General features: G+C 36.1%; 3 protein-coding genes across 11 annotated transcripts; all 3 read left to right on the forward strand.

Annotated features, from left to right (window-relative positions):
* Positions 1 to 3,452: 3,452 nt before the first annotated feature.
* Positions 3,453 to 24,342, forward strand: LOC101263794 (uncharacterized). 2 transcript variants are annotated; one of them, XM_004234710.5, is made up of 15 exons: positions 3,453 to 3,627; positions 3,706 to 3,790; positions 4,202 to 4,303; positions 4,401 to 4,484; positions 4,603 to 4,798; positions 4,927 to 5,186; positions 16,621 to 16,774; positions 17,368 to 17,477; positions 17,586 to 17,673; positions 20,825 to 21,160; positions 21,238 to 21,312; positions 21,592 to 22,202; positions 23,047 to 23,155; positions 23,276 to 23,455; positions 23,844 to 24,342. In XM_004234710.5, exons 5-15 carry the CDS (start codon positions 4,634 to 4,636, stop codon positions 24,033 to 24,035), a joined length of 2,280 nt encoding a protein of 759 aa, XP_004234758.1. In that variant the 5' UTR covers positions 3,453 to 3,627; positions 3,706 to 3,790; positions 4,202 to 4,303; positions 4,401 to 4,484; positions 4,603 to 4,633; the 3' UTR covers positions 24,036 to 24,342. The 2 variants fall into 2 exon arrangements, with proteins under 2 accessions (XP_004234758.1, XP_010317860.1); XM_010319558.4 differs by having other exon boundaries at positions 3,462 to 3,627; positions 4,587 to 4,798.
* Positions 24,343 to 46,993: 22,651 nt separating this feature from the next.
* On the forward strand, positions 46,994 to 49,306 carry LOC101264102 (uncharacterized). 8 transcript variants are annotated; one of them, XM_069294885.1, is made up of 4 exons: positions 46,994 to 47,112; positions 48,107 to 48,329; positions 48,424 to 48,869; positions 48,943 to 49,306. In XM_069294885.1, exons 3-4 carry the CDS (start codon positions 48,479 to 48,481, stop codon positions 49,140 to 49,142), a joined length of 591 nt encoding a protein of 196 aa, XP_069150986.1. In that variant the 5' UTR covers positions 46,994 to 47,112; positions 48,107 to 48,329; positions 48,424 to 48,478; the 3' UTR covers positions 49,143 to 49,306. The 8 variants fall into 8 exon arrangements, with proteins under 8 accessions (XP_069150986.1, XP_069150988.1, XP_010317862.1 ...); XM_069294887.1 differs by having other exon boundaries at positions 48,445 to 48,869; XM_010319560.4 differs by having other exon boundaries at positions 48,495 to 48,869.
* Positions 49,307 to 55,281: 5,975 nt separating this feature from the next.
* LOC138347748 (uncharacterized) lies at positions 55,282 to 60,906 on the forward strand. The gene is made up of 2 exons (XM_069296058.1): positions 55,282 to 55,746; positions 60,820 to 60,906. Exons 1-2 carry the CDS (start codon positions 55,449 to 55,451, stop codon positions 60,849 to 60,851), a joined length of 330 nt encoding a protein of 109 aa, XP_069152159.1. The 5' UTR covers positions 55,282 to 55,448; the 3' UTR covers positions 60,852 to 60,906.
* The last annotated feature ends 11,183 nt before the right edge of the window (positions 60,907 to 72,089 follow it).

Genomic DNA, 72,089 nt, shown 5'->3' on the forward strand with positions numbered 1-72,089 from the left:
GTTTGGTGAGCCCGACCAGTGTCGCCAAAGAAGTCACAAAGTGAATTTTTGAACCTAATTTTAGGAAGTATAAATAGCCCAAATGATACAATTTTAAGGGAGTTCTATTTTTCGATAGTCTAGAATGTTCTTTTGAGAGATTCTAAGAACACTTTTCTAGCTTTTGGAGTTTTATAATTTGAAGTTTGAATTTAACAAATTGAAGTTGAATACAAAGTGAATATTTTCTTAATTTCTTGATTTCATGGAAGGTATAATTTTTGTACTTTTTGTATGGGTGGCTAAAACCCAAAAATCTAGGGGTGCTCAAAGGAGGTTAGGTGTTGATTCAATGTAGTGGCTATTGTGCTATGCTCTTTCTTTTCATACAATAATTTGGTCTAATTACCATGTGGTTAGCTCAAGGATTAAGGTTGCAACTTAATTTCTATTTCCAATCTCAAGTTGATGCTCGAAGGATATTGATTGGAGTGAGTAATTAGTTCAATACAGGCAATTTAGGTCTGATGTATGTAACTTTCTTGAAAGAGAAGTTATGTGTTTGATCTATTTTTCCTATTCAAGAGAATAAAGTAAGGTATTGGGTTGTTTAGGATTGACATATAGATGAGATTAAAAAGAGATTCTATGTATAGGTGCTTTAAGATTCGAAGATGATTAGCGTCAATGAAGAGGACTTACCCTATTTCCGATCCCCCACCCTTAGACTGTTTGTTAACTCTTGACTTCATCTAATTTTTAGTTTAATTTCCACAGTTGATAATCATAAGTTTATATTAAGTTGGTGGTATCATCCACATATCCGTTCTTACTATTACAAATGAGTTAAAATAAAATATGATTTTTTTAAAGGAATTTTCTTTAATATACTATTTCCTGTGAAATTCGATGCCGACTCTTTGTTGGGTTTTTACTGACTACGATCACTCACTCTTTTAATTGGTTTTAGAGGGTGATTTGAGTGTTAGCACTTGATGATCAATTATGTTTACTGAATTATACTAGTTCTAATTATTTATACAAGGGTTCGAAAAGAATTTGATCAATAAATAAAAGAATGCAAGAATTAAATACTAAGAATACCTTAGTATGATTTGGAAATTCCAGGGTTGCAACCTACTTAGAATTCGTGCATAGTTTCTTTTTCTATGGACTTTAAGTAGTTATCAAATAGTTGGTTTATACACCTTAACTAGGACTTGTACCTATTGAACACCTCTACCTTTCCAAATTTGAACAGTTTTTGATTAAGTGATACATTATTTGTATTTCACATCCTATAAGCACGTGAAAGGTATCAACTTGGGCGTTTTTTGTGGAAAAAATATTCTTTTTTATTTATTTCTTTGTCATCCCTTTCTCCACTGCAACACCGGTTCATCGTTGTTGTGCCGCCACACACCCTTTTTTTCCTCTTATTTTCTTCATATACTTTAGTTCTTTCACCTTAATTAATGTTTTTTTTCTTGCCTTTTATATTAGGATTCGCAGCACCATTATCATCGTCATTTCATCGCGTTAACTTATAGAGGGCTTTTAGTTTGGAGTTTGTCTTTTTGCTGTTAATGTAGTAATTTCGTGCTAAATTGATGTCCAGTTGTGTGATTTATTGGAGGATTTTTCAATTTATTTTTTGTTTTTCTCAATTTTTTATTGAAGTATTTTTGTTTGTCTTGAATGTGTTGTTTTGACTTTAAGTTGATATATATTGGCAAAATCTCAGGATGTTCTTCATTCAAAAAATTTAATTGATTATGAAATACAAAATAAATCTGATATAATTCTATTTTTCTGACAATGGCAATCGAAACTCATTAATTCTTTGGTGAGCTTTTTTCATCTTTCTCTACCTAAAACGAGACGAAAAAGAAAGCTATAGTTAAAAATTCAGTTGATGAAGATGAAGATTTGTCGTGTTGTGATGACACTGCAAAGGGAGAGGGAGGGTCGCCATGAAGGAGGTGACACTGTAGAGGGAAATGTTTGGGCTTCAATAAAAAGCAGGGGAAGTGAGGGGTGCTTTTAAGTTACAATTTTTCTCATTGCTTACTTTAAAATAATTTTCTTTTTCTTTATTTTATAATTAATTGTTAAAATAATTTTTTGGATTAAAAATAACACATGTCATTATCTAATTAGTCAAATTAACATGTCATCGGGAGTGTATTTCACACATTTTCTACTTTTAGCTTATTCTCAAAAAACATTCAAATGGTTCAAATTTGGGATGAAAGAGGTGTTCAATATCTACAGGTCGTAGTTAAGGTGTCTAAAAAATTATGTAGACAATTTTAAGGGTCCCAAGAGAACTTAAATCTTTTCTTTATGTTGCTAGTTATTCAAAAGGCAAAATAGATGAACAACCGCCTCTAACTTTTTCCCATTTTTCATTTTGACACTTCATCTCAATTTTGTTCTTGTTAAACCCTTCAACCCCATTTTTATATACCATTCTAAACAAAATACTATCTATATTCTTCACTGATACTTTTGCATGTTGAAAATCGATAGATGGACTAGATGTTTTTTTTTAACTATATTGAAGATGAGCTTTTTTACCTGTATTGGAGCTGAGTTATAAATTAGTAAGCGAACATTTTTGGTTAAGCCCATATGCCGTGAAAAGATAAAACACAGAATGCTATTTAATTAGATGTTTCATACTTTTTTTAATGTTATTAACACGTGAATAATTTATACTAAATAATATTTGTTTAAATGATACATAAAATAGCATTAGAGAGTTAAAACATTATATCATATATTTATATAAAAAAGAACTTTAGGCCCGCCTACGTTGTACCAACACAACCATAATTTCCTTTTAATTTATTAATTTTCAAAATTAGCCTTTCACTTTCATAAAAAGTTGTGAAATTTATGAAATGTTGTTACTTTTATAAAAAAAATTGCGACTTTAGTGAAAAGTGTGACTTTAGTGAAAAGTGTGACTTTTATGAAAAGTTGTGACTTTCATGAAATGTTATGAGCTTTTCGAAAGGTTGCGAGTTTTTCAAATAGTTGTAACATTTTCAAAAATAACACAAAAAATTCTCATTACCCTTTGTTATTTATACATAGAGGGATTTCCTCTTATTTTAGAACAACAAAAATTTTGAACTTCTTCTTTCTTTTTCACGATTAAATATTTGTGTACTTTGCTTATGTTGAGTGGTTCAGTGATAATAAGCTTATGTTATATATCTTGGTATGCATTTGAAGAGTCATTAATTTATGCTTGTGTTATTAAGAACAAATGTTAAGATGCAACAATTTTCATTTTTTTTTATATTATTAATGTTTATTACTACATAAACTTATATGTAAGATAATATAATATTTTACTTTTAATAACATATGGATTTTAAATATTATTTTACAAATTCAGTAATATTAAATTTTCGTGCAAAGAGCAGATAATTTTACTAGTAGTAATTGAAAACTAAAATCATGTGCTATTTATGAAAATTTGTCATACGCCGAACATAAGTTATTGGGCCAAATTGTAGTCCAACTTGATTTCGGGGCAAAGACCCTCCGTCACATTCACTTGGGAAATTTGCAGAATTTTTTTTGCTAGTTTCGGTTCAGATGCTCAGCGCCCTTAGCTAATTATCGATGATTTAGGTGAGTTTCTTTGTGATTTGGACATTTTCTGAATTGTTTGAGTTACTGTTTCGTGACGATCGGAAAGTGCCATTTCAGGCATGAGATAATGAAAGAGAAGAATCCAACTGTTGCTGCTTCTACTTCAATTTTCAAGAAAGTATTGTTGAATTGTTCAGCTCAGGTTTGTCCAATATGGGTATCCCTTTATTCTTTTTATTGTTTGTTTTTTCCCTTAAATTTCACACATATAACTCAAGTAAAAAGTTGTAAAGATTTGATGTTTCGTTTGATATCCTTTCTTAGCATTTGTTGTCTTTTCCCCCACAAATCTGATACATATAGCTAAAGAGGTGAACTTTATGTGTCCCTTGATGTTCGATTGATCTTTTAGGCAAAAAATGAATCTTTTTATGTACTTTGGATTTAAATCATCATCTATATTTGATTGTAATGAGTGGGGGTGAAATATTAGACCCACTACCTATCTGATCCTGTTTGCTCGGTTGTTTGTTTCCATATTCCTCGTGTCAGAGATTGAGAAATACTGAAAACATGAGGATCTTTTAACAGATTATTTCTACTTCTCTTACAGGCGAAAGTGTATGGCAGTTGTGTTGCAGCGAAGGTTCCAGAAGTAGAACGTGATATGTGTTTAAAAGAATTCCTTGAATTGAGCAATTGCATGAAAAGCATGGTATGATAACCTCACCGTCATGTTTGAGTTAGAAAAGTTGCCTAAATATGTCCTATGTAATCCCTTCGCTTGCCTGATTTTCCTGTTTATTTAACAGATAAGAAGAAAGGCTTGAATAGTATATATACGCAAGTTAAGAGTGATAAGCAGCTGTTGTTGAAGTTAAATCAAGCATGAAAAAGTATGATATTTTTTTCGTTTTTGAAGGATAATAATATTGTTCATTTAATTATAATGTGTTAGCATATAGCTCGTTGGACAGTTAATTTATTTAATCATTTAGGTCTGGTGTTTCTCAGGTCTGTAGTTCTACATAGGGGGAAGTGAAACATGTCAGCACAAGCATCTTCATCTCAGCCTTCTGGTTTTGGTAGTTCTGGTGCTCTATCACATGTGTATATTCAGTATCCACCTTTAAGATGCACAATCTCTGGAGCAAGAAATATTTTCTATGATGATGGCACGAAACAGCTTATTGTTCCCACATCTGATCAGGTAAAATGCTAGGCTAGAAAGATGAACGCAGTCACACATGGTCTACGTTGATGTTTTGACAAATCATACCACAGGATTTTTTTGCTTGCTATTACCAGCAAACTAAATGGTGGTCACTCTGTTTGCAGGTTTTCTGTTGGAAAACAACTCCATTTAATCCAAATGTGACTCCATCCTCTGATCAAATAGGCGAAGGTCCAGTTTTGTCCATTCGATATTCTTTAGATTTAAAACTTCTGGCTGTACAAAGATCCACTCATGAGGTTCAAATTCAGAACAGAGAGAGTGGGGATACTTTTAGTTTCAAGTGCAGGTCTGGGTCAGAAAGGATTCTTGGATTTTTTTGGACAGATTCACCGACGTGCGATATTGTCTTTGTGAAGACCAGGTATATAGCAGAAATAGTTATCTCTTAAGTTTCTTGTCTGAATCAGCTTCCATAACTATTTGATTACTTCATGGTTCTTAAATGTTAGCCTACCGAAAGAATGAATGGAATTTTCATCAGTAACTTTAGCTACTTTTTGTGTCTTTTAAAATCGGTACAACTGACTTTGAATAAATTCCCTCACTTGGATAGATCTTTATAGTCTATTCGATATATTGGCATGTCTGGATTGGATATATTGCCTTATTTGTGTAATTTTTTCTGAAATTTTAGTCATTTTCGTAATCATAACTAGCATTTGGTTACATCAGAAAATAGCTAACAATTGTTTCATGAGGCAACAATTAACTTCTAATTTCAGTTTCAGAATCCAAACTGAACTGCCTGTTGTTGTGAACTCTCTTTATAGTTTTTTTTTTGTCAGTAAAAAATAACTTTGTATTACTAGCAATAAAACCTGAACCCTGAGGTTTCAGGTTCAAAACTCGGTGGAGACAAAAAACAGTAGGTGATTGTTCCCATCTGTCCTAGCCTTGGTGGACACCTGGTACCTATTGTTGGTCGGAGGTGCCAGGTATTCCATAGAATTAGTCGAGGTGTGTAAAAGCTACTTGGGACACCACGTTCATAAAAAGAACACAACAAACCCTGCAAAAGATGATGCTGGAAAAGTTGCTCTGGTTTATACTCATGGTGACCAAAATAATTATTTCCATCAAAAAAAAAAATATTTTTCACACGAAAATTCGGAATGTCTGTTTTCCATATCTTCAATAATATTTTATATGTTCCATTATATATTTATCCCACATGGTTTTTGTAAGGGCTACAAGTTTGTTTTTCTTTTTATAAGCTAATGTTTTATTAACAAGGCACCAAAATGGTATAGAAACAGAACAGGACTCAAATACCTCCAAACAGTAGACTAAGCTACATGTTCCCTCCCAACAGATGCAAAAGTCCAGATATTGATCCATACATTCTAATGTACTACTTTTAGACCAAATATAAAAATTATGCAAATATTTGCTCTTGATTCTACAGACACAAATTCTCTTCCCTTCAAAGAAAAAATTATTTCTTCCATATGGTCCAGAATATACAAATGGGAATTTCCATAGCTGCTTCATGCTTCTTGAGACTTTTTTGCCTTGCTAGCTTTCCAATTAATATTGAATCTTCTGAGGCATAACCGATGATCTGCCAGCGTTGTTAGAAAGAGCTCCTAGCATTGTCTAGGAAACCTGCAATGATGCAGTAAATACTCCATAGTTTTTGATCTTTTCTTACAGAGATGCCATCTCTTGCATCAATTTTAAAAAAATTAAAAAAAAACGACATCTGTTGCTTACTGAAAAACGTCTTCACTGCAGATTGTTTTGAGTTGAACATGCCCCCTTGGTTGCAATCCAATCCAAACTAGGCTGCCTTAACCTAGGGCTAGGTTTAGTCTTCCAAATCAGCTTCCAAGGCCAATTTAGTACACCAAAGCGACCCTGCCGCACTAGCAAGCTGTAGCAATTCCTTATCTAAAAGGCTAAAACCCTCTTTTTCCTGCTGATGACTCAAACCAAACTATTCACTATATTTTGATCAATTGATATTGATTCAAACTGTTGAAGTAACTGACAAAAGTCTTTTTTAGAAACTTCCATTCCCCCGTCATCAGATATCTTCTCAAAGTTAACCACTACCTGGAACTTGAATAGAAGTCCATTTGACCATCTTTCCTCATAGAACAACTGAACATATCTGAATATTTGATCATTAAGCTTTCATCTCCAATCCACCGTCCAAAACCTTATCTGGCCCCATCTCTGACCTCTAATTTAGCTGTAGAAATTCATCCCACAACACACTAATGCCTTTCCAGACCCCCTACTGGACTTCAATAATGAAGAATTATCTCTGCATTCCCCAGCTATCCATATGATACCATAGATAGCATCCAGTACCTTCTTCCAAATTTCATCTCCACCCCTAATATATATCCATAATCATTTAAATAACAAGCTCTTATTATGTAACTTTTAAGTCCTCACACCCAATCTTCCGTCCTTATCATTTGTAATCACTTGCCATTTGACCAATTGAAATTTCCTCTTACTGGCATTCCTTTCCCGTAGAAATTAACTTCTTGTGGAAATCAGTCTCTTTTCCACTACGACATACATTTTTTTTTTTGAAATTAGTCAGTTTGTATCATATCAGGGATCAAAACAGTTCTTGGGTAGTACTGAAACCATATTTACGATAGAGTTCTAGTGTCTTCCCTCTCTTTTTTTTTTTGAGAATGAATTTTTTTTTCTTTTTATCTATTCTGCCTGTACTAAACTTCTGTTTACACCAAAAATAATAAAGAGCTATACAATTCATCTTCTGCAAATTGTTCTTCTTGCCCTCAAAACATCTTTGATTCCTTTCTTTCCACACTGTCCACCATATACAAGCTAGGACAATCCTCCATCTCTCCTCAATTATAGTATTGCCTATATTGATCCAACAATTTAGGACTATGTTTGTTGGTTTCACCCAAGTGATCTTCCTAAGGCTGCTGAATATTCTCCATAATTGATCTGTCCATTTGCAATGCAAAAAGAGGTGGTTTACTTTCTCTGCCTGTTCCTCACACAAATAGCATCTTGAGCATACTTGGAACTTCCTCTTCTTTATATTTTCTTGTGTCAGCACTGCTTCCTTTGCTAGTAACCATGTGAAACAGTTTACCTTGTATGGGATTTTAGGTTTCCATATTATCTGCTATGGCCAGAGCTCCATTCTGTCATTTGAATTTGAATGATTAAGATCTTTGTAAGCTGAGTTGACTCTGAAAACCCCTTTGCTGCCGATCTTCCACACAACCTTTTCTTCTTCCCAAGTCAGATTACTAAATTGTGCCATTGTATCATGGAAGGCCACTATGTTCCCCATCTCCCAATCATTTAGATTCCTCCTAAGATGTAAGTTCCACCCCTGTCCTGTCCACATTTCAGCCACAGTTGCATTTTGTTGAAAGCTTAGTGTATATAAGTCCGAGAATAAATGTTTCAGGGTTCTTTGGGCTATCCATCTGTCCTCCCAAAATGACACCTTCATTCCATTACCCACCTGAAATCTGATTCTGGAACGAAACATAGGCCAAAGATTTCTTTCTGATCTCCAGATACCATATCCATATGGTGTAGTTATCATCTTTTTCATCCAACTATTCTCCATTTCATATTTTCCCCTGATCACGTAGCATATTTTCTCCTGTCATAAACTTCCAAAGCCATTTTAACATTAGGCTTTTGTTTTGTCTCTTCATGTTCCTAATCCCCATTCCCCCCTCTTTCTTGTTTTTATGACCACTTCCCAGTTGACTAGATGAAACTTCTTTTTGTCATCATTTCCCTGCCAAACGTAATTTATTCTCAAAGCATCTATCCTCTAAATGACCTTGTCTGGTGCTGGAACACAGGCATCATATAAGCAGGTATTGCATCTAGTACACTATTAACCATGATTAATCTACCTCCCCTAGACAGATATTGGCTCTTCCAGTTGGTTAACTTCTTTTCATATTTTTCTATCACTCCATTCCAGATCCCTATTGCTTCACAAAAAATGAGAGTATCATCTGCATATTACAGATGGGTAATCTCCAAGCCATTTTGTGCACTGTTGTGCACCTTAAAGCCCCTTATCCAATGCTTCATCTTTGCTGTGTGAATTAGGTTACTCAAAACTTCCATGGCTAAGATGAATATAAAGGGTGACAGGAGGTCATCTTGTCTCAGTTCCCTTTGGGATGGTAAAAAACCACTAGGATTTCTATTAACTAAATTAGAAAACTTAACTGTGCTTATGCAGAATTTCACCCATCTAATCTATTTGGATCCAAAACCCATCCGTTGCATCATAAATAGTAAGAAATTCCAATTTAAACGATCATAGGCCTTCTGTATATCAAGCTTGCATAGAATTCCGGGGCACTTGCTTCTCTGTCTAGACTCTACACATTCATTTGCTATCAACACTGCATCCATTATTTGTCTACCTTTTATGAATGCCATTTGGTGGTTGTCTACAAGCCTGTGTAGCACCTTCTTTAACCTTTCTGCCAGCAGTTTGGCAATGATCTTGTAAACTCTACCTATTAGACTAATAGGTCTAAAATCTATCAGTTCCTCAGCTCCAACTTCCTTAGGAATCAAAGCCAGTAAGGATCTAGAACATCTATGATAGACACAATATCATTAGAGTAATCTTAATACATCTGGAATTCCTCTCCTTCCAAATCGTCCACCAGATACAAGCTGGGACAATTCTCCATCTAATCCTATCCTTAGCATGTGAATATGTTCCCTCGCAGCTACTAAGAGCCTCTGTTATCTTGCCTGGAATCGTCCATGTTATACCCTTAAGGTTTAGGATGTTTCTCCACAAATGAGCTGTGTATGGACAATGCAGAAATAGATGGTTGACTGTCTCAGCTGTTTCTTTAGTCAGGAAGCATCTTGAGCACAGTGTCATACATCTGCTCATCAGGTTGTCCACTGTTAAAGCGGCCTCCTTCGCTAGTAACCATACAAAAATTGATACCTTGTGGGGAACTTTTATCCTCCAAATCTGCTTCCATTGCCAGTTTGCTGTCTGGTGGTTGGACTGGTTCATAACTTTATAGGCAGCATTGATCTTAAAAATGCCTTTGGAATTGCCCTGCCACCATTAAGGATCTTCACTAGCTTGAACCCCAGGAAATTGATCAAGTTTGCCGAGGAGGCAATCCATCCAATACACTATTAATGAGGATGAGTCGTACCTCCAAAGGAAAGATATTGCTTCTTCAATGGATTTACTTGATTTATCTACCTAGAACCCCTATCAAATACTTATCTTTCTTTTTCACCCAGTGGCAACCTTAAATAGACTGTAGGGAATTTTTCCACTCTACACCTAAAATATTTGCAACTACTCAATACAGTCATCACAATTAATGCTAAATTTACTACTTTTAGATACTTTAATCTTCAACTTAGCAGAACCCTCTCAGATAAATAAATTGATCATTTTCTGCCTCACAGAAGAGAAGAATATCATCAACAATTAAATCACGCTGAGAATCCATTATCAGAACGTAAAGGTAACTTGATGAAGGGTTACCTAATCTCGGTCCTCCTTGATACTTGAAAAAGCCTTGAGGGTGACCATTTATCAAAATTGAAGATCTGTCTGTAGAGACGCAGTTTCTGATCCATCTGATCCACAATTCACTTCATTAGTTTTATATATCATGCAGACAAGACGAGTTGACATGATCATATGCCTTTTCTAGATCTAGTTTACATGCTACCCCTCTCTGCTACCTTTTCAAATATATTATCCACAGCTTCATTGGCGACCATGGCCGCATCAGTAATCTGTCTACCTAGTATACATTCTGATTTGGTGAAATCAGCTTACTAATAATCTGTTTACGTTTTTCTACAATAGCTTAGCTATGATATTACGTACACTTCCCAATAGGTTGATAGGTCTGGAAATTTTCACCTCAGCTGCTACCGTCTTCTTATGTATTAAGTCAATGAAAAAAGAATTCAAACATTTGTTTTAGGTGCTTTCAGATGAAAATTCTCAACTAGCCTCCATACACCCATTTTGGCCATATTCTAGCATTTCCTAAGAGAAACAAGTTAAAACCATTTAGCAAGAAGCCTTAGGCCTTGTTTGTTTGCACTTAATAAACTAAATCTTTAATCATTCAGGTTCCAATCATTAAGACCTCATTTGTTTGCACTTAATAAATGTATGAATCTTAATCATTCAGATTCAGCCCATTAAGTGCTTTTGGTTTTAAAGGTCTTAATCTTGATCATTGAGATTCACCCTATTACGTCCATTTGTTATTTTTTTTTTAAAAACCCTCTAAATGGATCTGAAAAGATTTGAACGAATCAGATTTGTAGGAGAGTCCTTTGTATGATAAAATAGGTTCTAGTTTAGTTTTGTTTTAAGTACACGCAACTGTATGTAGCTCCATGATGTAAATTTGGGACCCCAGCCTAGATTAATACAGAAACCGTTACCTTTGTCAAAAAAAAAAAAGATCTGTAGGAGAGTCTTAATACCATTCAAACTTATTTAATGCACTTTAAAATAATCAATGTCGCTCTTCTTTCTCTTTGCGCGACTTTGTTTGCTCTCGCTACAAATTTTCTTCATCTCTTTTCTCAATCAAACATCATTTTGAACTGGTTAATTTTCAAAATCTTTACAAGTATTTTTCTTATATTAACAATTTTTTTGGGGTGTATTGATGTTTATCAAGAACACTTCTATCCTTTTAAGATTTGTGTACAACACTTTCTGAAAGTTCTAGTGCAACAAGAGTTCATGGTCGGAGTCCAAGTTGTACTTATCCCTGTCGTGGTGTCTCTTATATATCTACTATTATACATATAGATACATGTGATGAAGTTGAGTGACAAAAAATATGGAGGTCTTAATAATTCTGCATCCCAGTCTTCAATTTCGACTCAAAAAAGTTTTGGGATAAAAAGAAAAATATCTTTGTCTCAATTGGAAACTAATGAAAAGATGAGTATTGCTTTAGAGTTATTTATTAACAAAAATAGTGGACCTGAATTTGAAGGATGAAAGCATTTCGACGGTAAGAAATGTTTTGGAATGAAAAGAAAAATCTCTTGTTTCAATTGGAAATTAATGAGAAGACGAGTACTACTATAGAAAGAAAAATTAGATGACGTTGGATGGGAAGAACCATTATATAGTATAAGAGGTTAGTATATTTTGTGAAATTGGTAGTACAAAAAAACATGGATGACGCTTGGATTAAGGTCATTGAAAAAAAGATCTTTTTATTTTTTCTAACTAGCTTGAATATATGTTAGGCATTGATAATATGAAACCTTCTTTATTATTTAATTAGTTGTATTAATTATTTTATGAAAAGATATTTATGTTGAATTCTTAAAAAATTATGTTATAATAATTTTACACTGGATATATAATTTTTATTTGCATAGCATATTTTTCAATTTTTTAAATCATATATATACATGTAAATATTGTTTTCTTATTCAAAAAGTTTTTTTTGATGAAATGAAAATTTTATTTTATTTTATTGATATAATGTTCAATTTTATATGCACATTTAGATTTTGAAAACAATTAGTCTTAATCATTCATTGTATTTGAAGACCACATCTTAATATTCGGATGTGTATTTAGATCTAGGCATCAGGATCTTAATGCACATCTTAATATATATTCAGATGCTAATTCAAATTCTCACGTCTTTAGTTTTAATGGAAACAAACGAGGCATAAGTTTGCTTGTTTTTTAAGGTTTGAATCTTGATGTTATTCAATTCTTAACATTAAGTGCATTTGTTTTTTAAAAACTTTACAACCACTTGTTCAATGATTCCTACAAAGATGAACCTTCACTTGATGGCTTCCTTTGGTATTCCCTTCCAAGAGTTCCTATACAAGAAACAGATTCACTAAGAAAGAAGAAAAGTTAAAATGGTTAGCATAAGGAACATCCTCACTTATATTTTTTTTTCTTCTTTCTTTTCCCTCATTCTCTTTTCAACCTCTTCACTCTTTTCTTGTGACAACTCACTTCACTTCACACTTTCTTTCCTTTTTCCACTCTATAGTTGTCACCTTGCTCATCCTCACTTTCTCAATCTTTTGTCGCTCATCCTTTTCTCTTTCTCAGAGCATTCTTTTCATTGTAATTGAGACTCAATTGTTCATTCAAGACTTCATTGGGTTCCACGATTCAAGAGTAATCTTCTTATCTTTCCAATCAAATGGTGACTCTCCCTTTCTTTATGCACTACTTCCCTATCAAAGAAACAAGATCTCCCAAGGATGATATGACTGGCATGTAGTTGAACAACCCCACATTCAACTTCATCTTCACGACCCCCAATAGTGAAAGGATTCCTCACCACTTTGTTCACCTTCAATTCTCCACAATCGTGCAACCAGTATAACCTACATGGCCGAGGATGTTTTGGTCTTCAACTTTTAACTCCTTCACCAAGGTAGCACTCATTAAATTATCACAACTTGCTCCATTAACTACTGTAGTGTACATCCTATTGAAAACCATACATCTCGTGTAGAAGAGATTATCTGTTTGAGAATCATCCAGTTCCACCAAGGAATCAATCACAACTCTTTTTACCAACATATCTTCTCTTTCAACCAACACTTCATCATGTACGTTTCTTACCAAAAAAGTAATATCCCAAGAAACATCACCATGGACATCAACAAAAGATTCTTCAGTCTTATCACCATTCTTAAGACATGGCACTTCACAAGTAGATTCAAGGATAGGTACCTCCAAAGACTTGCTTTTCTTTTCACTTCCACTGTTGTCGATTTCCTTCTCAAGCATAGCTAGAAAGTCAAACACACTTGTATAGCTTCTTGTAGCTTTTTTTTGTGAAACTGGTAAGGTTGAATTCTTCGGCATACCTTAATGTTGGCTACTTCCAAAAAGGAATTATTACAAATTTCCTATCAAATCTATAATTTGGTCTATATCATCTATACAAAGCTGTTTACACAAAAAAAGTAGAGATACTATACAATTCCATTTAACTTTGTGGATGGAATTGGATCTATCTTCAAAACATCTTCCATTTCTTTCTTTCCAGACTGACCACCATATACATGATGGTATTAGCTTCCACCATCTCTTTTGACTCTTGCTGCCTCTTCTCCTAATCCAGCAGCTCAACAAATCTGATGTATGTTCTGGCATTGTCCAGTTCATGCTTGTGATGTTGAGAAACAAGTTCCAAATTTGAGCAGTAATTACTTACAATGCAGGAAGAGATGGTTATTTGTTTCCCCTGTCAAGTTGCACAAAAAACACCTAGGAACTAGTTGTCTGCCGTTCTTTTGTAGGACTTCTTCTGTTAAACACGCTCTCTTTATCACTAACCAGGTGAAACACTTTACTTATGTAGGAATGTCACTCTTCCAAAAATAGTTCCAATTATATTTGGGGCCCCCCTGTCATCCCCATTAATCCTCGTTTGTAGGCATTGTTGACTGAGAAGACTCCATCCTTGCTATGTTTCCACAGGATCTTGTCTGTTGCTATTGTAGTTATAATCATTCCAGCTAGTTTTTCCAGTAGCGCCGCCGCCTAGCTTCTTGTAGCGTTTTGAGTCACATTTTCATTCTTAGGTACACTTTCCACATATGAAGGCTTAGGGGTAATAGGTACACTTGAAGCACCACTAGCATATGTACAAGATTGAGGTGTAGTCAATCACCACTAGGTGACCCATGGCAGTAGTAAGGTGTATTGTAGCTTGTAGCACTAGGCTTCCCTTAATTTGGCATAACATACAGTCTAGGTGTACTAGTGGCACAACTTTATTTTAGTCATTGCATCTCAATGTCCATCATACTTGTTCATCTTTAATTGACTTGATGCATATCACTATCTGATTCCAAATAGGTTCACTCACAGAAGTTGAGCCTTGACCGTCCTCCATAGTTTTTACTGCAAATGAACAAACGTTTAGCAATAAGAGTTCCTAATCAATTTTTAGTGTATCCTCAAAGTGACAGTCAATCCTGGAATTATTCTTGGATACAAAGGTATCAAATGGGCTATATCAAACTCGCATGCCCAGTAACCCATATGTGGTATTTAAAACATCTTCCTAGACACTAATAGGTCAATGGCCTTTGCAACCTCGCTCAATTGCACTCACCACTCTAGCATTTCTCCACACAAGGCTATCCAAATTTCTCTTACACAACCAAGATTTACAAAACTCCAAATAGACATTCAATTATCGGTTCGGCCTGGAAGTTAAGAAAAATACAGACACAAATAACTAGAAAATACTTAGTAGGACTATTACTAAGCGTGATCTAGCTTAGGAAATCCAAAACAATTGAAAAGGAATGAAACATAGCGGCTTGGACCCAAAAACCTACCAAAAACATAAAAAATCCAATGCTGAAATTTTCTGGTGCGGGCAAAAAACGTGGTGACATTTTTGAAATGTCTAGACGAAAATGCCTTGGTCTTGAGTAAAGCGTCTAGACGAAATTGGCTGAAGTTCTCAGTTCAGATCTGTCCAAGTCCACGAAAATTTCCGGCTAAATGATTTGGTACATGATTCTACGTTTCCAGCTCATAATTTTTTTCTGCAAATGAACTCAAATCTGTTCCAAATTTCTTCAAATCTACTTCAAACACTCCGAAACTTTGGATTATGGTATCCTCAATCAATATCAAGAGTTTTCCACTCAATTCTAGCTCCATTTTAAAATCCAAATCTTGGAAGCACACCTCAAGAACTTCAAGTTCTTTAATGGTGAAATAATTTTCGAACCCCAAGTACTCCAATAAACTTCAATTATGCTTAAACTTCAGATTCAAGTTCCCTTATCAATGCAGAACTAGTTTCAAGCACACCCAAATACTTCCAATCAACAAAAATCAGATTTGAATTTTCAAAACTCAGCTCAAGTTCTTCAATGATCTTCGATACAATTCAAATTTCCAACTTTTGATTAGGTTTGGGTATGAGTATTGTTTAAATTAAGTCTTGGACCTAACTCACACCCCAAAAGCTAGCTCAAAGGGATGAGGATTGCCCAAAGCCTTATAAGAAGTCCACTCATCTCATTAACCATCAATGTGAGACTTTGTCATACTTTAACACCCCACTTCACGCCCCGTGCTTAGCATCTAGTGCGTGGACAGTTTCAATTTTGGGGGCCCAGCAAACCATCTCATCTAAAAGCTTAAGTTGTTAGAGAGAGCACACTTAAACACGTTTCAATAACAAATGTTTCAAAAAAGCTCCCTAGCATAATGCTAAGATGGAAATTTTGAAATGGAGTAATATCACCAAACTTATGGACTGAACATTACCTTTAATATAATCACAACACCAAGCTTTGGTAAAACTTTATCTTGAAATAGGAGGACACATTTAACTCTTATTTTCTCTCTTGACCACTAAATGATACTCCTACTTGCGGGTAATTGTAAGCCAAGTCAAAAGTGGAGGGATAAATTTGAACCTTTTTCTCGAAGATTTAGGACAGGCAGGGTCCACCCAATACGAGATATTTGCTACTGGAAAGGGTATGAACAGACCTAAGTGTACCAAATGATTGAGCAATTTCAGATAGTAAAGGGGCAAATTTGAAACTTTTCCTTTGTGCTTATGGATGTCAATTTTTCTTGGTAACTTGGTATGAGCATTGCATATATCATATTTTATGCCTTAATATCATGTATGCATTGTCATTCAATAATATAACACTACTACGTTTCGATCCAAACAAGCATTGCCATTAATTTAGGTGAAGCTTATTTTTGAACCCTTTCAAAATGATTGGCATGCATATCTGATCTAGATCCTCAACTGCAGTGGACTGGAGTTATTCTCGTGCAGTTCTGGAATAAGATCACTTCAACTGGTAGAGACTAAGAAACTGAATGTGAGCTGGTATGTCTATACACATGAAAGTAGATTGGTGCTTCTAGCCACGGGAATGCAGTGCAAGAACCTTACAGGATATCAGGTTTATTTCTGGTCTTTCATGTCTTTCTTTTTAGAATCTTTACCTCCTTGGTATAAAAATGCATAACATCACTTTTGCAGTATATCAGCATGATTGTGCTCCGTTATGTGGTAAATATAATGCAGCAATGGCTAATAAGGCCCTACAGAGGAACTTAAACAAATACTTTATTGCTTTGGTTGGCTTAATAATCCTTAGGAATATCTAAATTGTTGGGGGTCGAATAGTTTACCATCCTAGTTTTTGAGTTTTTTCAGATTGGGGGTTTCAAGGTTAAGCTTCTTAGCTGAAGTATATTAAGCTTCACGTAGGAAACTTTATCTTTTCTCCGAGGAAGTAATATCCATGTCTGTCTTCACCTTTAAGGATCAGCATTTCTCGTTTTTCAGATTATATGATAAGCCCCTGTAGCTGGAAAAAGTCTTTAGAAGTGAGATTTTGTCATTTATTCGGCTTATCTTTTTGTCCTATAATGTCTTACATGACTAAACTAATTGCAATCCTTCATGTTCAGAATTCGATTGATGCAAGGCATTCATCACTAGATCCTTCAATTTTGAAAGCTTGACATTAGTTTTTATTCTGTTTTATAGATTTCATCCGTAGGAATAGTCCGATTGCCAAGGTTTGACATGGCAATGGCAAAATCTGAGGCAAATAGTAAGCCTGTCCTTGCTGCAGAGGATGTTTATATCGTCACAGTGTAAGTGCTTATCCTGTTCTCTTTTCTTTAGTGAGATCTTTCACATAATTTTTGCTGTTGAGTAGATTTTTCATCTTAATTGTGACATGTTTCCCTGTTAATTCACAGTTATGGTAGAATTTACTGCCTGCAACTTGATAAAATAGCAATGCAACTCCATTGTTACAGATTTTATCGGGATGCCGTGATACAACAAGTAAGCTCTTACCAACACCAAGGGTACATGCATATTTCTTGTAAGAGTCCCAAGTTGTATGCACGGACATTTTAGCATTCCTAACTCCTGAGATTTTGAAATTACTGTGAAGTAGTTGTGGCTGTAAAGATAGATGGGAAAAGGGCCTGAAATACCCCTATTTTGTTATTTAGAGCCTGATGATATCTATGTTGCTCAAACTCTTAAAAAATGTCGGCGGGTACGTGTCAGATTCTCCAAAAGTAGTATATTTCTAAGAATCCGACACGGGTGCGGCATCATTTCTTAGGATTCCGAGCAACATAGGCTGATATAACCCCTTGTTACAAAAGTGACTTACATATACCCCTGTCATTCCAAAAGTGACTCACATATACCCTTACCATTCCAAAAGTGGGTCACAGATATCCTTTTCATCTACGGAAGTGAAAAAGTTATTTTAAATTTAGTTTTTTGATTATTAATTTTCAAAAAATATATGTAGGGGTACAGAGGATCCTTCTAGCAAAGTTCAGGCATATGCTTGATTTTTTCCACACATGAATTATTTTTCGACTTCTTTTATTACACAATTATTTGAGGTTCTAATTCTTATTTCATTTTTTTCTTTCATTCTTTAGCGTAAAAATAAGAAAAATAAAAGAAAGAAGTGTGAATGGGAAAAGAGAAAAAAGTACGAAAAAAACTTCAAACTAATTTTTTTTTGGCTATATTCTAATTTAAAACTATTTTTCGCGTCTATATTGTAATTGGTTTTTGTATTTGTAAAAAAAACAATTGGGGCACCTATAATAAATTTTACAAGAAAATTAGTGGAAAATTAAATTTGACCATTAGAATAAAAATAGTCTAAAAAAATGTGTGAGAAGGATTAATATATCCCTACATGGATTACTTTAAAGAGTATATGTGATCCACTTGTCTACCAGTACGGGTATATATGAGCCACTTTCATAACGAGTATATATCAACTCTAAATGACAAAATTCAGGGGGTATATCAGTCCCTTTTATTAAGAGAAGATTGGTGTCTATTATTATGGTATCTGATTATTGGTAGTCTTATTGACGGACTAATGTGGTACACTTTTTAGATGAATTGTTCCCTTTCTAGCCATTTCAATCTTTTCAGTCCCGCAGCTAAAGGGTCGATTCGGACCAGTGAATTGCAAAATTTTAAAGACCTGAAAATTTTCCAGCAATTTTTCTTGGAATTATTTTTCCAGCAAAGTACAATTTAGGTGGCATTTGTTTTGAAAAACTAAAGAACAGTTTCCAGTCTCTTGCAGAAGTGAAGGTGTCAGTAGAATTAAATAGGCGGAGTCAATTGTAAACCACAAAGGACTACAACACCCTGTCATAAGGAAATCACGTTTAGTAGGATGAATCAGTTCACTCAATACCCAAAAATGAAATGGTTTAAAGGAACAAAATTGAACTGGTATCATAAGGGAGGGGAAGGAAGGGAGGTTAAGGAGGGATTGAGGGGAAGGAAGGAGGGGGAGGTTAAGATGGAAGACTTCCGTGAGAGTCAATCCTAAAGCTTGGATCATGCTGGAAAACGAGGTAGATCAGTTTAATAGGGGGGGGGGGGGGGAGAGGTGGATGAAAGCTCTGGGAAGACTCCAAATTCAAAGAGCTTTCTCTTTTGGCTTCTAATGCCCTTTGATTTCACCCGTTTCAGCGTGTGCTTTATAAATTGCTCGTGCACAAAATAAGACAAGATCCTCCAACACATAAATGGTTTCGCAAACCAACCTCCTAAGTACATTGGAGGCATCACTAATGGTCCCTGCCAAGTCCCAGTGGCCCAAAACAATGTGGATTCACCAGTGGTGTAGAGGAAGAGGTTTTGGGACAAAGGGAGGGGGAGATTTAGGACAGGGGACAAACCTATTTGTTCCAAACACAAGAGGCATTCGTCCAATCCAGTAGAACAAGAATCAAGGATAAATAGTGGTTAATGGATATTAAGATCATTACATGTAATGGGAGGGGGATAAATGACCCAAACAAAAAGGGCCATCATGAAGGTGGTTGTTAAGGAATGTGGGGCAAACATCTTGTATTCTGTGAAATTATGGAAGAGATGACATATACGGTATTTAAGATTTAGAGAAAACTCGCAACATTGGAAAGTAGAGAAGTCCAAATCTCCTCACATCATTTTAAGAAGACTTAATCCATTGACGTCGCCTTACACTTGCCAACAAATTTCATTTACACACACGAATTATGGTTTGTTATAATTGAACACTTGAACACATGATAAAGTACTTTGTTCCAGGATCTAGAGAAATATGAGCTAGGGAGAGCCATGACAAGAGAGTTATCTGTTAGGTTAACAATATGAAGTTTTGATGATTAACAAACATAACTTGACATATGCAAGAACCAGATATTAAACATGTCCCAAAATAGGATTGGTAGCGTTTCTGACGAAGAACTACTGAAGAACCAATTCCTTAACATGTCAACTAGAAAAGTTTCTTACTAATCTCAAAATAGGATTGGTAGCATTGATTTTTTACTAGTGATGCTGAGTTAGTTCTTCCTCTTTTGTTTTTGGGTTTTGTCTAGTTGATATGTTGCCTTGTGTTTGATTACTCTTACGTCTTGTTGGATCTTCTTGTCCTTAAAACATAAATTGGTCTGCCGTTTGATTGTTTGAGTTTGTATTACTAAAAAGCTATTTCCTCTTACAACTTGTGGGAAAACAAATGCATCAACTTTATGAAATTTTTAAGTTATACTTTTGGAGGATTTCATGTGGTACTTAAGGGTGTTTGGATGGACTTAAAAGCTGGTCAAACCTACTTTAACTCAGTTTTTGACTTCTGAAAGTGTTTGGCAATATATAAAAATAACTTTAAAAAAGTTAAGGAGAAGTTTTGGCAAGGTTAAAAAAACTTAAAATAAGTTTAAAATGGCTTAAAATAAGTTAAAAACCAAAAGTAGGCCTCCCCATACTTTTTATTATAGACTTAAAAGTCATTTAAGTTTGACTTTTTATTTTTGACTTAAAAGCTACTTTTAAGCCAATCGAAACGGGCTCTGCTCTGCTTGCATTTGCACCGGCAGATACCAATTTTTTATTGATATTTGTCTGAAATAACTTTTCTTCTCTGATGACAACTAAAATGTACTTCCAGGGTTCTTTGCCAGTTTATTCCAACAAGATAGCTGTCAGTGTAGTTGACAATGTACTGCTTGTTCACCAAGTGGATGCGAAGGTGGTTATCATATATGATATATTTGCAGATTCTCAAGTGCCTGTATCTGCTCCACTTCCATTATTGGTTAGAGGTTTTTCTAGAGCAAATGCTGCAGCCTCTCAATTGATGGGTCAAAATATTGAAGGTCTGGAGGGAAAGGACTCAAATCATGGTGAAACAATTATTTATGCAGATGAGTGGGTATTCCTTGTTCCAGACCTTATATGTGATACTGCCAATGGAGTTTTGTGGAAGATCCATTTAGATCTGGAGGTAAAATTCTGATTGCTAGTAAATATCGCGATTTGGAAGTTTACGGTCTTAGTTACTATCACCTTGATCTTTTCCAGGCCATTTCTTCTAGCAGCTCAGAAGTGCAAACAGTCCTCGAATTTTTGCAGAGGAGGAAATTAGAAGCAAATAAGGTCTGCTTTCTTTAATGCAGATGCTGTTTAGTCATGTAGAAATGTAATTTTCTCTGTTTGGTGCGTGAACATTTTGAGTTACTACAAAAAATAGTGGGCAGTTTGCCCTAATTTATTTGTTAGGATAGAAGCAGTTTCACCTTCACTGTGATTGACCCCATTGAGACATTAATTGGGTACTGTTGTACCAAATTACCAATCAATGCCTGTCCAAAAATGTCTTTGTTGAATATTTTGCAGTGAATTAATATTTTCACCATCTAAAATTGTTTGTTTCAGGCTAAACAGTTGTGTTTGGCAATGACTCGGACAATTATTCTCGAACGACGACCTGTGCCCATGGTTGCAAGGGTGATAGATGTCCTAGTCAACTGTTTCTCTCTTTCAATAAAAACGGGAAAACATCATATGGGATCAAAAGTGAAGAGAAGTTCAACAACCAGTGGTTCTAATGTTAATAGTGCTATTGATGAATCCATCAGTCAAGCAGATACCTCTGAGAAGTCACCAAAACAAGAAAGTGGTAGTGGCACGCATGACAAGTCTATTGTGAAATCCTCTTCCGTTACTTCTGAGTCTGAAGACAATGTTAGTTCTGCACAAAATAGAGGCAAATCTATAAATGTCGATTTATCTAGTAGTGAACAAAATGGAGGTAACTTGGTTGGGACAGATGTATCAGGTGATGAAGCTCAGCCTTCTGTTGTACGACCTCAAGCTCCTGGATCAGGTAGCACTTCCCTAAGGACTGATGAACAGCAGGAGTCTCTCGTAACTTCTGCTGCAATATCTCCAGATGATCTGTGCAGCTTTGTGTTTGTTCCTGTAGAGGAGGAAATGGCTGGGGATTCTTCTTACTTAGTTGCAATCGTTGTTGAGTTCCTACGCAGGTACACAATTTCTCTGTGAGCTATCTCATAAATAGGGAATTCTTGTAATGCCATCGCTATCTAATCACATTTAGAAAAAACTTTGAATGTTTTATTAACTTATATAGGAGTAGTACTGCAGCTGTTAATAAATATACAAGGCAGTTCATCTGTAAATATCCATTTTTTAACCCTGAAAGAAATATACAAGATTTTTTCAAAGGAAGGTCGTTTTTGTTTTGAGTCTAACCAAAACCAAACCACACCAAGCTTTTCTCAACAGTAGGTCACAAGTTTTTACATGTTATTTCCCTCCTCTAATAAGTTATTTTTCCTTTTTAAATTATACCTACTATGTGTCATATTATTATGCCTTCAATAGTTTATACCACTTTACGAGTTTTTTAAAGGTGAAGTTCCTAAAAAAAATTTCTTAGTTTATTTTTTATGCTGTTTATATTACAAATTTACTAGTCTAATGCTTGTTACTTCAGGACTGTTGTCATCAACAGTTGGCATGATCTGCATGAACTAATAATGTGGATGTTTGGTTGATAGTTTTAAAAACTAAATAGTTGCGAATTATTTTTTAGCTTGATTATAATATCCAATTCTATTTGTTCCTTAAACTTAATTCCGAAAACATTTCCATCGAACTGTTCAATCCATCCAAAGCTCTCCTTAAATATAGAACTCACCTTTTCTATAACTAAATCCTCATCAATCTGAACTGCTTCAGTTTTACCATGTCCATACATCTTGTAAAAGCGAATTTTTTTTGCTTGCTCTTCTTTCTGACATGTTTTTACTTTTGATGCATGAACTGTCTTTTCTGTATCTTATAGATCCTGTATCCTTCTTTCAGTGCTAACCTGGAAAGGTTGAAAGTGCCTCTGAATATTTATGTATTGATGATACAACTGCTAGCACGGAACGAAAATTATGCAGAACTTGGATTGTTCATCATGAATAAGGTTAGCTAATTGTTATAGTATGTATTTTCAAATGTACCAGGAGTTCTATAACAAAAATAAGAGTTTTTTTCCTCGACAAACACCTATATGAGCCCTAAACTTGTGTTCATTGTGTTTCAGATAATTGAGCCCTCAAAAGAAGTTGCAATGCAATTACTAGCATCAGGCAGGCATAATTTTCAAACAAGGAGGTTGGGCCTAGATATGCTCAGAGAACTTGCATTGCATCATGACTATGTCCTGCTACTTGTTCAAGATGGATATTATCTTGAAGCTTTACGTTATGCCAGGAAAACTAAGGTATTCTTAAAACTTTCCCTGGATCCGATATTTGAAAACCTTACTGTCAGGAAAAAAATCGAAGGAAAAAAACCTTGAGTTGACCACTTCTATATCAGTGCGCTTAGTTTACATGTTTAAACTCTGAAGGTTTCATTTTCATGCTTTACCTGGATACCGTTGTTGGGCATGAGTTGAGATTAGGACTAAACCTGACTGATAGTTTCAACTGTACTTTAACATCTCTTGATTACAGTATCGCAATAATGTGCCAAGCTGGCATTTCTTTATCTAAGAGAATGTGAGGAGTTGGGTTTTAGCTTCAGTTTCTGTTGATTGCACTCAAGACAAACATGACAAACTTTCTTGTATGACTGAGGATTCTGACATTAAAGTGGATGTTATTCAGGTGAATACTGTTCAGCCTTCATTGTTTCTTGAGGCAGCTTATGCTTCTAATGACTCGCAACACCTGGCTGCTGTTCTAAGATTTTTCTCAGACTTCATTCCTAGGTTCAAGAGCACTACTGATCACCAAACTTTTAGTCGTTATCTTGCCGAGATGAGTACAATGATTACTGCTTCAGGCACCAAATCTTGACATAAATGAAGAAGTTGGATCACTCTGTTCCCCCTTGAAGATCAATGATTCAGTTTATTGTTGAATGTCAAAGTTCTGAAAAATGGCTGTGGGGCTTCATGCAAGCACAGTAAGAACCAGATACCGCTGTAACATGTAAAAACAGTCATTAATAAGCTTTAGCTTTTTGGATGAGACTTTTAACGCGTATTACAGAAATAAGTTTTTGAAATGCTGAGGACTAGTAAGATAGATGTAATTATCATACTCCATTTTCCTGGTGATCATATTCCTTTTTAAATTATTTTTTTTGGGAGGTGGACCAAAATCCTTTTCTACCTTTTTTACTTCTTATTTATTCAAAATCATCATTTTCCGTCATTTTTCCAATATAGAAGTAGACGAATGAGATAGTGTCAGTCCGTTGACTCTCATTATTTTTAGAATAAAAAGATAATTTATTTTTGTGAAAAATAGCATTATGTGATGTTATTATTATATTATCTTTAAGATTAAAAAAATTATAGGTTGTACTATTTAAAACATAATTAAAAAAAGGAAAAATGGTCAAAAATACTTCTCAATTTTATTTTATCGGTTGATTTTACCCCTGCCATTAAAAACAAGTTAATTTTACCCCTGCCGTGAATAAACATTAACAAATATATCCCTCCTTGGATGAAAACTTCCAAATCAATAATAATTACCCATTTTAACTTAGATTACCCAATTTAAATCCGATCTGACCCGAGCTAACTCACTTAATAATATAGAATCCATTTCTTTTACCAAATAATACTTTGTTTTCCCTATCGCCACCACCAAAGCCACCACCTTTGCCGAATCTCCTTCGCCACCATCGCAGAAACCACTCTCTCACTACTCTTCATCCTCCAAGTGAGCAGCCAAGAAAATCTAGCTAACAATAATACTACTTCAAGCAGTAACAACTTCTTTAAATCCAATAATACTGATAATTAAATTATAAAAATTTCAAATAAATCAAAGAATGAGAAACTCTTACGAACAACAATCCATTGGAGTCGAGAAAACTTCCTAAACCCTTGCAGATCTCTATTGAGGGATACGAAGACTAAAGATTCGAAATGAAATGATGTAACAGAATTTTGGGCTGCAATGGTCGAAAAAGAGTGTGAATTGGGGAAGCTATTTTTCTCTGTGTATTTTTGTGAAGTATTTAAAATTATGTGAAAATGAAATAGCAAATTCTTGATTTATGTGCATAATCCAATTACTGAACAAAGTTTTAAAAGAAGAAAAGAAGTCAGTTAAGCAGCGACCTCCACGCAGGTGGAGTCCTCGGAGCGTAAGCGCCGACGGCCTAAGCCAGCTCCGCTACAGGTCCACCGTAAGAAAAGAAGATTGATAAAAGGAATGAGTTATATTATTAAATGGGTCGGGCTTGGATTAAAATTGCGCAATTTAAGTCAAATTGGGTAATATTTTATTGATTGGATATTTTCATCCAAATGGGGGTATATTTGTTAAGTTGATTGACGGCAGGAGTAAAATTAACTTGCTTTTAACGGCAGGGATAAAGTCAACCAATAAAATAAAATTGAGGGGTACTTTTGACTATTTTCCCTAAAAAAAAGTACAAGTAGTAATTTTTTTATTCCATTTATAGTTTTGGGATCAAATAGCCCTCACAAAAGTTAGATAGCTTCAAACTTTTAGATATTTCAAATTTGACTTGTGAACTTTCCACAACTCAAAAGGTATCAATTTAGTCTTTTTATGAGGCATGCAACTTAACACACAACAAGTTGTCAAAAGAGTTTAACCTTACTAATTTAAAGATGTATTTGACTCAATAAGCATGACATTAGTTAAATTAATTAAAATTTTATTTTTCCTTTCCGTTTCACAATTAGGATAGTAAGGAAGAGTTTTATGAATCATTTCCAACGATCAACAAAGGAATTAAACTCATTTTAATTTATATTCACGGCCTCCATCATTACTAGTTCTTATTATTTTTCTTCTAATAGATTTTCAACCTTTTCAAAATACATTTAAAAATTAAAAAAATTTCGAAAACGTCACTTTTAATTTTTATTAAGTAAACAGACAACTTAGAAAAATTATTAATGAAAGTGATAAAATATTTATTTTCTCTGTTAGTTAACATTTCTCCAAATTCACAAATATCATTGTGAATCAATTATAATAAAACACTTTTTCTTTTAACTTAAAAATGATCCTTTTAGTGATTTGTTTTTTACGACAAGTCTCACACTTTTTTTAAAAAATCAATCACTGAAATTAATCTTAAATTACTCATGATAGTCACATAATCATGATCAATATGACACAAAATGAGCATGTCAAAAATTAATAGAAGATAGCATGTAATTAGGAATAGAAACTTTATCCATAACATCTAATTACACGTGTAATTCTTTCCCACAAAAATATCATTTTTTCACAATTACATATTGGTCAAATATATAATTTGTTTGAAGCATGGTTTGTTAAAAGAAAATTAGATATCAATTTTTCCCCCTCATGGAATGAGTATGAAGTACATCTTTCACATTTAATACCTTCCATAGGTAAAACACAATTTGATATATCTCTTTCTAAGGAACTTAAGTGGTGTAAAATCACCAAGCATGATGGTTTGGACTCATTAAAAGGAGTATATCTTTCAAATTAATCTGTCATAACAAATATGATGATTTGTACTAGAACAAGTTAACCATTAATTAACATTCTCAATCATGTTTATATCTATAATTTTGTCACAAAAAGTTTTCAGTAACATATGCCTGAAGTAGAGGACCACAATTTTAAATTCACAAATTTGAGCAATATGACCATTTGTACCACAGACAAAACACCGTTCCTTCTTTTAAATTTGTGATTTTATGTTTAGTTATTTCCACTATTATTTTTTAATGAGGTCTATCATCATTTGTTTTAAAAAATCCTTCTTAGGCTTCATAAAAATATTTTTGCGAGAATCTAGAGTATTATTATTTGAATTAACTAAATTTACCTTAAGTGTGATGTTGCTCGCTTCTAATTGTAAAAGTTTTCTTGACCCCTAGTCTCTTCTTTCGTTCATTTTTCATTATCAATGTTTCAAGATAAATCTTCTTTTGTTTGTGGCGCATAGTTTTTTGAAATCCCCTTCAAGAAGATGAAAGTTTGTTTACTATACTACAACCAATAATATTCTCTCCAATTCAGGTCTCTTCGGATTTGAACTCTCCAACATACATTATAAAGTCTTGAACTTGATCGTCTATTGATTTTTTGCCATCGTTAAAAACACAAATCAGTTAGCAAAATATTTTTTTCACTCCAAATTTTTCAATAACATACTTATACTGCAATGTTTTTCAAATTTCCTTTTTACTAGAGTAAATTTTATATTAAGATTATAATACCAACATTTTCAGAATCATACTTTTCTATTTTATTTTTTTTTGACAATAAGTAAGTTCATCATCATTCATGGATGAATATATTGTCAACTTTATTAAGATTCTTCTCAGTTAAGCATAGAAATGATGAAAAAACTTAAGTAGAGAAGTCCTTTGCCATTCCACTTTTTGAAGTGATTACCATTGAATTGAAATCACTTGGTAAGATCTCTCATCTTGACATTTGTGAATTTTTCAATTGCAGTAATTGATTTTCCTTAAAATTGTTCATAAAATTACACATTACAAATCGCAAATTACAATTGAGAAGAACATAAATTACCTTCAGGCTAAGGCGCAAATATGTCGCTTATGTTAAAGAGATTTAAGCCTATTGCAACAAAATTTTCACCTGTCCTACAGTAATCTTCTTGACTTGTCCCTCTGTTAGACATGAAAGAGGAATGGTGCAATAAAAATATAGTGCGATCGACATACCTCTAGTCATTGTTAATGATATAGTCAGAGTCTACAATTCTTTTTTTCTTCAAAGATCTTCTAAGCACTCAAAACCTCACTCTTAGATAATATGTATTTTTTAAAAGTAATGTGCTTAGGAACCTTTGAACTAAATGACATACTTATAATCGTGCTTCCATCAAGAACGGTTAAGAGGTTTTGGAAAGTTACTAACCGCTAGAGTAGTAGGATAGTGGATCCATGTTGTGAGATAATGGGTAGTTAACTACCTTCCCATTAGTGGGATAATGGGTTCATGAAGTAGGATAATAGACCTATGTAATATGGACCATATCAACATTAATAAAAATGCTAACATTCTCCCGCTTGATCTGTATATTTTAATCCCATTAATGAAATATAATACAGAATCATGGCTATAGTTTCTCTGCGAGTAGCATCTTCCATGTATCACGATGCACTATATCTCTAAGCTTTAGCCCATATAATATTTATTCAAGGTCCATACTTTAGCGATATTTGTGAAAATAAAATTGAATGTGCACACAGTAAACGAGAAATATCATAAAAAATAGAGTTTCATAAATATTCATTGTTACAACTAAATTTTACATAGTGGGACTAAGTCCCATTGTGACTACATGATCCTTAAATTTTTATGGTGGAATGCCTTTAGTTAAAAGATTAGATGACATTACTTCAGTGCTAACGTGTTCAATGACCACTTTCTTGTCTTTAACACGTTCTCTTATGGCTAGATATTAGATGTCGATATGCTTGCTTCGACTACCACTTTTATTATTCTTAGCTATAAATATAGCAACTGAATTGTCACAATATAACCTTAATGGCTTCAATATAGTCGACAATTCTAAGTCCATACATAGAAATCTTTAACCATACATGATGTGGGGTAGCCTCAAAACAAGAAACAAACTCAGCCATTATAGTGAAGTAGTAACTAGAGTTTGATTGACACTTCTCCAAGATATAGCTCTACCGGCTAACGTAAATATGTATCCTGAGTTGATTCCGGTGAATCAACACAACCAGCAAAGTCCGAATCAGAGTAGCCAATGACTTCTAAGTCATTGATCGTTTGTACATAAGCATATAATTTTTTGTTCCTTGAAGATATCTTAAGACTTTCTTTGCAGCAACAAACTTCAATTCTGGAAAAACAGGCTGAGGCGACGGACCAAACGACGATCCGTCATGGGCACGACGGACCGTCGCAGGGTCTCGTTTCAAAACACTTAGAAAATCTGAAATTGGGTACTGAAAATCGACTCTCTGAACTTTATGACGGAATGGCAGGACGGACCGTCACAGGTGTGACGGACCGTCACAGACCCTTGGTGGAAATTTGGGTCTCTGAACTCTGCAACGACCTGCAGGACGGACCGTCGCAGGCACGACGGCCCGTCAAAGGTTGCGCAAATCCCAGGCAGAATCGGATTTCCTTACACGTTTTAAGGGACGTTTTGGGACTACTCTTTCCTTAATTATAGACTTCGTGGGGTTATATTAATAACTCAAATTCTTGGTGGTTAAAAGAGGTAACCCTAAGTTAATTAGTGGGGTATTATTGCCATCTTTTACACTTAATTATATGTTAACTAGGGTAAAAGAAAGAGGGTTTGAATAAAGAAAATAGAAAGAACAGGAAGGGAGAGAGGGAAACGATCGAGAAGAAAAGGAAGAACACCAAGCTTTGAGGATTAACTTGCTTGATTTCAATTCTTCGGTGGAGGTAGGTTATGGTTTTCATGCTTTCATAGTAAACTCTTAATAGAGAATGATATGTATTGTAGTATTGTAAACCCTACTATATGCTTAATTGTATGTTTGCATGAATATGATTATGTGATTGTGATAAGATAAGCATGATGAAAATATTGAATCCCAAATCTTGAAAAGAAACTTTATTATACATTATTAATGATGATGCTTTGGTATAGAAGAAGGCTTGATAAATTAAAGTAATGGGATTGATGATGCCTTGGTATAGAAGAAGGCTTGATGAATTAAAGTAATGGGATTGATGATGCCTTGGTATAGAGAAGGCTTGATGATTTACAGAATGATATTAGTGGATCGGAGTGTCACGTACCGACACATAGTATTAGTGGATCGGAGTGTCACGTTCCGACACATAGTATTAGTGGATCGGAGTGTCACGTACCGACACATGTAGGGGATCGGAGTGTCACGTTTCGACACATGTAGGGGATCGGAGTGTCACGTTCCGACACATGTAGGGGATCGGAGTGTCACGTACCGACACATGTAGGGGATCGGAGTGTCACGTTCTGACACATAGAATTAGGGGATCAGAGTGTCACGTACCGACACATGTAAGGGATCGGAGTGTCACGTTCCGACACATGTAGGGGATCGGAGTGTCACGTTCCGACACATAGAATTAGGGGATCGGAGTGTCACGTACCGACACATAGTAGTAGGGGATCGGAGTGTCACGTACCGACACAAGAGGAAGAAAGATAATGAATCTTGAAAGATGATAATATACTCAACTTAATAAACTTAATTCCCAAATGAGTATGGTGTTGAGGCTTGAGCCCTCATGGATGAACTTGATGGTACTTATTGATGATTATAGTACTTGTTGTTGCTACATGTTGAGTTTTATAGTTAATTTACGATAATATTTGATATATACTGTTCCCTATTTTGAGTTGGCCGATGATATCTACTCAGTACCCGTGGTTTGTACTGACCCCTACTTTTATGTTTTTTTTCTTGTTATTTGTGGAGTACAGCAAACGTGCTGTCATCTTCGACTCAACAGTAACTCAAGCCAGTCTTCGTCACACCGGATCTTCAGGGTGAGCTAACGCTTCTAGCTTGGACTGGATCATCTCCTTCATGTCTTGATGCCTTGAACTTCCGGCATGGACTAGCTTCTTATGTATTTTTAGCTTCTTAGAAACTCTTAGAATTAGTAGTTTAAAGTAGATGTTCTTGTGATGATGACTTCCAGGTTTTGGGAATAATAGATGTTGAATATTGATAGTTATTGAATTGGTTTTTATTAATGAGTTTAAGTCTTCCGCATTACTTTCTGTTGATATTATATTGAAATGTTAAGGTTAGATTGGTTGGTTCGTTCACATAGGAGGGAAAGTGTGGGTGACAGTCGCAACCCGGTTTGGGTCGTGACAAAACTTGGTATCAGAGCATTAGGTTCGTTGGTCTCATCACACAAGAACAGGTCTAGTAGAGTCTTAAGGAACGGTAGGGGGACGCCTTTACTTTTCCTTGAGAGGCTATAAGACTTTAGGAAAATTTCACTCTTTCATTCTTTCTTTCGTGCTACTACTTGAGTCCAATTGGTATCTAGGCGATACGAATTGGTATCTGACCATCTTCACTCTCTTTCGCAGATGGTTAGAACTAGAGAAACGACTACGCCAACACCAACACCGGCCAGACAAGAAACAACTGAGCCAGCCACTGGGGCTGTGGCTCGAGGAAGAACAGCGGCAAGGGGCCGTGGTAGAGGCCGTGGGAGGACGTCCTCTAGAGGAAGAGGACGAGCACCGAGCCCATCTGGTACTAGGGCGGTGACTACTCCACCGACTAAGGAAGTGATAAGAGAGGGGGAGGATGGGGTGAATGAACAAGTGCAAAATGAGGAAATGCCAGCCCAACCTACCCCAGAGATGATCAATCAGGTTCTGGCTTATCTTAGCGGGTTATCTGATCAGGGCCAGACACCCCCAGTGTTTTCTGCACCAGCACCTCAGGCTCCGGAGGTACAACATGCGGCTACTATGGCTCCTCGTATGGATGCCTCATTGGACATAGGCACATTTCCACGTCTGACTACTGGGCCTATAATGACAAATGATCAGCATGAACTTTTCAGTAAGTTCTTGAAATTGAAACCTCCAGTCTTCAAGGGTGCGGAATCTGAGGATGCTTACAATTTTCTGGTTGACTGTCATGAGCTACTACACAAGATGGGTATAGTAGAACGGTTTGGTGTTGAGTTCGTGAGTTATCAGTTTCAAGGGAACGCCAAAATGTGGTGGCGGTCACATATTGAGTGTCAACCAACAGAGGCACCACCTATGACTTGGGCCTCATTCTCTAGCTTGTTTATGGAGAAGTATATCCCCCGAACTTTGAGGGATAGGAAAAGGGATGAGTTCTTGAGCCTAGAGCAAGGTAGGATGTCGGTAAATGCTTACGAGGCTAGGTTTCGCGCACTATCCAGATATGCCACCCAATTATGTTTCAGTCCCCAAGAGCAAATTCGCCGGTTTGTGAAGGGGTTGAGGTCAGAATTGCGGATTTCGGCCTTACAGATAGCGGCAACGGCAAAATCCTTCCAAGAGGTGGTAGACTTTGTGATAGAAGTGGAAGGAGTGAAGCCAGACGACTTCACTACGACATCGACATCAAAAAAGTTTCGAAAGGGAGGTGAGTTTAATGGTACTTACACTAGAGGACAGGGTTCGGGAAGTTACTCAGTCCGACCAATTCAGTCTTCACTACAGACTGTAGTTGGGGGACCACCTCAGACCGGTCAACACTTCTCCGAGAGGCCTATGCTTGACTCCAGAGAGTGTTATGGATGTGGGGAGATTGGACATATTAGGAAAAATTGTTCCAGACAAAGTTATAGACCCCCAATAGCTAGAGGTAGAGGTGGTCATGGTAGAGGCCGTCATTTTGGAGGACGTGGTGGTCGAGGTAATGGTGGTCACCAAAACGGCCGAGGGTGATGGGCAAACTGGAGCCACTACATCACAACATGGTAGGGGCAACAGACAGACGAACGATAGGGCCCATTTTTACGCTTTCCCTGGGCGGTCTGAAGCGGAGGCATCTGATGCTGTCATCACAGGTAATCTTCTGGTTTGTGATTGCACGGCTTCTGTATTGTTTGATCCTGGATCCACGTTTTCTTATGTATCTTCCTCATTTGCTAATGGTCTAAATTTACATTGTGAATTTCTTGATACACCTATTCGTGTTTCTACTCCGGTGGGTGAGTCTGTGGTAGTTGAAAAGGTGTATAGGTCTTGTTTGGTGAACTTTGTGGGGAGCAACACTTATGTAGATTTGGTTATCTTAGAAATGGATGATTTTGATGTAATTCTGGGTATGACTTGGCTTTCTCCGCAATTTGCGATTTTGGATTGTAATGCTAAAATGGTAACGTTAGCCAAGCCTGGGACAGACCCGTTAGTGTGGGAGGGTGACTACACTTCCAATCCGGTGCGTATCATCTCCTTTCTTCGTGCTAAGAAAATGGTTAGTAAAGGGTGTTTAGCTTTCTTGGCACATCTCAAGGATGACATTACCCAAGTGCCTTTGATTGAGTCTGTTTCAGTAGTCCGTGAGTTTCTGGATGTGTTCCCTGCAGATCTTCCTGGTATGCCACCAGATAGGGATATTGACTTCTGTATCGATCTCGAACCGGGCACACGCCCCATTTCTATACCCCCTTATAGAATGGCTCCCGCAGAGTTAAGAGAGTTAAAGGCACAACTTCAAGAGTTATTGAACAAAGGCTTTATTAGACCAAGTGCATCTCCTTGGGGTGCTCCGGTTTTGTTTGTGAAGAAGAAGGATGGGAGTTTTCGAATGTGTATAGACTACAGACAACTAAACAAGGTAACCATAAAGAACAAGTATCCTCTTCCCCGCATTGATGACTTGTTCGATCAGTTACAAGGTGCTTGTGTCTTCTCTAAGATTGACTTGAGATCCGGTTATCATCAATTGAAAATACAGGCAACGGATGTGCCAAAGACTGCTTTTCGAACGAGGTATGGGCATTACGAATTTGTAGTGATGTCCTTTGGTCTTACGAATGCCCCTGCTGCGTTCATGAGCTTGATGAACGGGATTTTTAAGCCATATTTTGACCTCTTTGTAATCGTATTTATTGATGATATATTGGTATACTCAAAGAGCAAGAAGGAACATGAAGAGCATTTGAGAATGGTATTGGAAATGTTGAGGGAGAAAAAGCTTTATGCCAAGTTCTCTAAGTGTGAGTTTTCGCTAGATGCAGTGTCCTTCTTGGGGCACATGGTTTCTAAGGATGGAGTGATGGTGGATCCTTCTAAGATTGAGAGTGAAGAATTGGGTAAGACCCACTAACGTGTCAGAAATAAGGAGCTTTGTTGGGTTAGCTAGCTACTACCGCCGATTTGTCAAGGGATTCTCTTCTATTGCTTCCCAATTGACGAACTTGACTAAGCAGAATGTTCCATTTGTATGGTCGGACGAATGTGAGGGAAGCTTTTAGAAGCTCAAGACTTTGTTGACTACCGCACCTATCCTGACCTTGCCAGTAGAGGGTAAGAACTTCATTGTTTATTGTGATGCATCCTATTCGGGTTTGGGTGCAGTACTAATGCAAGAGAAGAGTGTGATTGCTTATGCTTCAAGGCAATTAAAGGTACATGAACGTAACTATCCGACCCACGACTTGGAATTGGCTGCGGTAGTGTTTGCATTAAAACAATGGAGACACTATCTATATGGGGTTAGGTGTGAGGTCTACACGGACCATCGTAGCCTTCAGTATGTCTTTACTCAGAAAGATTTGAACTTAAGACAGAGGAGATGGATGGAGTTACTAAAGGACTACGATATCACTATCTTGTATCATCCGGGGAAGGCGAATGTTGTAGCGGATGCTTTAAGTAGAAAGGCAGGAAGCATGGGAAGTCTAGCTCACTTGCAAGCTTCTAGACACCCATTGGCTAAAGAGGTTCAGACTCTAGAGGATTGTTGGCTTCTATGGAGGCAAGATCTTCTTTTCTTGACAAAATTAAGGGAAAACAGTTTGATGATGAGAAACTAAGGCGAATTCAAGATAAGGTATTGCGAGGAGAGGCTAAGGAATCACAAATCGATGAGGAAGGTGTTTTGAGGATCAAGGGAAGGGTATGCGTACCCCGCATCGATGATTTGATCAACACTATTCTGACATAGGCTCATAGTTCGAGGTATTCGATACATCCGGGTGCAACCAAGATGTACCGTGACCTAAAGCAACACTTTTGGTGGAGTAGAATGAAGCGTGACATTGTGGATTTTATTGCCAAATGTTCAAACTATCAACAAGTAAAGTATGAACACCAAAGGCCCGGAGGAACCCTTCCGAGAATGCCCATTCCGGAATGGAAATGGGAGAGGATCGCAATGGACTTCGTGGTTGGTCTTCCCAAGACATTGGGAAAGTTTGATTCTATTTGGGTGATTGTTGATAGGTTAACTAAATCTGCTCATTTCATTCTGGTCAAGGTGACTTACAATGCAGAAAAGTTAGCCAAACTTTACATCTCGGGAGTGGTGCGATTGCATGGGGTTCCACTATCCATCATATCAGATAGAGGTACGCAGTTTACTTCTAAGTTTTGGAAAACATTGCATGCGGAATTGGGTACTAGGTTGGACCTTAGTACTGCGTTCCATCCTCAGACCGATGGTCAGTCTGAGAGAACGATTCAAGTGTTGGAAGATATGCTTCGTGCATGTGTGATAGAGTTTGGTGGCCATTGGGATAGTTTTCTACCCTTAGCGGAGTTTTCATACAATAATAGCTATCACTCAAGTATTGATATGGCCCCATTTGAAGCATTGTATGGGAGGAGATGTAGGTCTCCCATTGGTTGGTTTGATGGATTCGAGGTTAGACCTTGGGGTACTGACCTTTTGAGGGATTCGATAGAGAAAGTGAAGTCTATTCAAGAAAAGCTTCTAGCGGCGCAAAGTACACAAAAATAGTATGCAGATCGAAAGGTTAGAGACTTAGAGTTCATGGAAGGTGAACAAGTCTTGTTGAAAGTTTCGCCCATGAAAGGGGTGATGCGGTTTGGAAAAAGGGGTAAACTAAGTCCAAGGTACATTGGACCATTTGAAGTACTTAAGCGAGTAGGAGAGGTAGCTTATGAGTTAACCTTGCCTCCAGGGCTGTCCGGAGTACATCCGGTATTCCATGTGTCTATGTTGAAAAGATATCATGGAGATGGAAATTACATTATCCGTTGGGATTCAGTTTTGCTTGATGAGAACTTGTCTTATGAGGAGGAGCCTGTTGCTATTCTAGGTAGAGAAGTTCGCAAGTTGAGGTCAAGAGAGATTGCATCCGTCAAGGTGCAATGGAAGAATCGACCCGTTGAAGAAGCCACTTGGGAGAAGGAGGCGGATATGCGAGAAAAATACCCACATCTGTTTACAGATTCAGGTACTCCTTTTCGCCCTTGTTTTCCTTCTTTTGATCGTTCGGGGACGAACGATGGGTAAATTGGTATCTAATGTAACGACCCGTTTAGTCGTTTTGAGCAACAAACTTCAATTCTGGAAAAACAGGCTGAGGCGACGGACCAAACGACGATCCGTCATGGGCACGACGGACCGTCGCAGGGTCTCGTTTCAAAACACTTAGAAAATCTGAAATTGGGTACTGAAAATCGACTCTCTGAACTTTGTGACGGAATGGCAGGACGGACCATCACAGGTGTGACGGACCGTCACAGACCCTTGGTGGAAATTTGGGTCTCTGAACTCTGCGACGACCTGCAGGACGGACCGTCACAGGCACGACGGCCCGTCACAGGTTGCGCAAATCCCAGGCAGAATCGGATTTCCTTACACGTTTTAAGGGACGTTTTGGGACTACTCTTTCCTTAATTATAGACTTCGTGGGGTTATATTAATAACTCAAATTCTTGGTGGTTAAAAGAGGTAACCCTAAGTTAATTAGTGGGGTATTATTGCCATCTTTTACACTTAATTATATGTTAACTAGGGTAAAAGAAAGAGGGTTTGAATAAAAAAATTGAAAGAACAGGAAGGGAGAGAGGGAAACGATCGAGAAGAAGAGGAAGAACACCAAGCTTTGAGGATTAACTTGCTTGATTTCAATTCTTCGGTGGAGGTAGGTTATGGTTTTCATGCTTTCATAGTAAACTCTTAATAGAGAATGATATGTATTGGTAGTATTGTAAACCCTACTATATGCTTAATTGTATGTTTGCATGAATATGATTATGTGATTGTGATAAGATAAGCATGATGAAAATATTGAATCCCAAATCTTGAAAAGAAACTTTAATATACATTATTAATGATGATGCCTTGGTATAGAAGAAGGCTTGATAAATTAAAGTAATGGGATTGATGATGCCTTGGTATAGAAGAAGGCTTGATGAATTAAAGTAATGGGATTGATGATGCCTTGGTATAGAGAAGGCTTGATGATTTACAGAATGATATTAGTGGATCGGAGTGTCACGTACCGACACATAGTATTAGTGGATCGGAGTGTCACGTTCCGACAAATAGTATTAGTGGATCGGAGTGTCACGTACCGACACATGTAGGGGATCGGAGTGTCACGTTTCGACACATGTAGGGGATCGGAGTGTCACGTTCCAACACATGTAGGGGATCGGAGTGTCACGTACTGACACATGTAGGGGATCGGAGTGTCACGTTCCGACACATAGAATTAGGGGATCGGAGTGTCACGTACCGACACATGTAAGGGATCGGAGTGTCACGTTCCGACACATGTAGGGGATCGGAGTGTCACGTTCCGACATATAGAATTAGGGGATCAGAGTGTCACGTACTGACACATAGTAGTAGGGGATCGGAGTGTCACGTACCGACACAAGAGGAAGAAAGATAATGAATCTTGAAAGATGATAATATACTCAACTTAATAAACTTAATTCCCAAATGAGTATGGTGTTGAGGCTTGAGCCCTCATGGATGAACTTGATGGTACTTATTGATGATTATAGTACTTGTTGTTGCTACATGTTGAGTTTTATAGTTGATTTGCGATAATATTTGATATATACTGTTCCCTATTTTGAGTTGGCCGATGATATCTACTCAGTACCCGTGGTTTGTACTGACCCCTACTTTTATGTTTTTCTTCTTGTTATTTGTGGAGTGCAGCAAACGTGCCATCATCTTCGACTCAACAGTAACTCAAGCCAGTCTTCGTCACACCGGATCTTCAGGGTGAGCTAACGCTTCTAGCTTGGACTGGATCTTCTCCTTCATGTCTTGATGCCTTGAACTTCCGGCATGGACTAGCTTCTTATGTATTTTTAGCTTCTTAGAAACTCTTAGAATTAGTAGTTTAAAGTAGATGTTCTTGTGATGATGACTTCCAGGTTTTGGGAATAATAGATGTTGAATATTGATAGTTATTGAATTGGTTTTTATTAATGAGTTTAAGTCTTCCGCATTACTTTCTGTTGATATTATATTGAAATGTTAAGGTTAGATTGGTTGGTTCGCTCACATAGGAGGGAAAGTGTGGGTGCCAGTCGCAACTCGGTTTGGGTCGTGACACTCTGATATCTTCCTAATATTCCAACAACAAATGATATGTCATGTCTTGTACAAACCTAAGTATACATCAAGCTTCTGATAGTAGAAGCATAAGGGATGTCCTTTATTTGTTCCCTCTCAAGATCTTTCTTCAGGCACTGATTCAAATTGAACTTTCCACCCTTGACAGTAAGAGCTACACTTGATGAACAATCTTTCATTCAGATCTCTCTAAAATTTTATTGATATAAGATTCTTGAGATAAACCCAAGGTCCTTGATGTCTATCTCGATGAATCTCAAAACCCATTACATAAGATGCATTACCCATATCTTTCATATCAAAGTTTTTAGAGAGAAATTGTTTCACCTCATGTATCAGTATATTCCCTTATCATTGGATGCAAGTAAATATCATCCACATATAGAACTAAGAAACATATTTTACTTTCACTGATCTTATGATACATACATTGATCCATAATGTTCTCAACAAAGTCGAATGAAGAGATAACATTATGAAATTTGAAATACCATTGATGGGAAGCTTGTTTTAGTCCATATATAAATTTCTTTAATTTGCATACCAAGTTCTCATATTACTAGAGGAGAATCCTTTAGGTTGTTTCATATAAGCCTCTTCCTATAGATCACCATTGAGAAATGCGATTTTCACATATATTTGTTGCAATTCTATGTCAAAGTGTACTATTAATTCCAATATTATGCGCAAGGAATCCTTTTCAGACACAAGAGAAAATGTCTTAGTGTAATCAATTTCTTCCTTTTGAGTGAATCCTTTAGTAATGAATCTTGCTTTATATCTTTTATGTTGTCAGATTAGTCCTTTTTAGTCTTAAAAATCCATTTACACCCAATGGTTTTATCACCACCAGGTAATTCAACAAGATCCCAGATTTTGTTACTTTTCATAGAATTCATTTATTCTTTCATGGCATTGTACCAGAATTCAGACTCTTTAAAATTCATGGCTTGTAAAAAAGTCTCAGGATTATTTTCAACTCCAATGTCAGATTCTTGCAAATATATAACAAAGTCACTAGGATTTGCTGATTTTCTTTTTCTAGTAGATCTTCTCAATATTTCACCAACATTTCCTTTGGATCATGTTGTTGAACTGATTGTTCAATAATTTCAGGAATTACTTGAACAACTTGATCTATGTGCACATTTTCAGCAGTTTGTAAAATCTCATTGAATTGTTGCACAACACCCATTGTCCATCTAACAGTACTAGGATTGTGGAATAAAGAAATGCAAAATTTCTTGAAAAATGAAATTAATTAATGGGAATGATCAATTTTAGCATATAATTTCTATAAGAGATCAACCTTCCACTTCAAGTCAAAATTGGTTGTTGTACATAATGGTCCTAGGATCCAGATAGGCATCCCCATACACGTATATGTGTTGAGCTAGGTTTCCAACCTCTGAATAACTTAAAAGGTGTCTTTGGAACAACCTTGGTTGGAACTCAATTTAACATATACGATGATGTCTTAAGAGATTCAATCTACAAGGACTTAGATAGTTTAGAGCTACTTAACATACTATGCACCATGTTCAATAATGTGCAGTTTCTTCTTTTTGCTACACTATTCTGATCCAGAGAACCAAACATAGTATATTGGGCAACAATCTTATATTGTTGAAGAAACTTCGCAAACGGACCTTGTGCTTGTCCATCTTCTATATATCTACTGTAATACTCATCACCTCTATCAGTTCTCACAATCTTAATTTGTTTTTTACATTGTTTCTCTACTTTAGCCTTGAAAAATTTAAAGACTTCTAATGTTTCACTTTTATTATGAAACATATAGTGATACATATATTGTGAGTAATCATCTATAAAACTGATAAAGTATTTCTGATCATATGCGTCCATGTCTGGACAACATATATCTAAATGTATGATTTCTAATACGGTTGAACTCCTCTTGGTACCTTTTTGTTGACTTGTTGGTATGCTTGCCTTTATTGTAGTCCGTAAAAGTATTAAAATCAGTAAATTTAAAGTACTAAGTACTCCATCATTTACTAATCTCTTAATTCTATCGATGGAGATACATCCCAATCTCCGATGCCATAAGATAGATGAATCTTTATTTATAACACATCATTTAGTGCCTGCTTGTACATGTATAACAGTATGAGTGGAATCATTTTGTAAATTAAGAGAGAAAAAACTATAAGACAATGTACCATATGCAACAAGTTTAGATTTATAAAATAATTTGGAATCACCTTCTAGAAAGAAGGAATACTCCAAAGGTACAAGTCTTGACACTGAAATTAAATTCCTAGAAATTAGGAACATAAAAAGTCTTTTCTAACTCTAAAATAAAATCATTACTAAGAACTAAATTGCACGCCCCAATAGCTTCCACATGCGATTGCATCTTGTTTCAAGATAGATGATTCGCTCAGCTCCCACTGGCTTCCGCAGGTTTCTTAAATCTGGCAAGAAATTCTTAATATGGATTGTAAAAGAAGAATCAAACCACCATATGTTATGATTAACATCAATCATATTAGTTTCATAACAAACAAGAGATTTTGAAGTACTTTCTTAACAAGTCATTGTTGAAACTTGACACAGTCCTGCCTTATGTTTTCCTTTCTTTCTACAGAAGTGACACTTGTCTTCTTTTTTTATGTTAGTTTTAAATGGTGTCTTTCCTTTAGACGTCTTGTTGGTTTGATTGGTCTTTTTTCCTTGAGTATTCGTGAATTCACTTTCTCCCATTTACATCAGTAGACCTTCCTTTTGAACACACATGACCATGAGTTCATTAATAGACTATTTATCTTTATGTGTGTTAGAAGAGATCTAAAAGGGGTCATACTGTGCAGGTAGAGTATTCAAGATATATTGCACAAGAAAAGTTTCAGACATATCGACCTCAAGAATCTTTAATTAATCCTCTAATTCTCACATTTTCATAATGTGCTCATGCACATTGCTCACACTAGTGAGCCTCATTGATGATAATATCATAATTAAGGTGCTGGCAAGTTATAACACCCTAGAAATTTTTCAAACTAAGACTCGAACTGTTCTTTGTATTGAGTGAGATACTTCAAAGGAACTTAAAAGTTCTTAAGGATTAAGACCAATAGATGTAGAACATTGAGTTCCAAAAAGAACAAAATTGGAAATAGGAAAAATCTGAAAATTTTCAAGTTAAGCTAAGTATGAATTCTAGGTCAACTTCAAACGACCATAACTTCTATCACAGGATGAGTTAGGTGAGCTACAAGATACCACAGGAAATATCATTGCATTATCTTTCTAAATCCACCGATTTTGCTAATTTTCGAGTTGAGATATGACCTTCTGAAGTTAGATTGTTCAGTTAAGAAAAGTTAGCCAAAAATAGTAAGGGGTATTTTAGTCGTTTCCTTACCCAATCAGACTTAACTCATTTTAGTATTATTTTAGGGGTCCAATACTTTTAGGTTCATTTTTAAAATCCAAATATTCACCTAGGATTTTAGTTGAGAGTTCATGAAGAGGCAAAAGAGGAAAAGAGGAGAAAAGAGGCAATGATGAAGGCGTTTGTCGACGTTCTTGAGTTTAGTTGCGAATTCTTGCCATGGGTCTAATCCCTAAGAGGTATATAAGATTCCATAGTGTTGCATTAGTTCACCCACACACCAAAATTGTTATTTTCAGCGTCATTTCATTCTCAAAAAGTTGAAGGATATAAGTTCTTGATAGATGTTCTTAAGGTTCATTGTAGATCTTGTCTTGTTGACCTTTTGATGATTTATTAAGATGAAATTGATTGTTTTTAGTGTATTAGTGTTTACATATATAAGGTAATTGAATGTAAGGAAAACTTGAGAAAAGAAATCAAATAAAAGCGATTTAGGGTTAGAAAATGAGAGACAAAATTCATTGAAACATTGCTTGAAGAAGGGCTGGCTTGGTGCGCCATAGAGGGCTGGGACGGCGCGCTCGAAGTTAATCTATGAGTTAGGGTCCGAGGCCCACATCCGGAAGGCGCCAGGGTCGCCTACCCCCAATCCTAGTCCGTCAGTTGTCCTGTTTGAGCTCATTTAAAGTGTATCTTCTCTCATATTGATTCTAAACACTTTAAACTACTTATAAACACTTATAAATCATTCATAACATGAATCATAACCTTGAAACGATAATTCAAATTCAAGGTAAAGTCAATATTAAGTTTTGAGAGTTCTTCCCAACCTTTTGAGCGAGTCACTTCGAGTTCTTTTGAGGAGTCTTCTACAACTTCTAGTAACTTCTTTCAAGACTCAAGCAAGGGATCATGAGAGTGAGGAGAATTTATTCATATGTATATAATATCACCTAGATCCTTCATATCATGAGCCATAACTCTTGAATTCATAATTCACATTCATGAGAGAGTTAAGAGTAGATTTCAAGAAAACATTTAAGTTCAATTATGAATTCTTTGAGATCCATCATTGATTTGAACTATGTTTTGTGAAAGTAAATAAGACAATGAGAGAGTCATATACATGAGTTACATATATTTATTTCTAAGACCTTCAAGTCGAATTGTTCATGTCCATAATTCCGCATGAACCCCTATAAGTCGAACAATTTTGAGTTAAGGAGTACCTTTCAATTCTCCTGAGTTGAGTAGGTCATGTTCATATTTCCGCATGAACCTCCAAGTTGAAAATCATGAAATCATTCATAAACATGAGATCATGAGCCTTGAATCCATACTTCAATTCAATGAAAGTTAAGAGTCAATTCTAGAAGTTAAGAAGCAAGTCAAAGTAAAATTTCTGAAGTTTTATGAAGTCTTTCACAAACGTTTTACTGTGTTTTAAATACTTAAAGTTCAAGTCAAGAAAGAGTAAAGAGTTGAGTTAAATTGTCAAAAGCTATAAGGGAACTAAGTATTCCCTAAGAGTTAAGTTTCAAGTCAATAAAGAGTAAAGAGTTGAGTTACATTCTCAAAAGCTATAAAGGAGATAAGTATTCCGTAAGAGTTAAGTTTCAAGTTAAGCAAAGAGTAAGAGTTGAGTTCATTTCTCAAAAGCTATAAGGGAATAAAATATTCCTTAAGAGTTTATAAATGTTTTCACATTTGAGTTAAGGGGAAAGTAAGAATTTTCCAAAAGAATTTTGAACAAGAAAAAGAGAACATTGATTTCAAAAATGAGCTTTTAAAGCTAAAAGGTTCAGCAAGGAAGAAAATTTATTAAAAAGTATGAGCTAAAGTACATTTTTGAAGAAGTATTGAGCATCGATGTGTGGATTAGAGTTCAGATAAATCAAGTTTCCATGTAAACCATGTGGCCACCATGGGTATTAACGTGTCGTACTTTTTAGATGATCACGTAAGTTTAGCCAGTGGATCCACTAGGTAGTGTTCAATGCGTCGACAAAGTATAGAACAAATTCTGACAGCATGGGCAAGACGTTGTATCATCACTTAGGCTCGTAGTAGTGGTCGTCAGTTAGAGAAACTTCCACAATATAAATTACATGATTCCTCAAGGGGTTCTGCGTAGTATGAATGGGGGTATGAGACTTCATTCATGTAATGCACAAGTAGACATTGAGATGGAGCATGATATGTTTTTATGATATTATTATCGTGAGTTAACATCATGTTTTTTAATAGCTTTTCTTTACATTGCACTTGTTCTAAACTGGTTTATATCGAAATGAGTTCAATTTAGTATCAAAAGTTAAGTATATTGAGTTGAGTATCCATAGTCTAGTATCATATCATTGAGTTCAGTATTTAATTTTTGAGTTGAGTATCTTATTCTTGAGTTTTCCTTGAGTTTCAAGTTTGAGAAGAGGTAAGTATATTTCCATCTTTTGTTCAAGTTTCAAGCATATGTTATACTTTAGAATTTCCCTTACATGCTCGTACATTCCACGTACTGAGCCAACTGGTCTGCATCTTCTCATGATGCAAACACAGTTATTCAGGATCATCAACGGGAGTTTCGTTGATACATCCGAGAGTTCAAGCTATCTATGGTGAGCCTCCTTACTTCCGGAGGATTTCATTTACTTTTAGTTTAGTCAGGAGGTCGTGAGTCTGTCTCGACTCCCATCATTGTCATTTAGAGCCTTCATAGATTGTCATTATAGTTGAGGAGTTTGTATTAATCATTTATTTTGTTAAATGTTGTAAAGACTAAAGTTGTCTATTTTATGTCTAGTTAAGTATATTATTTTTATTCAAAGTTGTTCATTTGAGTTAAAACCTTGTAATGTTGAGTTTATTGAATTCTACTTCAGTTTTTAAGCTTTGTATGCTTAAGTAAGTCTTCCACTTGTAGTTATCCAGGATGAGAGTTTGTTTGGGGACCAATAAATGATCTTCGAGTACCAGACATGTCCAGGGTGTAGACTCGGATCATGACATAAGTGTCTTATCTGAAGTCTCAAACTGTTCATTAATAGCCTTCAGTAAAGGCTTGGCATTGTTATGTTGTTCAACAGAACCACACATATAAACATAGATTTTGGTCTTAATAAGTATAACACTCGAACAGTTAGAATGTTCGCATTGTTCATGAAGAAAAATCTCATCTTGAGTGTTGATTTCATTATTAGGTAGCTCGTCTTTCCTGGTAGCATAATTAATATTCATACACCCTAAGTGAAAAAGAATTCTCTCTTTCAAAATCTTATAGTTCTCACCATTCAGTTTGGAATATCACAAATATCAGAGAATTTTGCATGTTGCATGACTGCAGAAAATATACATACATACTTAACATAAATTTGAGGCAAGTAATATAAAATTGAATCTATTGACATAAAAATTGCGTGGCTAAATTTAATTCAATTAAATTCATATTTACGATAAAATTATCGATTTTATAACATGATTTTTTGTCTTAATGACAAAACTATTAAACTTTCATTCATAATTCATGTGGGTAATAACGAAAAGTATTCAATATTTCATCTTAATTAATTACGCAACTTAATAATAAAGAAATTTAACTATCAATATCATGCATAATTAATTAAATTTCTAGTGTCTAAAATTTCTTTATGTGATCCTTAACTTTAAATTTTTTATTCAATTGTTGTGGCTAAACTTTAATCAAATAAATTCTAGATCACTTAGACATTTATTTTTTAAGTGATCCAAATCATAATATATTATATATAATTATCATTTAATTAAGATTGTTGTGGCTAAATCTCAATCAAATAAAATTATATGAATCACTAAATATTAAATCAAAGTCATATACAAGATTTATTGTTGAACACTATGCAACAAAACAACAATTTCTTTGTCTTTTATTATTAGAAAATGTTTCAAAAATTTTCAAAACAAGATCTGAATTTTTAAGAACTATTTTGAGCGATTTTAGAGAATTCTGAAAACTAACAAGGCAAAAGAAAATTCAATGGCTCTGATGCCAAATGTTAGACATGGCAGAGCAATGATGCAACAAAAATATAGTGTGATCGACATACCTCCAGCCATTGTTAGCGATAATCGAAGTCTACAATTATTATTTTCTTCAAAGATCTTGTAAGCACTCAAAATATAACTCTTAGATGGTATAGAGTTTTTAGAACTAGTATGCTTAGGAACCTTTGAACCAAATGACATACTTATAACCGTGCTACCATCAAGAACGGTTAAGAGGTTATGAGAAGTTACCAACTACTAGAGTATTAGGATTGTGAATCCATGTAGTGGGATAGTAGGTAGTTAACTACCTTTTCATTAGTGGGATAATGGGTTCATAAAGTGACATAATGGACCCATATAATATGAACCATATCAACATTAACAAAAATGCTAACAACTTCTAAATACAATAACTCAATCACAAATTATAATAATTTTTTTCAATAATAATAAAAATAATATTTAAATGTTCAGATTAACATTAATATTTGAATGTTCAGATTAACATTTTTGTTAATACACATGAACAAAGTGTTACACAATACTACTGTCTCTTCTCAAAGTGCAGAAGGTGTATGAGATGCAAGACTAAAAAATTCTGCTATTCGAGCAGGGTTGAGCTTTATGTGAATTTACCCTACACCTGTCATATTGGTCATCCCTAGTGAAATATTGTAGTTTGATTACACATTTGAAAGTAGCTCGTTCCAATTTATATAAATATCTTTTCTTTTTTAAGAGTTAATAGAAAATTTACACATGATATAAATTTTGTTTTTAAAATAAAATTTATTTATTAATAAAATATGTAAAAGAAAAAGTAATATAAATCTTAATGATTAACGATCTAAAAAATATATTAAATATTTATAATTTATTTAAATTTCAAAACGTGTGACAGGAATTTATAAACTTGGGTTATTTCTTGGAAAACTTACATAAATGTGCTATAATAAAATATTATTTACCATTTATAGCAATAATATTTTTTTTGCACTTGATCACTTTTAAATCATTAATAATACAATTTTAAGACATATTATAAAGAACAATTTATTATTCACATATAATACAAATTTTAATGATGGATAACACGTTTATCACACATTATAATATATATATAATACAACGTGACTATTTTTTTTACCAAATAAACACAATATATTTCAAAAATAATTTATAATTCAAATATATTACACAAATAATTCAATTATAATACATATTACAGATTTATCACAGTATTATTATAAATAATAATAAAAAAAATCAATAATTATTTTTTAAAATATATTAATTTATATAATTTTTTCGTTATTTATGTATAACATGGAACATGAAAATTGGGTAATTGTGCACATCACATGTTGTATATGGGCCTGGGCTTTGGTTGATGCCCAATTACTCCTTCCTATTTCTTCCATGGATAGAATTTCAGCTTCCCCATATTCAAACCCATTTCCAGGTTAGCTCTGCTCTGCTCTGTCTATTTCTTCATTTATTTCATATGTATATATCAAGTTTAATATTGTTTTGGGCTATGTTCTTGAGATTCGAAGAACATACTTTTTTTTTTTTTTGGATTTATGAACAATTTTCCCAAGTTGGGTTATAGCCTATAGTGGAAAGAAAATCTTTGAGGTAGTTGATTTAACAAGCTTTTGGTAGTCAAGATGTAATTAATATAGTGTATGTGCTACATTACTGATGATGCATGAAGTAGTAATTGACAAGATTGTATCTTTCCTTGCAATTCATTTGATGGTTTCTTAAAGGGTTGTCTCCTTTGGTTTGGTTCGGAACTAAATAACTTATCCCATGAATATGGCAAAAATGGTGGGTCCAATGACCAAACATGGTATACCATTTTATGCTAGAACAATTATACCAGAGACGAGATTCTTTTCCCGTTTGTATGTTAAAGAATCATCATACTTTTTCTTTAGTACAAGACATGAACCCTAAAGCAAGAGTTTCACTTGTGGTCGAAAAGACATCTTTTGATAGGTTGTGTTTTCGGGCTTCATTGGATTTCACAATTGATCTGCATTTCCTCCTCTTCCTGTCAAGCCTTCTCCATTACCTTAACATGGGCAACTGACCAATTCTAAGATTACGTCTGCTAATTGACATTGTTGCTATCTTTGAAGTATTCTATACCTCTCTTAATGGGTTATGGAGCTCTTGCACACTGCTACACACTACCTTCACTTCTGATGCGTCGTATTCTCCAAAAATACACTACTTTTGGTGAATCTGATACACACCCATTGACATTTCTCAAGAGTCCGAGCAACAGTCATTAAGTACTTGCTTATTGAGAAGACTGCATTAGATTTTGTTACATGTCTCATTGCACTACTTTAATCTTTTCTTCCTTTTTAAATATAGAGACTCTTTCATTTCCATAAAATGTTTTCTTTTTTTCAATCTAGCTCACAAGTATTCGCTTCGTGCAGATGAAAACACAATTCTGAAGGGAGGACACACTGAAGAATATCTGTGCAAATCGTAGGCTAAAGACATTTATAACCAGGAATTTTATCTCCTCTACCCAAATATTAGTTGTCGACATTCGAGAGAGTATTGGACCAATGAGCTCTATGTCATCATCCTTGACTTCCCTCGCACTTACATCACCTCTTCACGTATCAAGAAAATGTCTTAGCTTACAGCCAGCTCGTAAGTGCTACCAACGATATGCTTTCAATAGTTATGGTAACATTACCCTTTTAATCCATGACCAATCAGCATCCCCTCATCTGTTTCCATCCAGTAATTTGAAATCCTGTTGTAGTGCTATTGCTTCATCAAATGACGGAACAGTATCTATGATTAATTTTGAAGATGTGATGGAGAAAGACTGGTCATTTCTTGAGCATCCAGATTCCAGTGCAGAGCATAAGCAAAAAATTGATGAGATCATATCAGCAGGAGAGATAACAGAGACTTCCAAGGTTATGATTGCAATTAGTTCCGATGAATTTGTTGATAGAGTAGTTGAATCATCAATTTGCAAGCAACTACTTGTGGTTCATGACTCTCTTTTCATGTTAGCATGCATCAAGGAAAAATACGACAAGGTTATGTGTTGGCAAGGGGAAGTGATATATATACCAGAGAAGTGGACACCTTTTGATGTTGTTTTTCTCTACTTCCTTCCTGCATTGCCGTTTGAACTTGATCAAATTCTGGATGCACTAAGAAAATGTTGTTCGCCAGGTGAAATTCTATATAATTACTACATTTGATCTTATGTTTTCGTCAAGACTGAAAGTTGGTTTTATATGTTCAGGTGCAAGAGTTGTGATTAGTCATCCACAAGGCAGGCAAATGGTTGAAGAGCAACAGAAACAATATCCTGATGTGGTTGTCTCTAACTTGCCAGAAAAAATGCTGCTGCAAAATGTTGCTGCACACCATTCATTTGAAGTAGTCAAATTTGTAGATGAACCTGCTTTCTATCTTGCTATTCTCAAATTCATCAACCAATAGCATACTTCTCTACTTGTCTAGTCAGTATTGGCCTGCTTATTATTATTATTATTATTATTATTATTATTATTATTATCATAGATCTATCTTCGTAGCTTTTAAATGTTGTATAACTTATGTATTAATTAATACTATATGAATAACAATAACTTGCTTCTTTACTAGATACCAAACGAACCTTGAACGATTGATGGCTTGAAGTGAAAGCATGATTATAATCTCGTTATAACAACCAAATTCATGTAAATCAAATATTTTCTTACACTCTCTAAAGATTTTAGAATCCTATAGTTTTAAGTGGGAAAAAAGTATTTGGAGAAGGAGAGGCAGGCATGAATTTTTGACAAATGTGAAATATGATGATGATAAAGCTGTCTAAACGTGTTTTTACTTTTTAGTTGTTTTGTTGAAAAACAAGTTGAGTTCTTACATGTTTTTTTGGCATAATGCATAAACATGTCTTTTAACGTAGCCTTATTTCATATTTATTTCCTTTAACTTTGATTGTGCACAAATAGACAATTAAACTTGTATAAAGTTGAATAAATAGACACACGACTCATATGTGTCACAATACATGTAGGATATCACGTAGGACACAAATTTTATGCAGAATGTCTTGTAGGACGTTTCGTGTCTATTTGTTCAATTTTATACAAGTTTAAGTGTCTACTTGTGCATAAGGCTAGGCAACGGACCGGGTTGTACCGGTACCGGTCCGGTACCATTCCGATTCGTTCCGATTCGTCCCGGAACGAAATGGGACACTATGAATCCGTGCATGGAACGAAACGAGACCGCGATTTGATATCTGTGTACCGGTTTATCCTGGATACGATTCGGTCTGGTGCCAGTCCGATTTCGATAAATTATTATTTATTAATTAATTTATATTATATATTTATAAATTATAATTTATATTTTAATTTAATTTTTTAAAATTACAAATTCAACTTATTTAAATTACAAGTTATAAAAAGTTTAATTATAAACTATAATATATTAACATGTAACAACTTATAAACTTCAAAAGATTTCAATCTTGAAAACTTAATTAGTCTTTAACTTGCTAACTTAATAAGTAATTTTTTTTTTAAAAAAATATCTTGAAAATAAACTAAGTAAAAAATTACATTATAAATTTAAAAAATATTAATTTAAACTTAAAAAAATAAAAAAAAGATTAATATTTTTGTAATTCAAAAAATCATTTTTTGAAATAACTTGATGTATCGTCCTGTTTATCTCATCCCGTTTTATTCCGATCCGTTCCAGTCCGTTCTGGTTCCATCCCGGTATATAGTGGGACGGACGGAATCGAGTATCTGTCTTGGTTCATCCTTGTACCCGTCAACGAACCGGTCAACTCGTCCCGTTCCGTTCCTGTACCGGTTCGTGCCGGTTCGGTGGTTTCGTTCTGGATCGTTGCCCAGCCTTACTTGTGCACATTTAAAGTTGGAGGACATAAATGTGAAACGAGATCAAGTAAATAGACATATTTATGTATTATGCCTATTTTTTAATGTTTGGTAAGTAAGAAAATATTATCCTTAAAACATTTATGTATTATCTAGCAAATCTCTATGGAGGCAGGTTGGGGTGGGGAGTGGTGGTTCATGGGTGGCATGAGGTGTGATGGTCAAGGGTGCAGATATGGGTTATTGGGTGGGTAGGGAGGATAACAAATTTGGAATGTCACTTATGCAATAATATTGTTATAGAGATGTATGATCGATTAAATATTATTTTAGTGGAGCAAAATTCACGGATAAAATATTAATTGGCTGGTTTTATATACCTTCCAAAACTAAATTAATAGTCAGTTTAATCAAAATTTTAAAATTATTTGTTTAATAGAAGTGTTTAACAAAAATACCTTTGATAAGAATAATTTACGTTTGTCTAATCAAATTTAAAAACACATTTGAACAGTAATGAGTGCTCGATCAAACTTTTAAAAATTGCTTCTAAATATATGTTTTCAAACAAAAAGAGTACTTTTGAGGATTACCTTTTAGCATTAAAAAACAAATTTACTTTTACTACTTTCCAAAAGTTTGATCAAACATCCCAATTTTTTTTAAATAAATAAGCATTTTCGACAAATAAAAAATTTAAGCGAACAGACTATAAGTAAAATTTCATGTTTGATAAAATTTTAATTGCAATTAACTTGTTTAAACTATGAAGGTTCTTAATTAAGATAATTATATATTGTTTTACTGTAGACCAAATTGTTAAAATTACTTGTGTGAATCACAAGGCTCCCATTATTAATGATCTAAATTTAGGTTAATTGGTTCAATTCTTTTCATTTTGGAAGGAGTTTGTATGATATCCATAAGAAATTACCGTAATGCCTCAGAAAGTTTTTGAATTAAGACTCGAACTATTCTTCATTATTAAAAGGATTTTATCTAGGAATTTAAAATTCTTAAGTGCTAAGGTCACTAGATGTAGCACCTTGAGTTTCAAGAAGAACTAAAGAGAGTTCCTTAAGTCATTCCTAAGTTCCTTTAAGTTTTGGGTCAACTTCAACAACCATAATTTTTAGTACATGATGAGTTAGGTGACCCATAAGATATTAAATGAAATATCTTTACATTATCTTTCCAACACCACCATGTTTGCTAAATTTAGAGCTCGTATGAGGTATATATGTCTATTTGAAGTCAGGCTATCCAAATAAGAAAAATTACTCGAAAATATTAAGGGATATTCTGGTCTTTTCATTACCCAATCAGATTTAATTTGTAGTAAGGTTTTAGGGATCTAATTTGGTAAGGTTTAGTTTTATAATCCTAATATACGCCTAGAGTTTTAGTTGAGAGTTCATGAAGAGAAAAGAGGAAAGGATCAAGGCGTTCGTCGAGGTTGCAGGTTTTCACCATGGGTTTGATCCCTAAGAGGTATGTGTAACGACCCTTTTAGTCGTTTTGAGCAACAGACTTCAATTCTGAAAAAACTGGCAAAAGCGACGGACCCCACGACGGAACGTCATGGGCACGACGGACCGTCGAGGTGTCTCGTCCCAAAACACTTAGAAATTCTGAAATTTGGGTGCTGAAATCGACTCTCTGAACTCTGTGACGGACACGCAGGACGGACCGTCACAGGCACGACGAACCGTCGTGATCCACCGTTTAAAAAACACTTCAACTCTTGAGAATTTGGTACAGGGAACGACTCTCTGAACTTCGTGACGGAATGGCAGGACGGACCGTCATAGGCGTGACGGACCGTCATAGATTGTTCAGTGGAAATTGACTCTCTGACCCTTGCGACGACCTGCAGGACGGACCGTCGCAGGCATGACGGCCCGTCACAGGTTGCGCAAATCCCAGGCAGAATCGAATTTCCTTACACGTTTTAAGGGACGTTTTTGGACTATTCTTTCCTTAATTATAGATTTCGTGGATTTATATTAATAACTCAAATTCTTGGGGGTTAAAAGAGGTAACCCTAAGTTAATTAGTGGGGTATTATTGCCATCTTTTACACTTAATTATATGTTAACTAGGGTAAAAGAAAGAGGGTTTGAATAAAGAAAATAGAGAGAACAAGGAGAGAGAGAAATTGATCAATCAAGAGGCAGAGGGAATATCAAAGCTTGGGAAATTGCTTGTTGATTCCAATTCTTCGGTGGAGGTAGGTTATGGTTATTTCATGCTATTCGTAGTAAACTCTTAATAGCGAATGATATGTGTTAGTAGTATTGTAAACCTTCTATATGCTTAATTGTATGCTTGCATGAATGATGTGATTATGTAATTGTGAATAAATAAGCATGATGAAGCTATTGAATCCCAAATCTTGAAAAGAAACCCTAATCTACTTGTTAATGATGATGCCTTGGTATAAAAGAAGGCTTGATGAACGAAAGTGGTGAGGGATCGGGTGCCACGTTCCGGTACCAGGATAGAAAATGGATCGGGTGTCACGTTCCGACACCAGGATAGAATATGGATCGGATGCCACGTTCCGGTACCAGGATAGAATATATGGATCGGGTGTCACGTTCCGACACCAGGATAGAATATGGATCGGGTGCCACGTTCCGGTACCAGGATAGTATATGAGGATCGGAGTGTCACGTTCCGACACCAGGATAGAATATGGATCGGGTGCCACGTTCCGGTACCAGGATAGAATATGGATCGGAGTGTCAAGTTCCGACACCAGGATAGTATATTGAGGAGCGGAGTGTCACGTACCGACACGAGGGGAATAAAGATAATGAATCTTGAAATATGATAATATATCCAATCTAATGAACTAAATTCCCAAATGAGTATGATGAGGAGGTGTGAGTCCTCATTGATGTGCTTGGTGTTGTAACCAAGGGTTATGGTAACTATAAATGCTGCATGCTAAGGATATTAGTTGATTTTATGATATTGCTTAATACATACTGTTTTCTATTTTGAGTTGGCCGATGATATCTACTCAGTATCCGTGTTTTGTACTGACCCCTACTTTTATGTTTCTCTTCTTGTTATTTGTGGAGTACAGCAAACGTGCCGTCATCTTCGACTCAACAGTAACTCAAGCCAGTCTTCGTCACACCGGATCTTCAGGGTGAGCTAACGCTTCTAGCTTGGACTGGATCTTCTCCTTCATGTCTTGATGCCTTGAACCTCCGGCATGGACTAGCTTCTTATGTATTTTAGCTTTTAGAAACTCTTAGAATTAGTAGTTTAAAGTAGATGTTCTTGTGATGATGACTTTCAGGTTTTGGGAATAGTAGATGTTGAATATTGATAGTTATTGAATTGGTTTTTATTAATGAGTTTAAGTCTTTCGCATTATTTTCTGTTGTTATGACATTGAAATGTTAAGGTTTAGATTGGTTGGTTCGCTCACATAGGAGGGTAAGTGCGGGTGCCAGTCGCGGCCCGGATTTGGGTCGTGACAAAACTTGGTATCAGAGCATTAGGTTCGTTGGTCTTATCACACAAGAACAGGTCTAGTAGAGTCTTAAGGAACGGTAGGGGGACGCCTTTACTTTTCCTTGAGAGGCTATAAGACTTTAGGAAAATTTCACTCTTCCATTCTTTCTTTCGTGCTACTACTTGAGTACAATTGGTATCTAGGCGATACGAATTGGTATCTGACCATCTCCACTCTCTTTCGCAGATGGTTAGAACTAGAGCAACGACTACGCCAACATCAACACCGGCCAGACAAGAAACAATTGAGCCAGCCACTGGGGCTGTGGCTCGAGGAAGAACAACGACAAGAGGCCGTGGTAGAGGTCGTGGGAGGACGTCCTCTAGGGGAAGAGGACGAGAACCTAGCCCATATGATACTAGGGCAGTGACTCTTCCACCGACTGAGGAGGTAATAAGAGAAGGGGAGGATGGGGAAACTAAACAAGTGCAAAATGAGGAAATGCCACCCCAACCTACCCCAGAGATGATCAATCAGGTTCTGGCTTATCTTAGCGGGTTGTCTGATCAGGGCCAGACACCCTCAGTGTTTTCTTCACCAGCACCTCAGGCTCCGGAGGTACAACATGCGGCTACTATGGCTCCCCGCATGGATGTTCCATTGGAAATAGGCACGTTTCCACGTCTGACTACTGGGCCTATAATGACAAATGATCAGCATGAACTTTTCAGTAAGTTCTTGAAATTGAAACCTCCAGTATTCAAGGGTGCGGAATCTGAGGATGCTTACGATTTTCTGGTTGACTGTCACGAGCTACTACACAAGATGGGTATAGTAGAACGGTTTGGTGTTGAGTTCGTGAGTTATCAGTTTCAAGGGAACGCCAAAATGTGGTGGCGGTCACATATTGAGTGTCAACCAACAGAGGCACCACCTATGACTTGGGCCTCATTCTCTAGCTTGTTTATGGAGAAGTATATCCCCCGAACTTTGAGGGATAGGAAAAGGGATGAGTTCTTGAGCCTAGAGCAAGGTAGGATGTCGGTAAATGCTTACGAGACTAGGTTTCGCGCACTATCCAGATATGACACTCAATTATGTTTCAGTCCCCCAGAGCAAATTCGCCGGTTTGTGAAGGGGTTGAGGTCAGAATTGCGGATTTCGGCCTTACAGATAGCGGCAACGGCAAAATCCTTCCAAGAGGTGGTAGACTTTGTGATAGAAATGGAAGGAGTGAAGCCAGACGACTTCACTACGACATCGACATCAAAAAGGTTTCGAAGGGGAGGTGAGTTTAATGGTACTTACACTAGAGGACAGGGTTCGGGAAGTTACTCAGTCCGACCAATTCAGTCTTCACTACAGACTGTAGTTGGGGGTCCACCTCCGACCGGTCAACACTTCTCTGAGAGACCTATGCATGAACCCAGAGAGTGCTATGGATGTGGGGAGATTGGACATATTAAGAGATATTGTCCAAAACAGAGTTACAGACCTCCAAATGTTAGAGGTAGAGGTGGTCATGGTAGAGGCCGTTATTCTGGAGGACGTGGTGGTCGAGGAAATGGTGGTCACCAAAATGGCCGAGGTAATGGGCAAACTGGGGCTACCACATCACAACATGGTAGGGGCAACGGACAGACGAACGATTGGGCCCATTGTTACGCTTTCCCTGGGCGGTCTGAAGCGGAGGCATCTGATGCTGTCATCACAGGTAATCTTCTGGTTTGTGATTGCATGGCTTCCGTATTGTTTGATCCTGGATCCACATTTTCCTATGTATCTTCCTCATTTGTTAATGGTCTAACTTTACATTGTGAATTACTTGATATGCCTATTCGTGTTTCTACTCCGGTGGGTGAGTCTGTGGTAGTTGAAAAGGTGTATAGGTCTTGTTTGGTGAACTTTGTGGGGAGCAACACTTATGTAGATTTGATTATCTTAGAAATGGATGATTTTGATGTAATTCTGGGTATGACTTGGCTTTCTCCGCAATTTGCGATCTTGGACTGTAATGCTAAAATGGTAACGTTAGCCAAGCCTGGGACAGACCCGTTAGTGTGGGAGGGTGACTACACTTCCAATCCGGTGCGTATCATCTCCTTTCTTCGTGCTAAGAAAATGGTTAGTAAAGGGTGTTTAGCTTTCTTGGCACATCTCAAGGATGACACTACCCAAGTACCTTCGATTGAGTCGGTTTCAGTGGTTCGTGAGTTTTTGGATGTGTTCCCTGCAGATCTTCCCGGTATGCCACTAGATAGGGATATTGATTTCTGTATTGACCTTGAACCGGGTACTCGCCCCATTTCTATACCCCCTTATAGAATGGCTCTCGCAGAGTTAAGAGAGTTAAAAGCCCAACTTCAAGAGTTGTTAAATAGAGGCTTTATTAGACCAAGTGCATCTCCTTGGGGTGCTCCGGTTTTGTTTGTAAAGAAGAAGGATGGGAGTTTTCGAATGTGTATAGACTACAGACAACTAAACAAGGTAACCATAAAGAACAAGTATCCTCTTCCCCGCATTGATGACTTGTTCGATCAGTTACAAGGTGCTTGTGTCTTCTCTAAGATTGACTTGAGATCCGGTTATCATCAATTGAAAATACGGGCAGCGGATGTGCCAAAGACTGCTTTTCGAACGAGGTATGGGCATTACGAATTTGTAGTGATGTCTTTTGGTCTAACGAATGCCCCTGCTGCGTTCATGAGCTTGATGAACGGGATTTTTAAGCCATATTTGGACCTCTTCGTGATTGTATTTATTGATGATATACTAGTATACTCAAAGAGCAAGAAGGAACATGAAGAGCATTTGAGAATGGTATTGGAAATGTTGAGGGAGAAAAAGCTTTATGCCAAGTTCTCTAAGTGTGAGTTTTGGCTAGATGCAGTGTCCTTCTTGGGGCACGTGGTTTCTAAGGATGGAGTGATGGTGGATCCTTCTAAGATTGAGACAGTGAAGAATTGGGTGAGACCTACTAATGTGTCAGAAATAAGGAGCTTTGTTGGGTTAGCTAGCGACTACCGTCGATTTGTCAAGGGATTCTCTTCTATTGCTTCCCAATTGACGAACTTGACTAAGCAGAATGTTCCATTTGTATGGTCGGACGAATGTGAGGAAAGCTTTCAGAAGCTCAAAACTTTGTTGACTACCGCACCTATCCATACCTTGCCAGTAGAGGGTAAGAACTTCATTGTTTATTGTGATGCATCCTATTCGGGTTTGGGTGCAGTACTAATGCAAGAGAAGAGTGTGATTGCTTATGCTTCGAGGCAATTAAAAGTGCATGAATGTAACTATCCAACCCACGATTTGGAATTGGCTGCAGTAGTGTTTGCATTAAAGCAATGGAGACACTATTTATATGGGGTTAAGTGTGAGGTCTACACGGATCATCGTAGCCTTCAGTATGTCTTTACTCAGAAAGATTTGAACTTGAGACAGAGAAGATGGATGGAACTACTGAAGGATTACGACATCACCATTTTGTATCATCCAGGGAAGGCGAATGTTGTGGCGGATGCTTTAAGTAGAAAAGCGGGAAGCATGGGAAGTCTAGCTCACTTGCAAGCCTCTAGACGCCCATTAGCTAGAGAGGTTCAGACTCTAGCTAACGACTTGATGAGATTAGAAGTAAATGAGAAGGGAGGATTGTTGGCTTGTGTGGAGTCAAGATCTTCTTTTCTTGACAAAATTAAGGGAAAACAGTTTGATGATGAGAAACTAAGAAGAATTCAAGATAAAGTATTGCGAGGGGAGGCTAAGGAAGCACAAATCGATGAGGAAGGTGTTTTGAGAATTAAGGGAAGGGTATGTGTACCCCGCGTCGATGATTTGATCAACACTATTATGACAGAGGCTCATAGTTCAAGGTATTCTATACATCCGGGTGCAACCAAGATGTATCGTGACCTAAAACAACACTTTTGGTGGAGTAGAATGAAGCGTGATATTGTGGATTTTATTACCAAATGTCCAAACTGTCAACAAGTAAAGTATGAACACCAAAGGCCCGGAGGAACACTTCAGAGAATGCCCATTCCGGAATGGAAGTGGGAAGGAATTGCAATGGACTTTGTGGTTGGTCTTTCGAAGACAATGGGTAAGTATGACTCCATTTGGGTGATTGTTGATAGGTTAACTAAATCTGCTCATTTCATTCCGGTCAAGGTGACTTACAACGCAGAAAAGTTAGCCAAACTTTACATCTCGGAAGTGGTGCGATTGCATGGGGTTCCACTATCCATCATATCAGATAGAGGTACGCAGTTTACTTCTAAGTTTTGGAAAACATTGCATGCGGAATTGGGTACTAGGTTGGACCTTAGTACCGCGTTCCATCCTCAGACCGATGGTCAGTCTGAAAGGACGATTCAAGTGTTGGAGGATATGCTTCGTGCGTGTGTGATAGAGTTTGGTGGTCATTGGGATAGCTTCCTACCCTTAGCGGAGTTTTCATACAATAATAGCTATCACTCAAGTATTGATATGGCTCCATTCGAAGCATTGTATGGTAGGAGATGTAGGTCTCCCATTGGTTGGTTTGATGCATTTGAGGTTAGGCCTTGGGGTACTGACCTTTTGAGGGATTCGATAGAGAAAGTGAAGTCTATTCAAGAAAAGCTTCTAGCGGCGCAAAGTAGACAAAAAGAATATGCAGATCGAAAGGTTAGAGACTTAGAGTTCATGGAAGGTGAACAAGTCTTGCTGAAGGTTTCGCCCATGAAAGGGGTGATGCGGTTCGGTAAAAGGGGTAAACTAAGTCCAAGGTACATTGGACCATTTGAAGTACTTAAGCGAGTAGGAGAGGTGGCTTATAAGTTAGCCTTGCCTCCAGGGCTGTCAGGAGTACATCTGGTATTCCATGTGTCGATGTTGAAAAGATACCATGGGGATGGAAACTACATTATCCGTTGGGATTCAGTTTTGCTTGATGAGAACTTGTCTTATGAGGAGGAGCCTGTTGCTATTTTAGATAGAGAAGTTCGCAAGTTGAGGTCAAGAGAGATTACATCCATCAAGGTGCAATGGAAGAATCGACCGGTTGAAGAAGCCACTTGGGAGAAGAGGCAGATATGCAAGAAAGACACCCACATCTGTTTACAGATTCAGGTACTCCTTTTCGCCCTTGCTTTCCTTCTTTTGATCGTTCGGGGACGAACGATGGGTAAATTGGTATCTAATGTAACGACCTGTTTAGTCGTTTTGAGCAACAGACTTCAATTCTGGAAAAATTGGCAGAAGCGACGGACCCCACGACGGAACGTCATGGGCACGACGGACCGTCGAGGGTGTCTCGTCCCAAAACACTTAGAAATTCTGAAATTTGGGTGCTGAAATCGACTCTCTGAACTCTGTGACGGACACGCAGGACGGACCGTCACAAGCATGACGAACCGTCGTGATCCACCGTTTCAAAACACTTCAACTCTTGAGAATTTGGTACAGGGAACGACTCTCTGAACTTCGTGACGGAATGGCAGGACGGACCGTCACAGGCGTGACGGACCGTCATAGATTGTTCAGTGGAAATTGACTCTCTGAACCTTGCGACGACCTGCAGGACGGACCGTCGCAGGCACGACGGCCCGTCACAGGTTGCGCAAATCCCAGGCAGAATCGGATTTCCTTACACGTTTTAGGGGACGTTTTTGGACTATTCTTTCCTTAATTATAGATTTCGTGGGTTTATATTAATAACTCAAATTCTTGGGGGTTAAAAGAGGTAACTCTAAGTTAATTAGTGGGGTATTATTGCCATCTTTTACACTTAATTATATGTTAACTAGGGTAAAAGAAAGAGGGTTTGAATAAAGAAAATAGAGAGAACAAGGAGAGAGAGAAATTGATTGATCAAGAGGCAGAGAGAATATCAAAGCTTGGGAAATTGCTTGTTGATTCCAATTCTTCGGTGGAGGTAGGTTATGGTTATTTCATGCTATTCGTAGTAAACTCTTAATAGCGAATGATATGTGTTAGTAGTATTGTAAACCTTCTATATGCTTAATTGTATGCTTGCATGAATGATGTGATTATGTAATTGTGAATAAATAAGCATGATGAAGCTATTGAATCCCAAATCTTGAAAAGAAACCCTAATCTACTTGTTAATGATGATGCCTTGGTATAAAAGAAGGCTTGATGAACGAAAGTGGTGAGATTAGGGGATCGGGTGCCACGTTCCGGTACCAGGATAGAATATGGATCGGGTGTCACGTTCCGACACCAGGATAGAATATGGATCGGGTGCCACGTTCTGGTACCAGGATAGAATATATGGATCGGGTGTCACGTTCCGACACCAGGATAGAATATGGATCGGGTGCCACGTTCCGGTACCAGGATAGTATATGAGGATCGGAGTGTCACGTTTCGACACCAGGATAGAATATGGATCGGGTGCCACGTTCCGGTACCAGGATAGAATATGGATCGGAGTGTCACGTTCCGACACCAGGATAGTATATTGAGGAGCGGAGTGTCACATACCGACACGAGGGGAATAAAGATAATGAATCTTGAAATATGATAATATATCCAATCTAATGAACTAAAATCCCAAATGAGTATGATGAGGAGGTGTGAGTCCTCATTGATGTGCTTGGTGTTGTAACCAAGGGTTATGGTAACTATAAATGCTGCATGTTAAGGATATTAGTTGATTTTATGATATTGCTTAATACATACTGTTTTCTATTTTGAGTTGGCCGATGATATCTACTCAGTACCCGTATTTTGTACTTACCCCTACTTTTAGGTTTCTCTTCTTGTTATTTGTGGAGTTCAGCAAACGTGCCGTCATCTTCGACTCAACAGTAACTCAAGCCAGTCTTCGTCACACCGGATCTTCAGGGTGAGCTAACGCTTCTAGCTTGGACTGGATCTTCTCCTTCATGTCTTGATGCCTTGAACCTCCGGCATGGACTAGCTTCTTATGTATTTTAGCTTTTAGAAACTCTTAGAATTAGTAGTTTAAAGTAGATGTTCTTGTGATGATGACTTTCAGGTTTTGGGAATAGTAGATGTTGAATATTGATAGTTATTGAATTGGTTTTTATTAATGAGTTTAAGTCTTTCGCATTATTTTCTGTTGTTATTACATTGAAATGTTAAGGTTTAGATTGGTTGGTTCGCTCACATAGGAGGGTAAGTGCGGGTGCCAGTCGCGGCCCGAATTTGGGTCGTGACAGTATGTAAGCTTTCATAGTGTTGGGTTCGTTCACTCACACGCCAAACATGATTTTCATGTTCAAATATGTCCATAAAGATTGCAATTTTAAGTTCATGATAAGTATTTTTATTATTTTGATGAATTCTTGAGATAAAAGTGAGTGTTTTGAGGGCTGTATTGCGTAGATAAGAGTGTAACTACGAGTAATCGAATCCAAGTAATTGGAAAAGAAATCATTCTATTCTAGTCAAATTAAGGTTAGAAAATGAGTAGTCGTCAGAATTGTTTGGGGAATGGTGGCGCTACGCACCACAGATGGTCCAGTGTGGGCTGGCGTGGCACGCTAATTAACAGTCTCTGAAGTTAAGGTGCTGGCACTAAGCTCGCCTGCCCCAACTCTTTTTCTGTCGGTTATCTCGTTTGAGTCCCTTCAAAGTATACCTTCAATCCCTTTTGATTCTAACTACTCTAAACTACTTCTAATCACCTAGAAAATATTCATAACATGAATATTACCTTTAATTCATAATTCAAATTTGAGGTAGAGTTAAAATTTAAGTTTTGAGAGTTCTTTCGAACATTTTGAGGTAGTTCTTGTGAGTCTTTTTGAGGAGACTTCTACACTTGTAATAAATTTTTTCAAGACTCGACAAAGTGAGTATGAGAATTATGAGAATGTACTCATGATTCTTCTTTATCATCACGAGATTCTTTATATCATGAAGCATAACTCTTGATTTCATAATTCAAGAGAGATTAAGGATATAGTCCAAGAAAGTCTTTGAGTTCAATTGTGAATACTATGAGATCAACTATTGATTTGAGCTACTTTTTGAGGAAGTGAGTATAAGAATGATAAGAGTCGTATAACGAGTTCCATATTGTTGTGTAGACACTCAGATCGATTTGTTCATGCCCATAATTTCGCGTGAACTTCAAAATTTGAGCATCTTTGAAAGGAGTAGTATCACTAAGTTCTAAGCTTGAGTATTGAATTCCTAACTCTTTTCAGATTATATTCTTATAATTGAATTATTACATGTTATCCACGAAGTCTTTGAGTTGAGTTTGTTCATGTCCACAATTCCTCACTACCAATTTTTTTAAAATTTGTTTTAAGACTTGAGCATATGAGTTTGAGGAATATTAGAATTGATTTCATTTTCTTTAAAATAATATATGTGAACTAAGTAATCCCAAGAATAAATGTTTTTACATTTAAACACAGAGGAGCAAAAGAGTTTTTGTAAAAAGTTTAGTGTGCCATCTTTTTTAAGAGAAAGATTTTTGACTAATAATCTCAAACCACAGAAAGAGTTATGTTTTTAAAACATATGAGCTAGTATATTTTTGGAGTAGTATTAACACCGATATGAATTATAGTTCATATATCTCACAACTCCCATAATCTATGTAACCAACATGGGTAGAAAGGGTCATACTTTTTAAATGATTCCTTAAAGATTTTTAGAATAGACTAGTAGATCCACTTAGTAGTAGGTTCTATACCCCGAAAAAGTATAGTATGTCCATGGCAGCGTGAGGCAAGACATTGTATTTTCACATAGCTCATATTGATGATTGTCAGTTAGAGAAACTCTCATATAGATATTTTGTATTCTTATATACACAGAGATATATTGTTCTCATATACACAGAGATATTTTTGTATTCTTATATACACAAAGATATTTTATATTCTTTCATACAAACAGAGTTACATTGCATTTTCTAATACGTTGAGTTGTTATCTACTATTTTAAAAGTTTTTCATATATTGCTTCTTTTATTGTTGCTTTATATTGAGTTGGGTATCTATAGTCGAGTTCCCAAAGTCGAATATCTTATTATTGAGTTGAGTCTTATTTCACTGAATTGAATACCTTATCATTGAGTTTGAGTCCTATTTTATTTGAGTTGAGTTGAACTATGTTTTTTCGAGTTGAGTTGAACTATGTATTTCTGAGTTGAGTTGAACTATGTTTTTTCGAGTTGAGTTGAACTATGTATCTCTGAGTTGATTTGGACTATATTTCCTTGAGTTGATTTGAACTATGTTTCCTTGAGTTGAGTTGGATAATGTTTTATTAAGTTGATTTATACTATGTTTCTTTGAGTTGGGTTAAGTTGAGTGAGTTGAGAAGAGGTAAGTATATTTCTTTTTTACCAGTTTCAAGCTTATGTTTATACTTTAGAATTTCCCTTTCATACTCGTACATTCCATATACTAAGCTATTTGTCTAGCATCGTTTCATGATGCAGATACATGTATTCAGGATCATCAACAGACGCTTCTTTGATAACACTTGTAGTTCCAGATAGCTATGGTGAGCCTCCTTGGTTCTGGAGGATTTCATTAACTTTTCAGTTTCATCAGAATGTCGTGGTCTTGTCCCGACTTCCATCTTTGTCAGTTAGAGGCTTCATAGATAGACAATAGAGTTTGAGAAGTCTGTTTCATTTATCTTATTAATAGTTTTAACGACTTGAGTTTCTTATTTCTAGAGAGTTGAATATACTATTTTATTTAGAGTTAAAGATTTTGTAATTGGGTTCAATGTATTTTATTCAGTTTTAAGCTTTATGTTCTTGAGTTAGTCTTCTGCTTATAGTGGTTCGCTTGGGCCAAAAGAAAAAATGAGTGAAAATTCCTCTAGCTCATATTCTCATGGTTAGGCAAATGGTTATTTTTCAGATTTGGAGAAGCTCCTATAAGATGAATCATATTTTCTTTGATCAAAAGCTCAATATTATCTTTGAGAGCTAAACAACTTTCTGTATCAGGTTCAGAAGCCTCCCTTAATGATATGCACAATGCTTAAAGTCAACAAACCACTTCGGATGAGGTTTAATAGCTCTCGAAGAAATTGGTTGGATCACTCCTATTGTTTTCAACCTTTCAAAGAGTTGGGCATAGGGTTCAGCTAGAGGTATTTGTAAATTTTTGAAGAAAACTTAAACAAATAGTTCTACCACCCGAACGAGAAAGAAGCTTAAAATTGTAATTTTTTTTGTATATACAAATGTATGACGTGAGTTTACTGTCAACATGCTACAACCATATATAAAACCTCATATTTTAATATAATTTGTTTCAAACAAAAATTTAGGATGAAGTATTTCTTTAAAAATGACAAAGGAATATTAGTAGAGCAAAAAGTCCAATATGAATGGAAGCCAATTTTATGTAAGTTCTGTAAGAAATATGGGCATGGTGAAGAAGTTTGTAGGACAAAGAAAGACACAAAAAAGAACTTCCTATGCAGACCCAAGATCAAGAACAAAAGGAAATGACACCCATGGTGAAAGATGGTAACAATGATAAGGCACATATGGATACAAAGGATTGTGAGGCTAGTAGAAGCAATCAGAGTCCAAAAAGGAATGAACAGCCAGAATGGATAACCCATAAAACAGTAATTCCAACAAGCAAAGTCAAAAAATAATACCACAGAGAGAAGGTAGTGTAACACATGAAAAATTCTTCCAGGCAATGAATAAAGAAAAAACAGGTGTGAAAGTTGCAAGAAGCCCAACCAAAAAAGAGGGAAGTAGTGTTAAACCTTCCTCTGCTGCTGGATAGTATCATGTGCTGGAATGTTAGGGGTTTGAATGCTCCTAACAAACCAAAAGAAGGTGAAACTCCTATGTAATAAAGAAAAATATGGTACTTCTAGGGATGGTGGAGACAAAAGTTAAGGTCAATAAGATTGACAAGATGGCCAACAAACTGTTTGGAGGATGGGGGTTTAACAAACTTGGCAGACCATTACATTGGCAGAGTATGGGTGACTTGGAGACCTAACTGGTTTAAGGTGACTCCTATTAGTAGTAATGCACAAGCTATAACATGCCAAGTAGAAAATGTGACTTTGCAAAGGAAGTTTATCTTCACAATTGTGTATTATTTTTAACGCAAGAGAAGAGAGGAGAAGTTTAAGGAGTTATTTAGAGGAAGTAAATGCAGGAATTTATATGCCATGGTTAATCATGGGGGATTTTAATGGAGGATAGATAAGGAGGAAATCCTATAAGTCTAGTGGAGGTTGTTGATTTTCAGAATTGTGTGGATTACTAGAATTGATTTAACAAGAAAGTAGGTATTCCTGGAGTGGCAGGCATGATGATAACATAATACTTTCAAAGTCAGATTGGATTTTTGTCAACACTGATTGGATGAATTCCGTGCTAAACTACTATGCCTGGGGGAATTATTGACCCTTTCCCAATAAAGCTAATGGTTCTAAATGGTCCAAGTAGAAAGTGAACAACATTTAAGTTTTGTAATGTGTGGTCTAGTCATCCCAAATTTCAGTCAATTTAAGGAAGTATGAGGCAAGCAGATAGAAGGGTGTATGATGTTGCAGATAGTGAAGAAGTAAAAATATTTAAACAAGAGGCTTCGAATCTTGAATGGGGAGCATTTCAGAAACATTATTATGGAAGCAAATGAAGATAGCATAGCCCTGAATGTGGCTCAAACGACTTTGCATCAGGATACCACTAATCATCAATTACAACAGGAAGAAAAAAGAGTTATCAAAAATTCAGAAGTTCATCCTATATGGAAGAAGCTTTCCTTCAGCAAAGGAGTAAGTCAAATTGAATTAAGCTAGGAGATGATAACACAAGATATTTCTTCTCATTAATTAAACACATGCGACAAGCTATTGTTCAAATTAATGATGAGTAGAATGTGATCCACACAGACCAACAAGTTATTGCAAAAATATTTGTTGATTATTATTAATCTTTATTGGGGAATAGTGGTGGCAAATGGGCGAGTTGGGTCAAATGTGGGAGGGTTGAAAATGGGTAAACATAAAATGGGTAATCATTTAACCCGCCCATATTTGATATGAGTAAAAATGGCTTGGATAAAATACTAGTTTACCCATATTTCATGCATAAATAGTTCTTTACTTAAGAATTCAATATGGAGAAAATATTTTGGTCTTTTTTTTTAGATGAAATGTGTTGGAAATGATTCATTTAGTTTTATTTTATTATAAAAGTAAAAAAAAAAAGAAACTTTAAAAAAAATTTGGGGTTGGGGGGTGGGGGTCTCCAGGGTAGGGTGAAAAAAGTTTGTAGTTAAAAATATTTTTTAAACAAACTTTATATTTTTGAAAGGTGGGGGTGGGGGTGGTCCAGGGTAGGGTGAAAAAATAAATATATATAGTTGAAAATATTTTGTAAAATAAAATTAATTTTTTTGGGTGGGGGTGATGGGAGGACGATGGTAGGGATGAAAAAATAAAATTTTGAAATTGAAAATATTTTTAAAAAATAAATTTAATTTTTTTTTGGGTGGGGGGTTGAGGGGGCTGGTGTGGGGGTGGGTTGGGGGGGGGGTAGTCGAGGGTAGGGTGAAAAATGAAATTTTGAAGTTAAAAATATTTTTCAAAAATGAACTTTAATTTTTTGTTGGAAGCGTGGGGTGGAGGTTGAGAGTTGAAATATTAACATGGACACATATAAGAAAGTTTTGAAAAAACGCTTCTAAAACTTGGTAACAGAAGATTTTTTGAAAATTTGGAGAAAACTTGCAATTACCCGTAGTTTACCCATAATATACCCATATTTTAATGGGTAAAATATGGGTATAATCCCAAATATTACTCATATTTAAAATCACTTTTTCAACCCATATTTGATGGGCTATTTGGGAGAGTCAGTAAAAAATGGGCTTAAATTGCCAGCACTATTGGGGAGTAAGGAGAGCCATAGAACCACAACCTGCACTAGCATACTGAGAACTGGGCATGTACTCAATACTGCTCAACAGTTAGAATTGGTAAAATCTTATAAGGCCAAGGAAATTAAAGTAGTCATGTTCAACATTGGTAACACAAGGAGTCCATGGCCTGATGGTTATGGTAGTGATTTTTTCAAAGTAGCTTGGGATATTATCGGTGCGGATATAACAAAGGCAGTTCTGGAGTTCTTTGAAAATGGCAAGTTACTCACTCAATTATGCAACAATCATAGCTTTGATTTCTAAGACTGAAATGCCACAATATACTAGTCAATACAAACCTATCTCTTATTGCAATGTCTTATATAAGTGCATATCTAAACTCATTTGTGTGACAATAAGGAAACAAATAAGTTTGGTGGTAGGTGAAAATAAGCAACATTTGTGGAGGGGAGATCATTAATTCATAATGTGCTGATTTGTCATGACTTATTAAGGCACTATAATAGGAAGACATCTCCAAGGTGCTTAATGAAGATAGATCTAAAGAAGGACTATGATATGGTTAGCTGGGATTTTTTATATGAAGCATCACAGGGTTATGAATTTCCTGAGCCTTTAACTCACTTAGTGATGAGGTGTGTTACATCCACCAAGTTCACTATCAAAGTAAACCGTGAGGGTTATTGTTACTTTCAAGGGAGAAGAGGGCTAAGGCAGGGAGATCCTATGTCACCACTTTTATTTGTGCTAGTAATGAAATATCTTACTAGACTTCTTGGGAAGATGAGTGAGGTACCTGATTTTAAATTTCATCCTATGTGCAAGTCTAGCAAGCTTACTCACCTTATCTTTGCTGATTATTTAATGGTGTTATGTAAAGGTAACATGAATTCTACAAAAAGAATCATGGAATCCTTAAAGCATTTCACTTAAGTAACTGGACTTAGCTTGTGGACAACATGGACAAGTATAGTATCTTTGTAGCTGATATAGAGGTCAACACCAAGCAATTGATTTTAAGGGGAACATGATTTGTTCTAGGTTATCTGCCCATAAGATACCTGGGACTAACTTTATCATCAAAGAAATGGAGTAAAGTGGAATGTCATCAGCTGGTGGAGAAAATAACTGGGAGGATATTATGCTGGAAGAGTACAGGTTATCAATGCAGTTTTATTTTCAATATATAATTTTTAGGGGGCTGTGTTCATTCTACCACAAAGTGTATTGGGTGATATTGCTAAACAATGCAGAATGTTCATATGGGGAAGCTGAGAGGGACAGAAGAATATATCACTTGTGGCGTGGGATAATGTTTGTAAACCAAAGAAGTATGGAGGATTGAATGTAAAAACATATAAGTTGTGGAACTTAGCATCAGGTGGGGAATTATTGTGGCAGATAGCCAATAAGAAGGATATTTTGTGAGTGAAATGGGTTAATGAAGTTTATACGAAAGAATATGAGGATATTTGGAGTCATGAACCATCACGAGACAGTAGTTGGTAGTGGAGAAGCCTAAATGGCCTAAAATATATGATGTCAACTTGGTATAGATAGAGGTGTGTATAGGTTGAGTAGTAATGGGCAATATTAAGTATTAAGCAGTTATAATGCTCTACTGGGAAACATGAATGTAATGAGAGAAGCAGACCTGATTTGGAATTGCATGATGTTGCCAAGACAACAAATGATTAGTTGGTTGGCATATCAAAACAAGTTGTTGACTAAAGAAAGCCTACAAAGGATGGAGAACACAATGTGCTGCTTCTGTGATGAGGAAGTGGATGAAACTGATCAACATATGTTTGCTGAATGCAAATGGATTAATGAAGCAAGGACTGCGTTAGCAATATGGATAGTAATTGACATTCTACAAAAGGTTTTCGAAACAAAGTTTGCATTTTGTGAAGCATTAGTATATTATGTTTGACAGGCTAGATATTGGAAAGTATACCGGCAAACAAGTGTAAATAGTGGAGGTATAGTGATACAGATTCAAAGAGAAATGAAAGAAAGAATGAGTATGTTTAGCTGTGCAAGAAAAGCAAGGAAATGTTCATTCTTAATAGATAGAATTTGTATCTAGAATAGTGATACGCTCAAACTTACTTCTCAAATAAGAAGTAAAGCGATCGTGTCAAGTAAATAACCCAACTAGTGAGGTTGGGATATAGTCTAGACTTAACTTCAACCTGTTATTACTATTGTTTGGTCAATGACTTCCTTGGAAAGTAAAAAACAATAAAAGTGGGGTTTCTAATTCTAAATGAATGAAAATAACTAACACAATTGAAATAGACACTTAACAGCTTTGAATGTTGGATTTTAATCAATTAATCAAAGTAACTAGGGTTTACGTGTTCCCCACAGGTTCATAACTTGATAATTCTAACTATAACAATTCTTTCCTAGTATCTTGCATGCAAAGTGATAAGTTATGTATTTCTAAATCCTTGGTCCGGCATCTAGAAAATCTCACTCCGCACCTTGGTCTGGCTACAAGTGTTGCTTTCCTAACCCTTATCTTTACCTCATATTAAGCATCGTATTTGATATTTGACTAAGTTAATACCTCGTACATGTCAATACTAGCCTATCAGATAGTATATACTAAATCTATGTTGATAATTCTTTTTCCTATTATCTACCTCCTTGGTACGAAAAGTAGCATTAAGGCGAGTTCTAACGTTGGCCATCCGTTAAAAAGACTTCTAAGCGAAAGAATTATTAATACATGCAAGACACCATTCTAGAATTGTTATTTTAGTTAGGTTTTATCTCATTATTTGCCTATGGTTCCCACAACCCTAGTTATGGAGTTTAGTTACCCATAGTCATAATAACAATATTCAAATATATCAAATAAGAATTCATGTACTTACTTCAATGAGAAAGAGTAAAATCTGAAAGTTTGCTTGATTAATCACCAACAATCACCAACAATCAATGATAATAAAAAATCTAATAATTATCAAGAATCTCTCACTAATACACAAAGTCTAATAATATGATGTTTAACAATCCAGAGTGTAACCTCAAAAATGAGATTTTTCGAACTATTTATAAGAAAAAAAACCTAATTAAACAAGGACTCTATTTACTGGAAATCTGCCAAAACGCGGCTGGGTCGACGAACCTCGCGACGGATTGTCATGGTCACGACGGACCGTCATGGACTCCGTCGTCCCATACTTATGCACTTTCTTCTGTTGCTCTTCTTCATTACCCTTGACGGCAAGTATGACGGACCATCATAGGCATAACGGTCCGTCGAGGGCCTTCGTTTCAAAACACTTCAACTCTTGAAATATGGGTACTGGGATCACTTCTTTGAACTTCATGACGAACCTGCAGGACGGACCGGCATTGACACGATGAACCGTCACAAGCTTCATAACACCACATTTGGTCAGACTTCCCCATCTTCCTTCAGCAGCTGCACTACGCTGCCACCTACGGACCATCACAAGCACGACGGACCGTCATAAGCTCCGTAGGTGGTCTCTTCTGCATTTTTTTGCTCAAAATCTCCGCATTCAGCTTTGGACAGATTTCCTACAAAATAAAAAGAAACTTATATAAAAATTAGCACAAAAAGGCTTTTGGACACACTAAACTTAAGGAAAAAGTATTAATAATACCGTGAAACCACGGTATATCAACACCCTCAACTTAAATTCGTTGTTTGTCCTCAAGCGACGCACTATGACTCAATACAACATCTTTGTACAATAGTATCCGTGTTTCATCCTTTGCAATCATTTGACTATCAATCTCGATTAATCTCATCAAATCTATGCATGCTATCACAATTAGGCTTGAACTATGTGGGATCAGAACATGAGACAGACTCACCATGCACTAACACCTATCCTCTTCAATTTCTCTCAGAATTCCGGTATTGCAACTAGTGTCCTCACTTTAAAACAAAATCCTCATTTTTTACACAATGATTTCAATTTGAGTATAAGGATTACTTTTCAACACTCGCTCTCAGAACAAAGTCACACTCATTCATACCTATTTCCATAAGCTTGCCCTTATTTTCACTGCCTTAAGTTCGCTATACAACCCTTAGGATCATGATAGGACTTTCTTGGCTTGTAACATAGGCTCGGGGTCAGGTAGGGTATATTTAGGTATACTTTAGTGACTTTTTGCCCTCCTTGACATATCGGCTAAACCTTCCACTTTCTATCATTTTATCTTGCCCAGTTTCTCATATTTTTTCTCCTTGCTATTTTCTCTTCTTTCTTCATTTGTGTAAGTGACTCTCTTCTTTTCTTGTTTGTATTTCTTGTATATTTTTCTTTTTTTTACTTTTCTTTCAACTAATTCGTGAGTCACTTTACTTTTGTTCTTTGTCTCTCTTTGTTCTTTCAACCCCACTTTCCAGAGCATTCCTCATAATAGCCACCCTCAACTCATGGCTATGCCATGAGTCAAGGTACACAATACCCAAAGTTGGGTCAAGGCCATACGAAGGTTTTTACTGCATTAGCCACCCTCAACTTATGCTTTTGGCATAAGCTGAGGTGCACATGTCCAAGGAGGGACCAGGGCCAACACATTGTTCCCAGAAAAGATCGGTTGGGGGAAAAAGAAAGGTCTATTTTTAAGCTCAGATCATTTGGATCAAAGAAGGATAAATTTCATTTGGTTTTCTTCTATTTAGGCTAAAGATGGGCTATATTGAATAAGGGCCTATGATCCTTTCCTAATTATCTATTACAACTTACTTTTAGCAGGACTAACCAGGCAAGTTCTAGCTCAGTACCAATAGTGGACTTATTCGAATTTTCCTGACACTCACTTGACATCTCATCACTATACCAGATTATCAGGCACGTAGTTCGAATTTAAGACTTAGGGTAATGCAATGGTGTAACTCTATGTTATGTTTAGAGCCACACAATTATCAGTTACTATGCCTAGTCATGCATCATCTTCCAGTTTATCAGGATATCATTTTAGCCATCAAGCTCTAGAATTAAACTATGTACAAAAGATATAAACATGGCGGTTCAACAGAAAAAGTAATCAGTCTTTTGGGGAAAAAGAACACCGGTAAGAAAACCCCAAAAGAGGATAGTGAATTGGGCTACTCAGACTTCATTCTAACACTCACTTTCCATTTACCCCACCCCCAACAAAAAAAGCATGCAATTGTCCCCAATGCATA

The sequence above is a fragment of the Solanum lycopersicum genome, chromosome 3, assembly GCF_036512215.1.
Source record: "Solanum lycopersicum chromosome 3, SLM_r2.1".
NCBI lineage: Eukaryota > Viridiplantae > Streptophyta > Magnoliopsida > Solanales > Solanaceae > Solanum > Solanum lycopersicum.

Excerpts from the sequence above, each read along its gene's own strand:
- LOC101263794 (XM_004234710.5), top strand. The coding sequence starts at position 4,634 with ATGTCAGCACAAGCATCTTCATCTCAGCCTTCTGGTTTTGGTAGTTCT. Across the intron at positions 5,187-16,620 it reads ATTGTCTTTGTGAAGACCAG|TGGACTGGAGTTATTCTCGT; the intron begins GTATATAGCAGA and ends CCTCAACTGCAG. Across the intron at positions 21,161-21,237 it reads AGATCCATTTAGATCTGGAG|GCCATTTCTTCTAGCAGCTC; the intron begins GTAAAATTCTGA and ends GATCTTTTCCAG.
- LOC138347748 (XM_069296058.1), top strand. The coding sequence starts at position 55,449 with ATGCATGAACCCAGAGAGTGCTATGGATGTGGGGAGATTGGACATATT. Across the intron at positions 55,747-60,819 it reads ATCTGATGCTGTCATCACAG|CAAACGTGCCGTCATCTTCG; the intron begins GTAATCTTCTGG and ends TGTGGAGTTCAG.
- LOC101264102 (XM_004234711.5), top strand. The coding sequence starts at position 48,242 with ATGAGCTCTATGTCATCATCCTTGACTTCCCTCGCACTTACATCACCT. Across the intron at positions 48,870-48,942 it reads AAGAAAATGTTGTTCGCCAG|GTGCAAGAGTTGTGATTAGT; the intron begins GTGAAATTCTAT and ends TTATATGTTCAG.